General features: G+C 40.3%; 1 protein-coding gene across 3 annotated transcripts; it reads right to left on the reverse strand.

The window, feature by feature from the left end:
• Positions 1 to 757: 757 nt before the first annotated feature.
• On the reverse strand, positions 758 to 54,695 carry LOC124184777 (limbic system-associated membrane protein-like). 3 transcript variants are annotated; one of them, XM_046574858.1, is made up of 7 exons: positions 54,560 to 54,695; positions 53,949 to 54,157; positions 18,872 to 18,985; positions 16,361 to 16,533; positions 6,162 to 6,317; positions 4,245 to 4,578; positions 758 to 1,327 (listed from the first exon to the last, which is right to left on the reverse strand). In XM_046574858.1, the coding sequence occupies exons 3-7, from the start codon at positions 18,927 to 18,929 to the stop codon at positions 1,188 to 1,190; spliced, it is 861 nt and encodes a 286-aa protein (XP_046430814.1). In that variant the 5' UTR covers positions 18,930 to 18,985; positions 53,949 to 54,157; positions 54,560 to 54,695; the 3' UTR covers positions 758 to 1,187. The 3 variants fall into 3 exon arrangements, with proteins under 3 accessions (XP_046430814.1, XP_046430812.1, XP_046430815.1); XM_046574856.1 differs by lacking the exon at positions 54,560 to 54,695 and having other exon boundaries at positions 53,949 to 54,548; XM_046574859.1 differs by lacking the exons at positions 758 to 1,327; positions 54,560 to 54,695 and adding an exon at positions 3,527 to 3,981 and having other exon boundaries at positions 53,949 to 54,548.
• Between the last annotated feature and the right edge of the window lie 17,394 nt (positions 54,696 to 72,089).

Here is a 72,089-nt window from a genome sequence, read left to right on the forward strand (position 1 = left end):
ATCGATCTGCTGAGGCCGAATTTACTTTAGCCGTTCGATCTTTGAACTCTAATTTTCAGGAGATTGATTTATTTAATTGAAAAATATCCGAGTGTGTATGAAAAACTAAGTTCTCCTCCGGGTATTACTCTTTACTCCATTATTAATGGTTTACAAAACCGAATGGCGGAACGTTGTTGAAATGTGGAACGGATCAAAGAGTGCGATGCGGAATAATTCGATGATACGATACAAAAACGCCCCCCTTGACACAGAGGTCAAAAAATAAAATGAGCAATTGATCGTCGGTCTCGGCAATTAGTCGCATGAAATTAATCTATCAGAGTAATCGGGCGAAAGAGACGCAATTTAAGGTAAAAGGCGATCTCCGGTTTATACGTATGCAATTAGAGCATGTAGGTATGTATTATTCTGTTACAATTCCATGCATTTTATTGGCAAGCTTGCAAGGTGAAAGGAAGCTTTTGCACATATATAAACATAATTAATTAATCATTCGATCGCTTCGTTCGTGACGGGAATAAATTATCTGTGTATTGGTACAAAATTATCATAAGTCCTCGAACGAGTCGATAATTTTAATTCAGGTTGCAGGTAAGAGCTATCACCGAATCGAATTAGGACCTGTCGATTAATTAAACGTCAATGTTTACATATTATTGAATTCGGGCTGGGTCGAGGTACGAGAGGAGAAGCTTGCTCGAAGCTTGCTTTGGCATTCCGTTTATTAAATACTTTTTTATTCTTAATAATATAATCATATTTTCATAGCATACGTCAGTTATTTACATGGGTTTCGGTATTTCTTTTTTTTTTTTCTCCTCTCCTTTCGGGTTTTTGGTATAGGTATCTGGATAGTTGAGACGAGCAGACGAATTTAGGGTAGATCGGCACTCATCTTGCGGAGATCGGCGAGTCTCCGGCTCTTCTTTTCTCTTCCTTGCAGCAATAAATATATATGTATACATACGGACCTAGAAACTGCGGCGTTGAATCGCCCGTAACGCCTTCCGGAGAACGATCGTTGACCTCGGACCTCTTCCTCCTGATCCTCCTTCTCTGCGGAGGTAACAACCGTCCCACATACAACAAGACTGTTCGTTACCTTCGGTCAAGTTTCTTTCTCCGAGTGGCCGTCGGGGATTCGGTCAGAAACGCGTGGCCCTCCCTAAACCGATGCTTCCCTCTCACGTGGGATAGAGGCTCGTAAAACTCGGTATCCTCCAGCTGACCGTCGCCAGCAGGGAGACGAGGAAGTTACTCGCGAGAATGGCGGGGCTCAGATTTCGCCGATCGCCCCCGTGCATTGCCGCCGGTTTTTCCTCCTCTGAAAATAGAAGAATAAAGCAAAGGTGAGGGTGCGGCTCGAGTCGTTCTCGGACGTGATTTTTCACCGCCATATCGAAATACGGATGTACAGAGGGTTTGATTCGTTCGGGCGGATTAGCCTGTTTTCATTGACGAAAATGAGATCAGCTGACCCCCCTCACGCTTATAATTCGTGATATCGTCGGGGTTGACGGGGAGGTTTCTTTGATCCCTGCAAAGCGGCGAGTATTTGCCGAGCCGTTTTCCGCTCAGCCGCGTCTTTTCGATGAACGCATTGCTAATCCGATGACCCGGGAGTATCGCCTGACCCGGGCCGATTTAATGAATACTTAATGCAAGCCCCTTCCTCGGCAAGATTCCACCCCGAGCGCGTTCCGTGTCTTTGAAATGAACGCGGTTGCGCGGAGGAAAATCTATGAACGGATTAGTAACGCGTGGAGTGGAAAATTGTTTTCCCTCTACTTGTAATTGGCATCGGGCAGATTGCGGTGCACAGGGCTAATCTGAATCCCAAAAGTTTAAACCCGTCGCGCTGTTGAACGGTTCTAACAGCGTTTTCCTCAGATACGAAGAACCCTCGTGTTCCCGGGGTGTTTATGGATCAGATACATAACCGGCGGCATCGCTGTGCCAAACTTCGAATATCACACCGAGGGGGTGAAGCAGACACGTTTTTCGCCTGCGGGATGCTAATTCGAAAACCCGGTAACCTCAGTGAGAAACATTATAGTTGTCACAGTGACTAGAAAAATTCAGTAAAACAGGTATCGTCAACTGTTTGAATATTGTTGGAATTACGAAACACGAGATACACGTTTTGCGCTATTGTCGATCCTTTTTTGGTAATTGCAATGCAAAATCAGTTTCTTCGATTTACTCTACTTTCTTAGTTAGATAAGGCTTTGACATCAATTTATTGTTGCACAAGCATTAAATTTTTGCAACAGTTACAAGAAAATATCGTAACAGTGATCGCAATGAGAAAGAATGGTAACGGATACTAGATTTTCCGGTAACAGCTAGAAAACTAATTTTCATTTTCTACCTGGAACTATATTTTTCGATTGTGGTAAAAAATGAAAATAGTTAAGGACCGAGCGTTAACCGGAACTAAAAATTTTATCTCAGTGCTGCACCCACCGTCTCGTTTTTTCCCTACTCGGGAGTCCATTGGAAGCTTCATTTCTGATTATGACTTGCCTACAATTTTCTACGGTACACAGGTGTATACATATTATCTATACACGTACATGTAACAATCCTCGCCGAATGACCAATGAACGGGGAATTGTTTTATGTGTGTATGCGGCTGGGCGAGCTCTCATCCCCTTGTTGCAGCTAACTTGGTGTATTCAAATTACCAGAGATATTTCATCTCGGTTTCATCGCGTTGCCCTGAGGGAGCGTTGCCTGGGTCGTTTCCACGCTATCGCCTGTTGTACGGTTATAGGTTCGATACTTACCCGGTTCAAGCAATAAATATCCGATTGAAAATAACGCGAATTTGAATAACGGTTCGAGCCGCTTCGCCAGAGACGGATTTTCAACATCGAATCGTTAATCCTCGGACCCGCTTCGATGTCTTCTGTGTTCAAAAATAACTTTACAATCATTTTAAATTAAGAAAATTATGCACAGAAACGGGGAAACGTCACGTTGCGCGACGTTCGAATTAAGGTTACAGGTGTATTCTGTACATATTGTGAGAGTTGAATATTACCGTGTCAAGCCGGACTCGGCGTTTGAGACAAGGATTAGGTGGGAGAGGAAATCCGTTTTAAACAGGGGACTCTACGAGAAGACGCCGAAGGAAGAACAGTGACTCAATACCTGGTAGTTCTCATTTCAATTATTCTTTGACAATTTCACAACGTGCCTGTCAACTTCATCAATGCTTTCTAGTCTAAGTTTTTCAAAAACAAGTCAAAAGTTGAGAAATTTATAAAGTGTATTAGCAACGAAAAGTGAAAGGCCGTCTAGGAAAATGAAAACTGCGGAACCGACTTCGACAACGATAAACAAAATCAAAGTTAAGTAAAATAAAAAGGGTCAACAAAAGTAACGATGATTTGAAAAAACAGACTAGTTATAGATGCATTGATATAAAAAAGCATTCTATGCATGAAACGCGTATTTCAATCTTGCGAATTAATTGATGGACGGATGAATGATTCAAAGTGAGTAATTTTTGCAACTTTATTTATACAATTATACACCCCTGATTTATTTATTTTTTAAAGAAATGAACGTGTTTTTAATTTTCACCTCGTCCGTGCAATTAAGCAAAATCATGATGTACAATATATTTTTTCACCCTTACTCCGGATATTGACAAAATAAATGATCCGTTAGATATACGCAAGTAGTTAAAACAAATCGTCACAATTTACATATAGGTATGTATCATCATTCTCAAGAACGTCGAGTGCGATCGGTGAGGCGCGAGAGGAATAACAATTTCGCTTCGGGCGAGACCCTTTTTACTCTAATTCAATGTTAGCATGGCTGCTGCTGGGTGGTAGCGAGGTATTTTGAAATGTTTCATATTCCATCAGATATACGGTTACGGGTGACGAGGCATGTATCCATCCGTCGGCGTATTCCTCAAGACAGGCAATAAATTTTTCATCTCTGTTCAGCGAGGCGAAATATCTGTGAATAATTTAACCCCGTTTCATATGGGTGAAAATTCACGTACGTGAACTGCACTTGGCTACTCCGGCCCAAGCGCATCTTAGTCGATAAGTTTTAGGGCTTCCGGACTAATGAAACCATTCGGTGAACCTCGATCTATCTACTGCTCATGCGCGAAGGCGGGAAATTTGAAATCTGTACAGTCAGAATGCGCGGTAGGTCGATTTTGGGGGCGTGGAAAAATTTCGGTGGTCTCGAAGCCTTCTGGCCTGTCTACTGACCTTCGATAACGTGAACTATGACGTATGCTGGCCTCGCGTTGCTCGGGACACAAGTGTAGTTGCCACCGTGGGATGGTTTCGCCTTATCAACGACCAATATGGAGCCCGTCGTCGTCGCCTCCACCCTGACACCAGGCTCCACGTCGTAGTTGATCATCCTGCCCTGGCGATACCAGAATAAATAGACCGGCGGCTCCGTCGACGACATCAGCTGGCACTCCAAACGTAGGCTCGAGCCTTGCTTGACATGGAGGTCTGGTGCTCCAGGTATTATGGCATATGCCTCGGTTACCTTCAGTCGGGCGAAATTCTGCTGGACCGGGTGCGTGGCGACCTGGAAAGAACTTTTGTAACCACCTTTTTCTGGGCATTGTTTTTTGCTAGGAGGTTCGCGTCGTGCAAGCGTACGGTGAAATTATATGATCCCGGAACCAAAGTAATGATCGAAAATCAACCGACCTGATGGAGGAAACAAAATGATGCCTAAACTTCACGTGTACCAAGGAAAAATGTTGGCGCGGACTTCTGTAGACTATAATTTGCTGTCGATCTAACGACATATGATGTCTGAATCTTCGAACTGACCGCAAAAATAGTTCCAGAGTGTAAGTCACACCAGCCACTTTTATCGCGACTTTTTTCACCCAGAACTGCAAACTTGATATTTTCAGGTTTTGGCCGCAGGAAGTTAGCCGTAATTTACATCACCCTCCTTCTCGTAACATATATGCGACTGTGTGTGTCTATGTCTTCTGAAGTTAGCTCTACGACTGTTTTAACGACTGTTTTATTGTCCATTGGCCGGACTCAAACGTACACCCGCTGGTGTTTCGACGGGATATAAACTCTCGAAGAAGAGTCTGCAAACAGGACCTAAATCCCCCATTTATCACGAAAAAATTCAAATTAGGGCAATAATGTATACTGTGTTTTGTAACTTTCCGCTTTTCCAAGTGATCCAGGAAGTTATTATTATAATGACCCCGTGAATGACAAGTCGAGTTCTCATTGGGTATCCACGTTTACGTATGTAGATAAAGGTTTTTTTAACCACTAATTCCTGTAACGGACACCTGAGTGCAGAGATCGATTCTTTCGTGCCAAACAATATCTCGAAAATGACTAAACGTATTTTTAATATCTTGGTCTCAATTAACGCGATTATTTCTAACTGAAAACTGTTTACATTTTTGATCAAAACTTGTCGAACTCAATCCATAGGCTTTTGCGAAAATGAATATTTTTTTGTCCGATAAAACTCGAAAACGGATAAACGAATATAAATGGAATTCAGGCGATTGACTTTCCTAAACTTCGAACTGATAGGGGTTTCAAAAGAAAAAAACAAAAAAAAAAAACGGGGCCAAACCATCGCTGAGTTATCCGTGTAAATAAAAAGTTTTCTATCCAATCTCTCCATTTCCGTAAACAATTTGGAAATGGCGTATAGTTCCGTGACTGATACTTCTATGCTAATAGACTTTTCTCTGGTGGTTCCTTGTTTTGTTCCATTCGGCATTCTGAGTAGAGAACGATTGAAGGAAAAAGAAAGTGTGAGAAGGACGTTTCACGTCAGAGCTGGTACTAAGGAGCATGTGAAAATCACCAAATTGAGATCTTCGGAATATATACGGAAGATCTTTGACCCCGGACTAGCCATCCTTGAGTTCTTGACTTCCCTTCGTGCACGAATCTGACATTTCCACGGGGCGGACCTTTGGAATCTAAGGCCAGGCTGACCGATATGTCAGCTCTAATGACCCTTCGCTAATTGTTCCCCGCTAGGCTAATCTCTTTTTAACTGATATTTAAACGCGCGTTTAATTCGGGCGGACAGCTTATGCGGTCCGGCGGGGCGGCTTTCGGATATATCGTAATTGGTATGCAGGGAGGGCAAATAGCCGTTGATGGCATCACCTGACACTCGTAGACCCCGGCGTCCTGAAAAGTGACTCCTCTGATTAGGAGAGCCCAGTCCGAGCTCGAGGGTCGTATCACAAAGCGACTGTCCACCGAATGCGTCGCTGCTCCTACGGTCAAAAGTTGGCGATCCCTGCGCCGGATCCACGTTACCTGAAACAGCAAAGGGTCTCAGGTTAGCCCATCGAATCAAACGGGAATTCAGTTTGCATTTTATTGATTTATTGATTGCGGGAATATACGCGACTGTTTCGGTCATTTATGGTTCGGAAAATTCGGAAATTGACTGTCGAGGAGGTTGGACAGTTGGGAATTAATTACTTTCGTCGATTTGTTCGCGAGATTGTCGCGTGTTCAGAGTAATTCATCAAATTTATTTATTCGTAAGAGCTATGAGGATTTTGCTTGAAATGCAAGAAAAAGATTCTAAAATTCTTGATTTCAAATTGCTCAAAAATGGTGGAAAATTTAGGAAATTCAGGAAAGGTATAATGATTTGTATTTTCAAAATCTAAACTAACCCTGGGATCCCCAATTGCGTTGAAATTTCGCCGAAACACGATCATAGTGAGTAAAAAAAGACTGAACGTGAACTTGCTCGCGTTTTAATTCCGCCTGTAATATCGAATCACAGGGTATAGTTTTCGGTTCTATTCGCCAAGCTGATTGACTGCCTCAGATTTTGATCGAAGTCCTCTACAGTCGGAATCCGTCCAGCGGCTCGATTAATGTAAGTGTCGGTGCCCCGCAAAGAGATGCAGAGAAGCTGTTTGAGCCGGCTGCAAGCGCGTCTCGACCTGCAGTGATTGGATTCAGATTGCCCAATCAATATTCTGGACCGTGGATTCTGGGGTGGCGTTCGTCGCCGCTACACAAGGCCTTATTACACGCGTAATTAGAACATCGCACACAGCTAATGCCTCCCAGGAAAGCAATTCTCCGGCAATATAATATCCGAGTCACTGCCTCGTAATCTAGGGTTGCCGTAATCCCTATCCTTCCTGAAGATGTCCTCCACCGTATCTCTCTCTCTTCGTCCTGCCGCAAGGATTTTCGCATCCAATACTGCGCGTTTATACGCGATCTCTCCTGAAACTTACCTCGTAAAGTAACGAGCTAACTTGCCCCGTTATCGGATGGGACGGACCAAAAACTAGTTCAAGGACGTTCCTTCTACACGTTTTACCTTCGCCTGGCTTTTCTCGCTAAACAGGACGTACGTTTTACACTTACTTACTCTTACTACTTTAGAATTTATCGGTAATACTTCCTCATTCTTCGTTAGTCTGGTCAGGTTTTGCCTCCTTAACGTTCGGTTAAGGATGGATTGGTTTTACGGTCTGAATCAAGTATTAGGGTCAGAAAGAAAACTGTTTAAAAGTCTCCAGTAGGTAGTTTTGTTTGTGCTAATAATGATCAACGCGAATAAAACAACGTATCTGTACTATAATGTATTGAAAGCGAATCTGATAAGATTTGAGTAACACGATTACGTAATTTATCAACGACCTTACGAAAAGGTTTTTATAAGCAGAAAGTATGATAATATTATTGAACTATACTGTTTTCAATCCATTTCTCATGTTTTTCGGCTGATTTTATTAACCAGAAAGATATTTAGAGATAAAGTATAAAAATATTTTCACAAATAGTTATTTCTAGAGTAGAACGCTAGAATTTTTTCGCTCCTTAACTTGTGTTTCGTACGGCCGGATGAATTCATCCTTAATATATCATGTATCCGAAGGATTTGCATATCGTTGAACCCTGGGTTTAATTTCGAAATGTATATTCTGTCATTTTTAGACTTCGATACATAACATGTATGCCTGTATGTATGCAATGAGAATATGTATATGCATACAATTGTTGAACGGTTTCGAAGTATTTTTATTTTGTTATTTTACTTTTTTCGTCGTTCCAACTCCAGGTGAGAGATTAAAATGGGATTGCAGGAACGACATTCGTTCCGAAACGATGAAGAGAAGGAGACATTCGTTCTCATTACGATGGATTGAAAACAGAGATAGCGAGAGCTAGGAAGGGATCTTTTTTCGCGTTTCCTTTTTCTTGCTTCCCGTCCAACTCCCGGTCCGGATGGACACCAGAGTTCGTTGTCTCCAGGCCGTACCGGGACACGGGAAGCCGCTAATCCCTACTTTCCCCGTCCTTCCTAATTTTCGTGCGGACGACTATTTATACATACGATCCTTGTTTCCCCGCCGATGCAAAGGTCCTGGCCTCAGACCTGTGGCGAACTTCGGGCTAGTTCCGTCAGCTTAGTTAAGCTTTTAAATTCCAGCTTTTCAAACTGTTCGCCACTCCTTTGAATTATACTCTTATCTCCAAGTTGAAAGTAGGTAACGGTATTATTGTTAACCATGGTGCCGCTTCGTGCCGAAATCGTATTCCGTCAAATTTGACGGAAGAATCAGTTTCAATTTCTGGTAAAAGTCAGTGAACTTTATCTGTATCGTGACAAAGGTGACCACTAGTCGTCGGTATCCGTAAATCGAAACGATTCGATCGATTGTTGGATTCACTTTTCAAGTTAGCGTAAGCTTCGTAATCGTTCACTGTCATTATCTTCTCACGTTTTATTGGCAATTTATATCCATCATCTACTTTCTAGCATAACGACTTTTCTTTGACAAACAAAATGTAATCAGCCCCTCGTATATTCGCTCGACGAGCCCTCCTAGCTCGCTCGCTCTTAGACGTAATGCTGCAACTCTTCCATGAACCACATTGTCTCGTATTTTCATCAGCTGCGTAAGCCTTATCTTATCAGGATACTCGCTCACAGTACAGCGTCGTCGTAACGAGATATTGCGGCGAAGCCCTCCCTGTATACATAACAATACGTAACCCTCTATAATACACACTTTTGTATTATACGATGCAGGCGCGGTGATAGAGAGAAAGAGAGAGTCTCAGCTGTAACGGTTTACGCAAAATGACAAAACGTTGTTGTACTTTTTCAAAGAATCCATACTCTCGCCTCAGTTCCATTTACGCTTTGATACGGTACGAGTAAAGGCATCCATTTCCGAAAAAGTTATACATGCCGACGTTGACAGAATTCGTGGCGTATTTTCAACGAGTTTATTTTACCGTCGAAATCGACGTCGCGAAAAATTTAGGGCTTGAACGATTTAAGATTCGGAAAACTCTAGACCCAGAGGTTTGGATGAATGTATTGGGAAGATCGATGCTGTATTGTAATAAAGTGTCTCTTCTTCTTTTTTCGCGTAGAATTCGGCCGGCACAACTCTGTGCTTGTAAAACACTCCTTCTCAAACAAAGAATCCCATTTCGCATTGGAGAAGTCCATTTCGGGAAATCGATTAATCGGGGTTTAGTTGTCTTGGACTAGAGTTCCCAGCTCTGACGTTTCGAAGAGTGAAAAACTCGGTATAATACAGGGATGGGTCCATCCGAGTGAACCACGCGAGTCGTGAAGCGACTTTCTCTTCTGCGTCAGGGGAAAAAAAAACTGCCGAGTGGAAAATCCGTTGGAAAATCCACCGGAATCAAGTTCGGCCTATTGTAAACTGGAAACCAATTTCGCTTGTCCTTGTACAGCAAGGGTCAATATCGTCTATACCTGTATATGTATACTTTATCCTCGCGATTTTAACCTGTCTCTCTGTCTCTCTCTCTCTCTCTTGGATGGATCCGAACCCGGAACACTTGGTTCGTTCGATTGATCCATGCTCTCCGTGAGACTTGGAAAACACTCTTCTTTGAGTTCTTCCTTTTAGTGCCTACTCGTTCAAGAGAAGTGTACCGGGTGACTTCGGGGGATAGGGGAATGTCAAGTCGTTGATAAGTTCCTTGTTCGATAGTGGTCTGCTACCTCTTTTCAAACTTCAAATTCGCCTTACCTAGTCATTTTACCTACAAGCTTTCCCATTCTTCTGAAATCCCGTTAAAACTTTGTTCCAATTTCAAATTCTCTTCCAATAAGGTCGTAAACGATTAGGTGAAATTTGTTAAATCTCAAAGTGAACTTTAGTCAAATAAACTTAAAATACAACGTATCGCATAATGTAAGGAAAGATCAGTCTCTATAAACTTTTTAAGATAGTTCAACGCAGGGTGCTATTATACATGCTGTTTAAAATAATTTTAATAAATGTTTTGAAGTTCGCTTACGGCTCTCGTCGTTTTACATCAAAATGAAAATTGACACATTCCTGCACATATATATACATATATATACATACATATATATATATATTTATATTATATATATATAAAACAACCGAAGTCTTGATACAAAGTGCCTTATTTTAACCTACTTAATTGTTTGCCCTCCTCTGCATTATATATTTCGTTTCGTACTACGTCCAGCTGGATGTAATTATAAGTACAGGAGTTTAGGATTTACAAGACTTGTTTTGAGATGACTAAATTGCCGTTGCTCGTTCTCTTCTGTTCTTTTGAATAAAGCAGCAAATAGCGTTAATTAAAAAGTTTTATACAATCCGGCGTTGCAGAGTCTAAGACGAAGACGGTTCCCTTTGGTAACTCAGTACTCATAACGTTCTCTCAAAGTAACTGCGGAAAGGTCGTGCGTAAATTTAGCTCTAATGTTCGAGTGCCTCAAGCCGCTAAAGCTGCTCGTGAAATGTCCCCGGATGACGGAATAATCCCACCTCAATATTCAACGTCGATAAATACATCTGCGTATACATAATGTACGTTTATACGCCTAAGCGCACCTTGTACCTGATCGCGCAAACGGGTTGCTACGGTTCGCAGCGTGGCGTAATTAATTTATCCAATTGATGCCTCCCCTTGAGCTAACACTCCCAGTGGGTATTACATCTATAGGGCGTGCCTAGCTCGTGACTCGGAGTTATTCGGTTGCGTAGTTCACGCGAACTTTCCTAGGCATCTGTACGATCGTCTTGTCGGAAAAAGTTTAGCCAGCCCGAATACAGACGTCTTTAGTTAAGACTTCTTACGTCTCGTGGAATCCAGCCAGATATGCTTGCGAATACGAATAACGCGACGGTTAACGATCGGTGTACGTTTACACACTGGATAATCATGCCGTAATAAGTATTCGCAAATTTCAATCGCTCGAGCCGGTTTTCATACCGAAAAACTACTCCAACGTTGGGAAAAATGTTGCTAATCGTAAGAAGTAGCAAACATACGCTCTTGGCTTTGGTCACACAGGCATCGAGCAGCCGGGTCTTTTGGGTCCGTGGAAAGCTGCTTACGGAGGACGCAATATCGTTTTCTATATCTTTACTCGTACCTGGGGGCCGTTTACTCCCGGTGTTGTGACGTAAGCTCGTAAATTTCCTGCACCTCGCGGTTCTCGTCATCCGACAATGTCTCGGGGAGACGCTGTTCTAGTTTCTAAGGATTGACGCGTCGCGGGAACAAAGGACCGTTGTGATATGGCTCGTTCATGCGCGAGTTTTGCTCCTTTTTCTTCTTATCTTTGGTCCGAGGAAAGAAGGACGGAGGAAAAATCCTTTCGAGAAAATAGGAAGCGAGAGGCGTGATTCGCATCCAGATTGAGATGAAATTAATTCGAGCAACGTCGCGAGGTGTAATCAAGTTATTCGATTTTAACTAATGGTGTACATTATGCTTTGAATCGAGTCTTTCCAAAGTCTCGTCTATCCGTTAATCAAGGAACGAAGGCGGAGCTCGAGGAATGCTGCTCCGACTTTTTGCTTCCTTTTTTTTGGATGGTCTGTATTTTTTTTTTTTTTTTTTTCATCGCTAAGAAATAAACGTTCCTCGACGTAGATTGTTGTAAAAAGAGGAATTGATTAATTTCAACGTTTTCACGCTGCTTTGCGTTTCTTATTCTCATACAAAACGTCCTCCATCTCGTTTCGCCTTCTGGCATCTGATTAAATAATCAAGCAGATAGAATTAATTGCTCGGTTTTTTTCCGTCTCGTTTATTCGTACTTCTCTGTCTTTGTACACCGAAAGGTCAGGTTACAATGGAACTGATTGCAACTGATTCCACAACCCGTATTTAATATCGTTTACCAGTGAATTTTCTTCGTGTATAAGTTACGCCAACGCTACATAGTTCGAAGTCAAACTGACGATCTTATTTTGCACAAAACGAGAGTATAAGGTACTCGCATGCAATATTGCTATTGGCGAAGTTTTTTTCATTCCGTAAATTACGCACAGTCAACACAATTGAAGGCTTCCTATTTGAAATCCTAGATAAAACGAAACATCCAGACCCTAAAAACTTCAAAGTAATTCAGAGTAATTGTATTCTATGAAATATTTACGTCAACGTTAAACCGCAAAGTAATTACATGTATATTACCCGGGAGGCTTGGGATTCGAAATGACGATTGAAATATCAACGCGATCTTTATTTCACCTCAGTGTTATAATTGGTAAATTCCTGGTGCACCGAGTTGATACGATCGACGAATAAATTCATAAACAGTCGAGTTAATTGCGTATGCATGATTACACACATTCGTTCGGCATAAAAGTGTTACAACTCACTTGGGACATATGATTGTAACTTTCTTGAAACAGGCGATACGACACGTATCCCAGCAGTTCCACGCTTACAACGTATCGACTCGTATCGTACAACTCTGCAGTGAAAAGTACACGATGTAAAATCTTTACGACGGTCAACGGTGAGCACACATTTTTCCTTGATCCGCATCCAGTCGAGTGGAGTGAATGGTGTAATTGAAATTTGTCGAAATAGCCAAGATTTCATTTGAACGCTGGACCGAATTGCTTGCGGTGAGAACGAAAGCTGTCTCTTCCTCCTCTTCGCCCCGTCAAATTCGGATCAAGTCCACTTTTCCCGATGCTCAAACGGCGATAAAATTCAAGGGAAAGGAATTACTGCCCAGGAGCGTGAGGGGCGAAATCTCGGAGCGAATTACTCGGCGCCGACGGGAGGTAGTTGCTGGCCCTCGACTCTCGTCTGGGCCTCTGGATTGCGCCAGGTCAAGTCGAGGGCCGGAGGTTAAGGTGAGAGGAGGTGGCATGACCTACAAAATCTTGGCCCCCTATTATATTTCACGCGATACCTGCTGCCGAGCCGCAGAGCGACGTTTTGTTACGGAATTTTTCCGGAATCAATACCAGCCTCGCCCGAAGCTCTTACCTACACACCGTGCAGACTCCGACGGACGAAAGCTCCTTTCCACCTTTTCTCAACCAGATGAATTCATCTTTTATTCATGTTTCGTTGAACCGGTACGCAAACGCTTCAACTCGTTTCACCGAATTACAGACTGCTCAGGGTCGCCTTGTATGTTCTTCTATCGTTCTTTTTTTCCCCTCTCCATCTCTATTGTATAAACAATTTGGCTTCATTATTTCCTCATCCTTTACTTTTCTCATTTTTTGTTCAACGGTCACTTCGGACCAAGACATCGTTCCACAATTATTTTTTTGCGTGGTTTCATCGTCGCTGAAGTTGAGATAAAAGAATCTCGTTCGCAATTTATTCATTGGAAATACAGGTTGCTCTTATTTTCAACATTTTCGAACGCACGATATTTTATTCTTAAATTAATATGCATGCAGTTTTTAATATTTGATATCACTTTTCCATCACTCTCTGTGGTTAATTAATGCACCAGTTATTTATTTTTGTACTTATAGCATAGACAATAGGGACGAACACATTGTCATTTTCCCATTGTATATTTTGCAGATGCAAAATGATAAGATAATATAATTGTTTTGTTCATGCGATGTGAAACTGTATTTGAAAGGGAAATAAAATAAATAAAAACAAACTCTCGGCTAATACTCTCGCGTGTTTGAGTCAGCGAGAATAATTTGCGAATCCTTTTCGTGCTACATATGTATAAAGCTTGCGGAAATTCCTTGTGCAAATAAGCTATGGTATACAGCTCTGCGTTTGTATAATTTATTCTATAGGATATATATATATACGTACACTCATACATAAAAATTATGTGATTGCATATCGTCGACGCTTATTCTAATGTCTTCAGAAGCTCGAGGGCAAAATTGCACGTCCTGCGCAACCAGCTGAGGTATGATATAAAATATATTCCAAGATTTTCCCCAGGATGAATAAGATATACGTTCACATTAACGAGCGATTTTCAAAAGCCGATTAGAAATTAGGATCAATTTATCGAACACTGCTGAAGTGTTGGAATATTTCGTGAAAACACACGAATTTCCTTTCGGTGTTGAAAATATCATAAAAAACACATCAGCATAAAACCGCTAATCGGAATCCTCGCAAGCTCACGTGGCCACTCTGATCGCGTGCTGCAGCTTTTCGCTATCTCTTTGAAATCTCTGCGGGGGATTTCTATTTTTCGTTTTAACGTTGAAACGAGAATTAGCGTATTTTTTTCGCACTTCTTACTTGCCTGATTTGATATCTGTCTAAAGGCTTTAATTGAATTCTTAACTTGTTTCTGAATCAACTTCTGAGTTTCAGATGTATGTGAAATGTTTGCTGATTTGATGCACGGCAACAAATGTGCTTTCTTCCTTCAGGTACGTTGAAAATACGTACAGATTCAGGAAAGGAATAGCTGTGCGATTTGTATCAAAACTTGTGAGGAAGTGACTTTGGCTCGAAATAACTTTTGGACTACCAAACATTCGTGGGGATCGTGGAGCTCGAATGGTGAAAACGAATTTCAAGGAGTAAAACGACAATGAAGGGTGCCAGAGTGCTGCCTCTCCGAATGGGCATATAAATGAGATATTTTGTAGGTCGTTGGTTGTTTTTTTTTGGGGGTCGCTACACTTTTCAACTCCCAAATAGCACCAGCAGTGATATACCAACAATGATATTGGCACTAAATTGGAAGCAAACATTTTGAAGGTCGATCAAAATTTCAGTCGATAGAAAAAATAAATGATGTAGCAGCATAAAATAGTGGAATTCTCAGCAGAAATTTAGTCATTTATGTTTCATTTCAAATCGCTTCAAAATAATTGAAAATTTTGCTGACTCGTTGTTAAAAAATTTTATCCAGATAACTGTTTTCCACAAATTCGCTGAAAAACTTTTCCTCGTCACGTTGGAATCGTGAATTATTTAATTTCACAGCATTGTACCGATATTGATTACGATCAGTAAATAGCAGTAAATTGCGCAAAGTGCTAAGAACCAAATTTGTTCCAATGAATTTGTGGAAACTGGTACCTGATAAAATGAACCATCGCAGAGTGAAGTCGAACGAATATAATACATTTATGACCATTTTGAAGAAATTTGAAACGAATTAGCATCAATATCCAAGGGTTCGTTTCTAATTTTAGTATTTTAGATCTTTGTATTTTTAGAAAGATCTTCTCAGCTGATGGAGATAATTATTTGTTAAGTACTCAGTGAACGACTATTTCGTTACGAAATTATTGAAAAGTATCAACTTCCGGTCAGCCAACCTCCTTAAAGAAGCAAATGCCGATTTCTCTGTTCCGGTCCGAATGCGGTTCAATCTTTTCAACGATTGCTGATAGACCCGGCTCAGCTTTATCTTGTCGGGAAGTTCTGTTTTGTATTCGTCTCAAGCCACTGCAAGCCCTCAGAGAATAGCTTCGCGCTTCTCCATCTCTACCGCAAAGTGTCTCTCCTCGCTTTCGAGTTGGCCAATATTTAAAGAGATCTTTTATTTCCAATTGTATTCTCAGCTCTCGTCTTTCAATTCTTCCTTTATTGCTTCCTTTTACTCGTCGTATTTATAAAAAATCGGTTTTAATGCGTCTCAATTGACCGGTTTAAAACTTATAGCTAATTTTCGTTGTATTCGACAGGCTGATTCGATTATTGAAATCCCGTTATCAAGATGTTGATTGATACTTTTCGAAAGGGCATGTCAGCGAAGATTCAAACTTTTTCGATTGACAAGAAACTTCAATGATCCATAAGGTTTCGTGAAAAAAATAATGATTTCCCTTTCAGTTTGGATTTATTATATTCAGCTACGTTCCAAGATATTGGTTCAGACGACGTGGGAAATTGATAAGATTCGAAAAAAACTCTTTGCGTCGACATTTTTTTCACGTATAATATCAAGTGATTTCACAGCCATTCTTGTACCATAAAATATAAAAGTTGCTATCCAACGTGCAAATCTGATGATTATGCTGCAAGTCCAATCATCTCTAACCAAATTCAGTGATTCAACGTTGTCCGAAATTACGTATTTAAAGTTTAAATTTACTCACAATGCCGGCTCCTGGATCCGTGAGCTTGCAGGGAAGGGTAGCAGTGCTTCCAGTCTGAGCGAGGACTTCTCTGATCGGCCCGTCTGGAATCTCCTCATTTTTACCACTGGGTCCGTTAAGAGGTGACGGTAGGTTGTTGGAAATGGAGTTCTGCTGGTGCCTCGCATCGCCCTCTGCGTAAAAAGGATCTAAATTATCCAAAGTCTCAATTTTTTGAAATCCTGACGATGGAGACGAGACGCAGAGCTGAAGGGTAGAAAATCGATTACACCCAAGTATTGCGAAACGTGTATTTCGGTACGCGCAGCTTTATATTTACCCGAGGAGTCTTCCGAACTCCTGTGTAAACCGTCGCGGAATATACGACAGGTATATTGATTACCCTTCGACATGCGGAAAGGTGAATTTTATCGTTTTGTCCCCCAAGCTCTTTTTGCAGTTGCAGAAATCGAGCGTGCAGAAAGTAGCCAGCGGCGTTTTTGGGGGGTATACACGGGGTGATTGTTCAATTGCATGGGAACGCAAAGGCGAAAAACATTGGGTGAAACTTCGAGCACCGGGGTCTGGGAAACTCGGAAGTCCGGAAACCGCTTGATCATCGACAAGTTTCACCCTGGCAACATTTCGGTCAACTGTTGGACCATTAGAAACGGGACGGCGAAACCTGCTCGCGAGATTAATGCGACCACCGAGAAAGTTCGCGTTTAAGACGTTGCGCCCCAGCAACTGAGGGAGAGGGACAGAGAGAGAGAGAGAAAGGGAGGGAGAGAGAGAGTATATTACTGTAACTTGCCGAGTCGTCTGGATAGTTGAGTCTATATATATATATACATATAAGTTAGTTCACGCAATTATATCACGGCTTTGCGCTAGCTGATGACTTGTTTTCTTTGTGCCGCAACGTTTACCTGTCCAAACTCAGACGCGGCTCTTCTTGGCAAATTTTAGTAGGTCATCGAGGAGACCTGCGTCAGAAACTGACTGGGAGGGTGGATTTAGCGGATTTTAATTGTTAAAATAGGGTGAAAGTTGGAAATCCGTACCTCGATTTGCAAATTGGTTCGAGTGTGCTTTAAGTCAAAGTTGGAGATTGTATTCTTGGACAGTCTGTTCTATGTCACGATTTCACTTTCTTTTTCATTATCGTGTTTTCTTTTTTACTGTCGTACCTTTTTTTACATTAAATGAAAAAAGCGTAACCTCTGAAAATCGAAATTCAACTTCGAACAAGAACCATTTTGATGAGGAAAAAAATTTCATTTATGGTAAGTATGGTCTCAAAATTTGAAGTAAGCTGGTTGAGCTGTTTTCGAGGTATCGTAGGTACCGGAAAAGATATCGCCGAGCGAGATGTTTGACATTGTTGTCAATAACAATGCTCCACGTGAATAAATATTGTCGTAAAAGTTGTGCAAACGAAGCTGAATCTACATACTTTTCAATAAAACAAACACCAATTGAATTGAATATCTTGTTGTCGCGATACAGATTTCCGAAATTCTCCCTTAACGTCGCTCAAATGTTGCGTGAACAAGCATGATCGAGGATTTGTAAAAACGAATGGACAAACGATGAAATGGCATTGCCAAAAAGTCCGGCGAAGCTGACAGGCTGCTGAACTTTGAAAACCGCTCGACTCAGCGAAGCTCTACGAGCCGTTACAATTCCGCGGAAATTGGTTTTAAAGTCATTAACTCGTCGCGAATCGAGTGTTTCATGTCTGGCACGAGAATCACTCCGAAAGCCGAAGATGAAACTTTTTGATTCAAATTACACCGGCTGTCCGTACCATCTTCAAAACCTCCAAGGGAACCTTCCGCAAAGCCCTGGTTTGTTTTATCCAGGAAACGTTAACTGTGAAAATTTCTCCGAAGTAGGAATACTGTTTTCACTCCCCAAGTTTACGCTCGGCAAACTTAGATCTCGCATTATCGAGATTGATCGAACGCTAATTGGAAGCAACGAGCTTATTAGCTCGCGTTGATATCTCGTCCAAACTGCATGTACAGTTTGGCCCCGATACAACAGCCTGGAATTTCCGCGCAGCTCAAATATCGTCCAATTTTCATCTCGTTATGGTCCACTGTGTTCGGTTTCAACTGCTCGTCATTCCGTTCGACCTAGGGTTACGTATAGTTCCGAGTAATCAGAATTCCCTGCAGCGTAACCGCGCCTCCAGCTATCCTGGAGAACATTGCAATGATGAAACGTCGGAGTAACGTTGTTAAACAGCCGATGATAAAGTCGTTTTCAGACCTAATCTTTGCGCCGCTGATTGCCAAAGTGGTTATGAAATGCGGGGTTGAAATTGGCTCGAACGTAAATTGGTATCGTTTATTTTCTTCTCTGTGAACACGGAGAAACGGCAAGGGTGGGGAAAAAAGTTGATTCGAAGGAATGGAATATTCATCGCTCTGTAGTTGCTTCATGAAACGAAAGACAAGAGAGGATTTGAGGCGAACTTGAGTCGAACCTCACCAATGGAATTTCGTGGTATTCGTAATAACTCACCTGCGAAGTAGAGGTTGATTTCAATCGCGAGGGCAATGAGAACGAAGTGTCTCTTCATGGCGTTTGATTGGTGCCGGTGCGTGTGTCTTCTTACCACTTCTTTATACCTTCAATCTGAAATGAAAAACACAAAGTCAGCTCGTCATGCTTCATTGCTGCCACTGTATGATTTTTTTTCACGTAACGTAGAGTTGGATCGAAAATATGTCGAAGCGAAAACGCGGCGAATCCAAGGTTTAAAAATTCAAGTATCTTGTATGCGCGATCCTTGTATAAACGTAGATCCTTGCTACGAGTTCATCAGCCGCGTAAAGTTTGTCAGAAAATAATCCTCCCGAGTTTATAGGCGGTATTATAAGTACGGCGGTAAGAAAGGCTGCCCTGTGTCAGCGAGAAGAGGGATAAAAAGGGAGTGAAAAAAATTGAGAGGGAGACGAGGAATTGAGTAAGAAAAGAGTGTAAGGATACTCGAGTGTAAGGCGGTTGAATAGCCGCTTTTGGCAGAGCTGCATGGGAGAAGTGGAGGTAACACGACATTAACCAACCTTTTCAGTAAAACCAGCAAAACCCAGAGGAGAGAGGGATTCTATCACCCTGGTCAAGTCTCTTTTTACTTACATTTTTTCCTCTCTCTCTCTTGTCTGTTTTTCACTGTTTTCCGTTTCCTTTTTATCGAATCATTCCGCATTGTGACTCGGACACCGTCGACCGATCGATTATTCTATCGGAATTGTTAGGACGTATTGATTAATGTACGTTTTAGTCTATCGCTTAGGAATTGTGGTTCAAAAAAATAAACGTTCAAATAATTTTTACTCATTCAACGGCCCGGATGTTTATTGGTACTGATTCCGTAGTCATTTTTTTACTTTCTTCTACAGTTGCTGTATGATTACATGACTGTAGAAACACATACCAGGTGAATGTTTCGAAATTCGTGAAGATTTTTAAGCTGTCGAATAATTTTCCACCTATTTGTTGTAAGAGAAAAAAAATGTCTAGATAAGTATAAAAAGTGTAGCTCGCGTAATTCGCGCATATTAGAGATCTTCAGTAACAGCACAAACTTTGAGATTAACTCAGTACATCTAAATTAGACTCATATACTGGCGGTATTTCAATATTCTCCATTTCCAGGAAGTAGAAAATAAAAAAAATAAAAATAAAAAAAAATTAGTCGGATCAAATACGACGGGGTCAAAGGTTAGGTACACCGGAAGAATGCGTGTTTGCCGAGAACACGTCTGATTTCCTCAAGGAGCGTGTCTTTGTCAAAGCTTTTCGCAGGGAGCGAGAGCAGCGACCGAAGCCCTGAGGGGTAAGACAAGCGGCAAAACGTGAAGGAAAAAAAACCGATAAGGGGGGGAGGATGGGAAAAAAGCTGACCCCAACTCCCAGAGTTCCGCATACAGGGTATCCTGGAGGAATTCCCCAGTTGTAAGAAGCTTTCGTCAGACGGGTAGGAAAAGCTCGCGTTCCTGTGGGAAGGCGTAAATATCCGAGTACATGCTCGCGGCTTCGGAATATTAACTTTGGCGAATCGCCATCCGAAATGATCAACTTCCGAAGACACGTGCCATGTGCTTCTTGATATTTCCCAACCGCATTTTTATGGAGTATATACGGCTGCACGCTGACCCACAGTTTATTTTCTTCCCACTTTAAGGGGGGACTTGGCGTGAACGTTTGTGATTTATCGCATTTTCTAGAATTTCTTTCTAAAAATCTATTAAGAATTTTGGGATTTGAGTTTTTTTTGCTTAATAATGTAGAATTTGGACTATCTTACGGAATTTTTTTACTGCAAAATATTATGAAATAGCCGCTGTATGCGGCATAATAGCGTAAAATGTGTATTTTTTATCGTCTAACGTGATATTTGAAATTTGAGTTATCGTAAACAGAAAATTCAAAAAGACTTGTTAGTGACAGACCTTACAGCCGGGTCCTACAAGTACCCAAATTTCTTTTTGTACTAGCTATAGGTCTCACAGTCACCCTTCTCGATAGACTCAAAACAATAATAGTGGGTTCGGGGTCGATTTAACGATTAATAATATAGCCATCAGATATGAAACTGTACGTCAGCGTTTATTGTACAGGCTTTACATTCATTCAATCAGTAATCATTCAACGCTTGTGTCAACTTGGGTAACTTTCTAACGGTTATCCGTTCAACACGGGTCTCGTCGCGAGCAGAACCGGAGTAGGCCCCGGGATGACGCGTACAGGTACCATCTCACCCGAAATCATCTGTCAGTACCTGGACTATTTTAACCGGGGGCTGCAAGCCGCGCCGGTTTCTCGACACGGAAACCACCCCGAGGTAGCTCAGCTACCCAGGCAAGGCCAGCCCACGCGGCTACACCAATTTTGTGTGATTTGTTATTTATTTTCAAGTCTTTTTGATCCGCGGACTGCAATAACCACGTTGGTTCCCCAACGCGTCAACCACCCTGGGTCCAAACCTCAATCATGAGGCCCTGGGAAGGCCAGCGCGAGAATCCCCAACCGGCTTTACCCAGTTCTGCTCTCGCATCTAATTACTCGATCACAAGTACGTTAGAAACACGATCCAACGTCATTTAATAATCAAATCGATCATTATGAGCCTCGATTCGCCGAGTTGATAGCCCCACCTTCACGCAGTTCACTGTATCACTCTCGCACACATAACGAGCTACTTTCAACAAGACTCACGTGTTTTTTCTTCCGAGTTTCCACTAACACTGATCTGGTTTTGGATTCTTCGCCACATTCTCGTCTCGCTTCCTCTCGCGGGGATTTTGAGAACTCTGGACTGTATTGACTTGTTGACCACTCGCCGTAGTGTGCGTGAGATTAGCGTACTTGGATTCATTCGCACACACATCGTAGTATGATAATACATTCTGTCCCTTTACTAATCTCTAGCTGATCTGTAGCGGTCGGTCACCCCCTCGCCTTACCATACCTCTCTGTTACTACATATGGTTTCGAGTACTAATGCTCATCCAAACTGTAGCGTTATTGAGTACACTTCTTAATTTTTTACACATTCTCAGGTTGATATCGCGTTAAACATCGGATCATAACTTAATAATGACATGGGGCAACAATGGTCTGTGGCAACGGCTGATTACGAAATTATAGGTCATAGAGCACTAGTTTCAGCTGTTGTTTTCTGTCTATGTATTTGTATGCATCGCCAACAGGACTATTAAAATATATGAGTATGACTACCCTGAGAAAAATTTTATTTGTTACAGTAAATAGAAAAATTCAGTAAAATAGGTATCGTTAAAAAACTGTTTGAATATTGTTGCAATTACGAAAAACGAGGTACACGTAACCATTTTGCGCTATCGCCGATCCTTTTTTGGTAATTGAAGCCCAAAATCACTTTGCTCGATTTACTCTACTTTTTCATTTAAATAAGGCTTCAACGTCAATTTATTGTTGCATAAGCATTAAATAAAGAATAATAACGGATACTAGACTTTCTGGTAACAGCTACAAAACTAATTTTCATTTTCATTTGCTATCTGGAACCATATTTTTAGATTGTGGTAAAAAATGAAAATAGTTAATAACTGAGCGGTAACCGAAACTAAAAATTTCTCACAGTTTTCTAGAAAAAAAGAGGTAGAAAAATAAGCGCCCACACTAAACCCCCCTTTAATTCTATCCGCAGGTTTACGCGAATAAGATATTGCGCTAATAAGTTGCACGAATGTCGCAACGGAAAATGGAAGACAGATAAGTACACATAACCGAGTTTCCCGCAGGTACGGAGCGCCCGGTAGTTCTTCAGTTAACGTCTCATATTGCAACCATAACACACGGCATTCAGCTTTCTGCAATACTTTTTACTATGTTCTTTAAACATTCTCCTCTCGTACTTACACTGCGCCATGCCGCATGACATTTCATTCTTTTATTACTGGTCCACACTTTTCTTTTTTCCCGGTAACCTTGTTTCTACACGTTCAACTCGTATGAGCTTTACGCTCGGAATTCATTCGCTTTACAGATTGGCAATGTAAGCTTACACGTAACGCAAACGCGACGAGTTCAATGCTCTTTTTTATGGACCATCGACAGCGTTAGCTTTATTTTGAAATTCGACTCTTATTAGAAACTTGCATTCTTTCGTATGAATGGTTTTTTTCTTCAAACTAGATTCTCACGGTTTTATAGGAAATTTTCAATTTGTCATGTGCTTAACAGAAACGTTCAACTTTTAACGCACGCTGTTTGGTCAAATTTTTTTAACGAAATTGACTGAGACGTGTAAGTTTCTTCACAGGTTTTGAATTCAATCAAAAAATCGTTATAGATGGCGAATGAAATTGTTTAATATTAAACTGACGAAGTACACACTTTGGAAATTACCGAAATAGTACAATAAACGTTTTATCTCACGATTGTCTCACGATTCGAATCTACAAATTAATTATTACTCGTATAACCTTCGAAACTTTTTTAAAATTATATTTTGGTTTCGTCTTCGTTTTTCTAACGTACAATTAGTTTCACTGAACGAGTCCTAATACGCATCGCGACAGTTGAATTGCGGTGTTCCTGTGACAGCTGCGATTCTTGGAGCTTTTCGCGCGAAAACTTGCGGGGTTGTGAATACGTGGCAAGGCGTATACTGTAAGGTATTTGGGTGGAATTTCGTCGTTACTGTTCTTCTCTCCTTGCGCTACGCCTATTCGCCTCCATTTACTGTCATTCTCACACTTTATATACCTGCCAGTCGACGTTGTCTTCCTTATCATTAAAAACAATGACTGAGAGTCATTAAAAGTTTTAAAAATACGACAAGATGAAGTAAAAGTTTCGGTTAAAATTGACCAGGCACGTCGAGTAAATATTATAATCAAAATGAAGTTGCGATAAAATTTAAAATTCTCGTGACAAAATGTTACAAGTCTTCTAGATCCAAAATTACGATTTTTCAGATACATCTTGCGTTTGATAAAATTAAAATAATAAACGAAAGAAAAAAAAAATACAACAAATCTTTACATATTGTATTCTATTTATTTCAAAGCCTTTGTGCTTTACTTAATCTCAAAGTTTTTCATTTAAAATTCGATCACCTATATTAAGGTATGCTTGTGGAACAAGTGTTTCGCAAAGACTGAACAATACTTGGAAATACATCAAAGTTTGAGCTTCGATTGATTAATTTTTTTGTATAACTTATATATGTATTAATATATTATTAGCTTTTGCGGAGGGCCTACATCAAAGGGCTGAAACGTCAAGCAATTGACAGTGTTTGATTTTGACCTAAGACACCGAGAACCGAAATTCACATATATTGTATAAGGTCGGAAAAACCCCATTAATAATCGAGCGTCAAGTTTCGATTTTTTCAAAAACTCGTTAAAACTTGCATTCTGCTATTTTTCCATCTAGAAAAAAAATCCCAGACTATTCAACGTTTTTTCATATTGAACGAGTAAAAGTGAGTTGCAGCATTCAGTTTTGTCGGTCTACAGTAACGCAGCCTTGGGGAATAAAAAATACCAACTTTTTACTACGATGCGTCCGGAGTTGCTCGCCGCTGTCGAACAGCGCTGAAACAATATTTTCTCGTTAAACAATAACGCATTAAGGGCTGAAGTCCGCACGTGCTGAGGTATTTGAAGAGGTTAATGAGCTCCGGAGAGGAACTGTTCTCTATACGTATAACCAGGGATCGATAGGTGAGGAGGAGACGTTGGGTCGGTGAGCGGCTCATGCCAGCCTTTTCGGTCTTCACTGCCGTCAACTTTCTATGCACACACATAAATCCGGGATAGTATTAACGCAAGGTAAGGTTCGCGCAGACGCAGGCCGAGTTTCACAAGAGTTTTTAAATTGGGGATGTTGGAGAGCGAGTTTCGGAATTGCGGGAAAAATCCTGAGGGATAATCCCATTTCATTCCTAATGCGAATCACCGAGAGTTCAAGTATATAAGCTTTGCGAAAACCTGAAAACGGATTTTACAGGGCACTGTTTTACCGGTTTATAGCCCTCAAAGCGTCGGAAACACTGATCACATATTCATTGTGGAAAAAAGCACTCTGAGAAATGGGATTCTTCGCAGACGTTAGGGCGTATGTAATGTTTTTCAGAAACAATTCACTGCACACCCGAACAAGAGATATTTGGGAAAACAAGAGACTTGGGTGGAAAAATGTTCATTTTCGTAAATCACTTTGAAACGAGATGCAACCGATTTCGATCAAAATCCAATCAGGTCCGAATGATTTTAGACGATTTTCAAGAGATCTCAAAACGTGGAAATCCAGCGAAAGCTCAACCTATCATTTCCAGGGTATTTGAGACAACTAATTGAATTCTCAGAAGAGCTGAAAGCTGAAAAACAAAATAACGCGTCTCCTTAAGCGGACAGCAAACATCGGCCACGAATTCTTCTGAATTGACACAATTCTGAAGATCTTTCAATCCTATTGAAAAGGAAAATAGATATCCGAGTTCAATAATAATCAGTTTCTAAAGCATCGCACCTAATCCTCCCCTTGGGCGTTTAATCCATCGATTATCGGCAATCAGTCCAAATACGAATACGAGCCGCGATCAAAGCTCAATTTTGGTTTATGGAGGATTCGCCTTCGCCGCGGGTCGATCGTCGATTAATCAGGTGAAACCTTTGAAACGACCATCATCGCTTCGCCCCGGATGGGCTTACCCTAATCTCCCCTGTTGGATAGTTTTTGTGTGGTTTCTCCTCAATGACATCTTGTTCAGCCTTTACCACCCCGATGGGGTTATTGCCATCACGCAGGGTGCGGACAGACGGAATTAACGTCGTCTATCGATCCGGAGTCGCGATTTTTCCCTTTCAAAAAAGCTCGGCATCGCGGTTGTCACTGATTTTCAATCCGGTTTCGCGCGTCACCCTCACGCCATTATTACAGCTAATACCAGTTCACGTTTTGCAAATTCGCGTGATTTTTCCTGCTTTTAGGATGTCGCCACTTGATCATCGTTACTCGTATTTCATTTGTCGAACAAATTACTTCGCCCAGGATTAGGAAAGTTCTTCTTATCGTGACACACGAGGCTCCTGACCGCAGTTTCCGACCGCTTAATTATCCGCAATAAAACAGAACTTTGCGAAAATCTAGGTCAACGACGCGGTGGAGGTTCTTTGCAAATCGGATGATATGCGATACCTCGGTTGCAGTTTTTTCTCCATCATAAATCGTTTTAACATTAATGTTCGGGTTATTCAACTGATTAGACAAAAACTGCCGCTATCGTTATCAACATTTTGCGAAAATGATCGAAATTAATGGAGTAAGCGTGCTCCTTGACAATTTACGTGGCTTTACAAACATAAGCATAGCAGAATTTTCATTTCTATCACATTTTTTCTCTTTTCTTTTACTTTTTCACCCGAGGGTTGATCCCATTAGAAATATTTTAATGCGAGGCAAAGGGTGGCGCGAACGAGGGAAATGTGACGTAACACAAAAGTATAACAAAATAGGTAGATACCTATACCGGGCAACCAAACGGATGGTGAAACGGACTTTGTGTATACAATATAATTCTCACGCGGCGCGACAATTTCGGCGGATTTTTTACTCGCCATCATTGTTGTGATTATATCTTTCCCATTCGTTTATTTCGTTCCTGTACTTTTATATTTCACCCTGGCAGAAACGAAAATATACAGACGCATACATGTATATTCCGAGAAGGGATCTCGGACGTTGCGAATGGTAATTCATACGCCTTGGTACTTTACAGGGCCAAATAATTAGCCTATATACATACATATGTACGTATAATACATGGTATTATATACAGACCGGCGTTACGGGTGCGTGAATTCGTACGCGTGGCTTTTTATACGTGTATTTCTATACGTATACACGCGCAAAGAGAAAAAAATTAGCAGGAAAAACAAATTTCCTCCCGTGCCTCCGTTGTTTGCCTTTTTTCTCTTTCTTTCTTAAATTTTTATTATTGTTCTTTTAATTTCAGTACACAATAACAATAGAAGGAGATATAAAAAAAATACGTACTCGCACATATTCAGAAGCGTCCTTTTTTCTTTCACGTAATTCTTTCATATTTTAATGTTCGAATTCACTGCCGTTCAAGCATTTAACGTAACGAAATCTAACGTCAGCGAGAAAGCTAGATGGATAGGTCTAAATTTTTCGCAATTTTTTAAAAGTAGTGCATCAATTTTCACATCCTTTTCTCAACGTACCGAATGCGAGGTGTAACTAAAAAGTTGCACATTTTAAGTGTATTTATATATTGTATATAAAGTATTTCTATAAATGTTGATGATTAAGAAATTGTCTCCTAAGAATTACACTGTTCAACACATGTTTTGATATCCTTCATATTTGACATTCGATGTCGAAAACCCTAGGAGTAAGCGTAGTTTTTAGAAATTGGCCTTAGTTATTTATTTTATCGAAATTTTCATATATGACCCAAAAAAGTAATATTTCGATAAAAAATTCAATTTTTTTTTTAAATATGTATAGTCTACCAAAAAATCCTTCTTTCCGTTGAGTTGTATTACATGTGTTCAGTTTCAGAATATCGAAATTGAGTCACATTTAATCAATTTAACCGTACAACATATCACGACATATTGCAAATTTATTTTAACGTCAATTCATACTTCGTACTTGGTAGAAATAGCGTTTCAACTGTGAAAAAAACGTACAATCAAAATAATGAATTTCAACGACTTCCATTTCTAGATCCGAGATAAAAAGATGGGCATGGAAAGCCTTTCGATATTAGTTCGATATTACTGCGACATTCATGTGCGAATAACTAAACTCGAAGATACGTGACGTGGTATCATTTTCGGAACAGGCTTTCTCCCCGAATACGACCCCGATATTAGAGAGCGTAACGACCGAAAGGCGTGCGGCATTCATTCATCTTGCATTATATTGTAATTAAGTGATTATACCGCACGGTCATTAAAACTGCGATTGCGGCGACGGCGGAATGACGTTCTTGGTGGCAGCTGTTCGGTTTTCATCCGATAACCGGAAGTGTGGCGTGTCGACTTGTTCGCTTTAAAACCGTTTGAATTATCTCATGGTGCATGGCCAACTTTATACCCGTGTTGTATGTCTGTCTCTGTCTATGTGCGAATACAGATACGGGGCATTCCATGCTAACTCGACCTGAGTCTGACCCTTGATATCTCCGATTTGGTGTTCGATTTTTTATACGATTGTTTCGACTCTCGAAAACACGCAGTTTTTTTTCTTCAAGTATTTTCGAACCGATTTTAACCATTTAGAATTTTTAGAAACGATCATATTGATCGGCACAATTTGAAAATCTGAAAAATCATGTGTCGTGTATCAAAATTTTTAAGCTTTGAGCTGGAGTGGACTGAATTTTCTTTCTAATTTGATAAAAAAATTTCGAATAAAGGTCGAAGAAAATATATCAAAAAACTTTTCTTCACTTTTTGTCAAATTAAAAGGAAGAGCCAGTCCACTTTGACTCAAGGCTTAAAAATTTTGATACTTGATAAATGATATTTCAGATTTTTAAATTGTATCGATTAATAATTTCGTTTTTAAAAATTGTAGATAATTCAAATCGATTCGGAAGATTTAGGAAACAAAAAAAAAAAAAAAAAAACCGAGTGCCCTCGAGAGTCGAAACAATCATACAAAAAAATCGCGAGCCAAATCAGAGAGATGAAGGGCCAGACCCTGATCGATTTGGCATGGAATGCCTCACATATAACCGTATCCCCAGCCTGCTTCGAATCTGTATACTATATGATAAGGCACGTGCCGTCGCGATTCACGCTCGACTTGCACTCCGTTGACTTTTTTCCCCGAAAGGGTTGAAAAACATGCTTGCATAGATGCGGATCTAAGGAAATCGCCTCGGACTTGTGCCGGCAGAATTTTTTGCCGCAATTTTAACCAGGTGAACGACGTCTGGAATGTATGCATTGTGTGTACCATACCTATATTTGTGTTCGTATCCTGAGGGTATGACTTAATCGGCGTTCATTTCTAAAAAACGCACGTCCCATACATTTATTCATATATTCTGTGTAGGTATAAACCTTGTATTCGAATATATACGGAGATTATTATACGTACGTGCAACAAGGATTTCGGTGGAATTAGCTTGACGGGCGATTTTGGAACGTCTGCACCGTGTTTTATGATTTTTAAACGAAGACAAATTACCCCGCTGTTAACCAAAGTCACGGTTAGCCGCAAGTTTTTATTTATATTTACCGCTCGTTTCTCCGTTATCCCAGTTTTACTTTTGCCAAATTTATACCTGATGTTATAGAGTCCCTAATTCCACGTTAACCAGGACTGACAATGAGTAAAAAATGCTTTTAAGAATGTATAATCAAAGCAGAGCGTTTAAAATGGTTTTCTTTAAAAACGATTTTTCATAAAATGGTATAATTTGAAACATAACATTCAAAACAATTATTTCCAACCGATTATGAAAGGTACCATTCAATCGGTATAAATACTAGGAAAAAATACGTATATTCCTTCAAATTTCCGAGGATCGAAACAACCTGCAGCTTCTATAAATGTTTAAGAAATTTTTAACTTTTAATGGAGTGGAAAGATTTGTCTTAATGCAACGTCGTTTTTATCAAAACAATGATATTTAAATTTCTCGCCCACCCGATATCTTCGCGTGATTCTATTTAATATTTCCATCTGTAATCGTATTCGGCTGCGGGGGTGCGATCGATTTAAGAGTGTTTCATAAAAGGCTAGTAAATCCTCGGAGTTTTTAACCTCGAAGAAACTCGGAGCGCAGCGTTGAGATTTCGTGGCTGTGATTCAAGTATAGTAAAGTCATTTCCAGCCATCGCCGAGCTGTGACTAGTAACGCCCAATCTGTGTTTCGCGATCCTGGCACTGGCGGCTTCATTTTGCCGAACTGCTTCGGGGTTCGGTACGATTTCCTGCTGCCAGGCCGTAATTGTGTCAAAAAAAAGAAAAGAAAATTAATGCACGCAATCGGATTCACTCAATCGCCTTCGCATCTATGTCTGATGAAACCTCTTGCGATGGGGTGAATAGGAAACAGTTTTTTTTTTTAACAAAATTCGAATTTCGAAAAAAAGAAAATGGTTGAAAATTTCTTTAATTCTATTCAAACTTGTTGTATTCAATATAGGTATGTATATCAGCGGAAGATGCGCGACAAATTTTATTTAAAGATATCGAGGTTTTTAACAGTGCAAGTAACTTTTCAGCCTCGCGCTATCTCACCATTTTATTCTATTCTATTTCTTTTTTACCGTTTGAATGTTCAACAAAAGCTAAATGGCATTCAGTTGAAAACTATGTATGGGTATGAAGTGAAAATGTTCAATGAAATAATTAACGAAGCCTGTCAATTTCCGCAAGAAGTTCCAGAAAAATTTGAATGGAAGCTAGTCAAATTTGAAGACACAAATGACTATAGAAGGTGTGTATTTTATGACTTTCATTTTCATTCTTACAACGTCGAAGCGAACGTATCATCAAATTTGATCAGTAATGTGAGGTTTTTATCAGAAAACAATTCGCTACACACTGAGATAAATTTTTGGTTCCGGTTACCGCTCAGTCTTTAACTATTTTCAGTTTTTACCACAATCGAAAAATATAGTTATAGGTAGAAAATGAAAATTAGTTTTGTGGCTGTTACCAGAAAGTCTAGTATCCCTTACTATTCTATCTCATTGCGATAACTGTTACTATATTTTCTTGTAACTGTTGCGAAAATTTAATGCTTGTGCAACGATAAATTGACGTTAAAGCCTTATTTAACTAAAAAAGTAGAGTAAGCCTCAGAAACTAATTTTGCGTTGCAATTACCAAAAAAGGATCGACAATAGCGCAAAATGGTTACGTGTACCTCGTTTTTCGTAATTCAAACAGTTTTTTTAACGATAGCTATTTTACTGAATTTTTTCTAGTTACTACAACAAATGAAATTTTTCTCAGCGCAGCAATCGAGTACACTTTTCAGGTGTTCTGAAATTTTTCCACAAATGAACTATCCGTGCATAAGAAAGTTCGAGGAACCCTTATAACCTTGGCGTCGTCTGACGGACTCGATCGACTTTCTTTCAGGCACGTCCCGGATTAAGATCTGCAACCACGTTCTTTTATGACCCATCGACATTCCAAGTCAAGGACGCACCTTTGGCTCGATAAGAGTTTTGCGAGAGTTGCCGCAATACTGAAAATCTGCGAAATTGATCGAACATTTTTTTTTTTTTTTTTTATCCCTTCAAGCCATTTCGTCTAGGATGATCATTTCGAAGAGAATAAATGTCCTGCCGACAATTCCCTACAGTTGGATTTAAATTTACAACGGTCGTTGTTTTTCCGGTATCTCGGGAGGAAATTCGCGGTCGCGAGGGAATCTTAACTTTATTTTTGTCCATTACTTTTTCTCTTTTTTCATCCCCCCCCCCCCCCCCTCCCCACCCCGCCAACGTTTCGCTTTGTCTTTTAACTTTTTTTTTTGTATTCTAATTTTATTAGAGAAGGCACTCGAGGAATGAAAGCTGTATAGCGGAAAATACACCCCGACCCCTGTAAAAGACGAGCTTGGCGAGGGTCTGCACCGTATCCTGGGCGAGATTACCGGGCGGCCAGACGGAGGGTCGGGCTATTATCGAATCATTTTGCGCCAAACTCGTTTTCATACTCACCCAAGGACCGCAGGCAGAGCGAGGAGAAGGAAACGGGCGAAATAAAGAAAGGGACTCGGTAAGCTCGCCCTTAAAACGAGGGTATCCAGCTCATCAGGCCTGTTTCAACTGCACATACATACTTTCAAGACTCTAATTGAAGGTAAATACACTGTATAAAGTACTTGAAGTTAATGAGGCGACGTCGAGGACAATTGCAGTCCTTTTTGTAATTATTATATTCTTTCAGGAATTTTCTTATTTGTTTTAACCTTCCAGCTTGCTCTATTATCGTTCGTTTTTATGCAAATATTTTTCGACGTTATAGTTTTGTCACCAGTATTAAACTGAGAGATCCGCGCTTCGAAAGTGAAATGAATTTCTAAAAATTATACGTGTGTAAAAATTTGCTGATAGCACAATTTTATATCAATTACACACAGACTTGATTGGAACCGAATTAATCGGGCAAGAAATCGTCGCCCAGAAAACGTACATATTCGACGAAAAAAAATTGACTTTCGTATCTTTATAGTGTTCGACATAAAAAGTAATCGCGGCCAGGGTAAAACCTTGACGCAAGGAAAGGGCCGGGGTATTTTCTGATAAGAAAAGCTCACTCAATCCACCTAATGTCTTGTTTCGAAGCAAAGTATAGTAGCCCGATTATTATTCGAGATAAGAACTAGCCACGCGGGATCTCCTGAAACCGTAACCGCCACTTTATCCCGGTGCGTGTAATTTGACGTTGATTTCTTAATCCCGGATACGCGCTCGTACGTTTGCGGATTCAACGAGATCTCTTCCCATTAGGTACGGGCCAGTAGGTATGTACATACCGTGAGCAAAGTGTGTAATTCGGGAAATTTCATTCCCCGCTGAATTTCATTCGGCTGAAATGTCCGTCTCTAAATAAATGTAGCATTTGGCCCTTCGGGTACAGTGCGCATTTTAAATCATTGATTTCCCGCTGATTTGTTCTTCGTTTAGTATTTGATTAATCGATTTGCCCCGTTTTATTTTTATCAACGTGAACCTACCGATGGTGCAAAATGATATGAGCCACCTACGCAGCAACCCTCGACTGGTACTCAAACAACGATGAGCGTAAATATGGAAGAAGGGTCCTCGCGAGCACTCGCGGAGCTTTTAATGACGGGGGAAATGATCGGTCATTGAAGCCGAGAGAGTGAGGTGTTTGCCATGAGAAAAGCAAGGGCCTAAAAACCAGCGTAGAAATTCCAAGAGGGGATTGATAGTAAGATTAAAATGAATTGCACGATTAAAACTGTACCCTTGTAAATCTGGAAATGTGCGTTGATTTACGTATACGCGATACATGTGCATAGGTATAAAGACGGTGCGCAACGATCGCTTTGAAGGCGGTACTGACTTTTTCCAGTTTGCTTGCTTCTTTTAAATTAATGGAATTTTAAACATAAGGTAGTAGAACAGCAAAACCGGCTCTGGACACAGATTCCTATACTGACATTCTAGAAAAGTTTTACATCTTGGCTAAGCGTCGGTAAAATGTCACGTTTGCATTTTCAGGAACGCATGCGTGTATATGTAACGCGTTTATTTTTAGAGATTAGTTGATAGATGGAACGAAATATTCGACAAAAGTGCCTATTTTGAAACCGAAATACACGAATCTTCGAAAGAAGAGTTTCTTTTTGTTATTAAAGTCTTTTCAACACCTTATTCTGCGAGTACTAAACAAGTCGTTAATATTTCAGTTGCGAATTTCAGAGTTTTTTCACACGTTTCACCTACTCGAAATTTTTGTGATAGTTATTAGAGTCTCACTCGCAGTAAAAAGTAGATCATTTTCAAAGCAGGTTTGACAAATTTTGACATTGATAAGCCAATCACCAGGGATTAATCAATTAAGCAGCCTGACGTTTCAAAAAAATCAGGCATCATGAGGTCCGAAAGATGCGAGGCTTGGAAAATATGCATGCTCGTTGACTGCAGTGGAATTGAGGCATTTTTTCCCTTCTCGTTGGTCATGCTACTACGCGAATACGCAGGGTTATAATGATCTAAAAATGTGGGTAACGGATACGCTTTGTTATACCTGCAACACAACAGGATGAGGTTGACAACAAAAGCGCCCTGTAAAGAAGTAATAACGGGAGCACGGATGTATAAAGGTTTCATGCAAAGCAGCCCCCCGAAAACGGATTTGTACCTCCTTTATTTCACCACTCGTTCCTGGCTTTACATGATATATTATAGGTATATACGTACATTGAGTGAACGTATCTTCCTTCCATTAAGCGGACACGATATCGTCACACACGCGTAAGATGTCAAATCACATCTGTGTGCACGTATTTATACGAATCTTCCATCGCTGAATGGAACCAATAATGTGAGTTCAACTCTAATCATGCAGAATTGGCTACCTTTGATGTAAAGAGAACGTTTTTCAACTTCAACGATTTTTCATAGCTTCTTGTCTTAAAATGAAAAGTGTGCAAAAATCTTTCAAGATGAGTCAATAGTGTGGTACTAAATTCTCAAAATATTCTCGTTGAAGAGTTCAAATGAGTTTAAGTTGATGTTCAAGTTTTATGAAGTTATATAGGGAGTAAGTTTGCGAGCAAATCCAATTCGATACTCATTGTTTGAAAAAATCAAAACAAATGAATCCTCCCTCATAAAAATATGCAGTGTTTTAAAAAGTTCATTATTCCTACAAAAATGTCTTAAATTTTCTGATATCTTCATAGTGACTTTGTGAAGCTTGTCATACTTGCTGTGATTTTTTTTTGCGAATTTTGAATTTATTTCCTCGAATAAAAATATTGACTTCTTTGGTTGAAAAGATCTATAGGCGTGTTACAATTGGATTTGTCTGATAAGCCGATTGAATTTCTGGTCTGACGATCCTCCCTAATCTTGATCAGAAATCAGAATGTGAGCAAACGAACTTTGACAGCGATTTCTGAGTAAACAATGTTCAACGAGTGTTCAACCTGACCAAATCCCTCTCAGACCATTTGATTCGATCAAGAACAGCAATCAGCCGACTTTTAGTATTCTGAGTACCTTTTCGTTCCCGCGATTCCGATCTGCGAAATGTGAACGGTTGTTTTTCACCTCGTAAATTTATCGCAATCACGTCAGAGCGCCTTGGCATCGTTCCTGAAATAACACGCAGGTTACACGGGCACGTTGAAATTAACGAGTCTCTTCGAGATCCCCTAGACAAGAGCCGGTCGTCCATCCTGTGTGGACCGTCCCTCGTCATCCGCTGGAGACCTGCAGGGCGACCTGAATGTGTTTTATTACCGCTGCGGCACAAAGAAGGTATAACCATGGACGTTGGGCGTTGGAGGGAGGCGAGGGGTGGATGATGACGTCACACAATGGGAAGCTGACGTTATTAATCATTTTCTTCCCTCGCAAAGCCCCGCGATCCGATCTCCGCTAAAATCCTTGGTATAAAGTACAAACGTTAAACTTGCAGGCTGCATCAACCGCTGCATAATGTGAATGATTCACGGTTCCGCCCATACATTTTCCGCTTTCCACTAGCAAGTTTCTTCTGCATCCGCCTCAAGTCGCCTTGATCTTCACCATGATCAAAATTCTTTCAATTTCACGGTGCACGGAATGCGCATGGCAGTGAGGCCTCGGCGTCAGTCCTCCACTTTGCAGCCGCTACGCGGTAAAATATACGGGCTGTTTCTGAGTAAAGGTCGATGTATGTTGGGCTGCCTACCACTCAGGGAACCAAATATCGGTAATACAGACCTACCGAGTTATCGACAAGTAGCGAAGTTGAAGTTCTCACGAGCGAGCTCGAACCGCCCCTGTTGCCTAGTTGTTTAGATTTGGTCAAGCAGTTGTTTCGTTGTTTATTACCAATGCTGAAGCGTCCAGCGACCGAATTCCGGAGTCAAGTTGAAGTGATTATATGACTCAGTGGCTCTGTTTTACCGATATATGTTCCCCTCTGTGGTAGGCAACCCAACATGCTGTGGCGTTTACTAGGTACACCCTGTACAGTTGACCGGATTGGCTCTTATTCCGCGGAGAAAAGAATTCGTTAGACAGCTTCTGCAGCCCGGCTGCGTCCCGTTTACGGTGAATGTCAGCGGTGTTCATGTGTACACGCCCCGGAATTCTCCCCGCGATTCATTTACAACGGCAACCCTGCTAACATTCTTTGCCTCTCGTACAACAGGGACTGGGAGGGTCCGCATTCTCACCCCCTATTTGACACGACGCCTGAAATTCGAGGGTTGCGAGGGGGTGAAATACGGGGTGACTTGTCTCCGGAGGAATTATGGCGCTAGCTTACACCCAGGAAAATTGACAGGTTGTTTTGGAAGTGTACAGAGTTCATTATGGAAAAGTTGATGAGCTTAGGTACGCGGATTTGAACGTGCAATATATTTTTCAATCCGGCGATTTACGGAGGTTGGTTGGCCAGTAATTGATACTTTTTATTTATGTTATTGTAATAAATTATTGTACTCGTATGCTTTAGAGATCTTTTTGAAAATAGAAGAATAGAAAATACTGGAATGTTTAACAGAAGCTTAGATATCAATAGTTTGTTTCACATATCACTCTAAAATTGTTAAAAAAAATTATTAGATTCGTTAGTTTTCTACGAAATCACTAAAACGGCTTTTTCTCTTAATTTTTCAGTTTGCAGTATTCGATATTGCTATTTACGTTGTTTACAATCAATACTAGTATAATGTTGTAAAATAAATGATTAACAATGCCATAGAAAAAATAGAAAAAAGAATTTCAATGAATTCATGAAAAGTAGTCTTCTGAATAAAATGTGTCGTCGTAAAGTGAAATCGAACGAATGCATTAGATTTTAAACTTCATCTTTTGATGCGACTTATACCAAAACATCCATATCTGAGCTTTTCGTTTACATTTTTAAAGATATCTTCGTAGTTTACGAATATAATAATTTGAGAAATACTTGATGTACCTGCATCTCGTAACAAAATTAATAAAAAGTATCTAATTTTGGCAAGTGTAGGACGTTCTTCTTTTATTTATTTATTTTTTTCTCTTTGCAAGCTTTCGTCTGGCTATTTTTATACCGGTCCACTTCCCACGGGGCAATTTCATTCTTCGTGTATTGCGTCAGCGGATCGATAAGTAATTGTTTGAAAACTCGGCCGGCTTTGTGATCCTTCGTCAAAAAAGCTCGGTTCCAGTAGCATACCTCTAATCTAAGAACGTACGTGTGTGAGCGTCTGTGTCGTACGTATTGTTGAAATACTCGATTATTTCAGACTTACTTCTAACAACAAAAGATACCTGAATCATTTTTTATTCATCCATGATCACGTTCGCGTTATATTTGATTTATTTGTAACATAAATATTCATCGTTGGCACAAAGTGTCAAGTTGATTGAAATGTAAAAAATGTTTTGAAAAAGTTGAATCTCAAAATATTCTCTCCACGGAAGCGTATTGTTTATTTTTTTTTCATCTGTTCTGACGAAAAAGTTGAATTGCACACGAACGACCAGCAGCTGGAAAATTCGCGAACGTCTGGTGGATATCGTTAAATAAATACGAAAATTTCAATACCGTGTGTAGCGACACTGCGAGGGCGAACAAAATATTTCATTTTTCTGCCCTTATTCAGGTGGCTTCACGTGTGATTATTCTGCAGTCACAGCGGCGGCGTTGTTACAGGCTGTATTTTCCGCTATTGGCAATAATACCGGATGACGACCGACGAATGGCTGACTACAGGAATTGATGGGAAACGATGTAGCCGGGTGATAATTTCCAATAGAATGCATGCTGATTCTATTGGACAATGACACACGCACGCTATGCTTTGACGATCGAACCAGTACCGTCTGGATAGGCTGATTGTGAGTTGGGTCACCAAGCGGAACGATCAGACCATTTCAATACCCTTTCAAATCATTTGTGATTTGAGAATGTTATTATACTTCTTGAAGTGTTAAAATAACTGACACGTTTTCAATATTGACACGATTCGCACTTGTTGCGATTTTATTTAGAGTCTGATTACGTATGTTAAAGGGTAAATTTAACATAAATTCGAAGGTTTTCATGTTAATTGCAAAGTGTCGACGGAGTTATTTAATACTGGAAAATATTAAGATGTTGTTATTCGGTTGAAACGAAACAAAAATATGTTACAAGTTTCTCGGATTGCCGCCAGACGTCGCCGACCGTTCGAAATTCTCGCGGTATAACAAATTTTCAACCCCATTCAGCCGCCTGTGTTATTCACGTTGTCAAATCAGTCCCAAATAATATTTCCCCTGACGATCGTGAATTTTTATGCGAATTGAAATTATACACATATCAGTAACGTTTACCGAATGAAACTAGTAGCCGATATAGTTATATTCTTCCCTTAGTTTTGTGAACTTCGCTTCGACGAATGATATCAAAATAATCTTCTTACAATTAGTTCAAGAGAGAAATAAAAGTTCCAAATGCTTTCCCTTAAGACATACTTTGTTCCTCTGTAACAACAAGTAGCATGAATAGCATTGAAAAACTGAAACTCAATCTAAAATGTGAATCAATTAACTTGATGATAAAGGGCAAATTGCGAATCCATCCATCGATAAATGTCTACCTGCAAGCGTAACGAGGAGGTGAACGAGAACAGTTTGACGTCCGGTGCAGGCTCCCCGGGTGATCAACAATTAATGGCGAACAGTAAAACGGTGCGGAGCTTTCGAGTGAGGCCGGAAGACGGATGGGGAAGGACAAATTGTTGAATTGCATCGCATCAATCGATCTCTCTGAGCCGGTGGCTTTACCGCGGGAAACTCGCAAAATTTACGCACGTACGCTAAACTGAGGGATGGGGGGAGGGTTTCAACACGTATACACAGTATCAGGGAGTGTACCTGCAGCCGTTGCGTCGTTCGCGATGGCTTAATTGTAAACAATGCTAACGATTCGCGGATTCTCTTTCATCGAAGCACGTCCATATCGCACAATGGATGGGGTAGGCGGGCAGAGGGGGTGGAGGGGTTGCCGCGAAACGCGGGGCGGCTGAAAGCTCTACGGGATTTTCAATTGTTGCAACGATTCGAAAGCTGAGCGACGGTTGCCCCGTTCTGTTTTTTTTTACCTCCCTTTTTTTCTCTCTCTCTCTCTCTCTTTCCGTCCCGTTCTCTCCGCTTTTTCAATCCTCCAGTATTTTTCTACGTACGTTTTTTTCTCGCTAGTCAGGAAACAGCAACGCCCACCACGCAGCAGGTTTTTAAGCTGCCGGAGGTAATCCGGCGGGGTACGTCGGACCTCCGCGTACGTTACCGCCTACACGTGTATGACGGCTGGGAAACGCTGATTGCGGAACGGCGAAACTGTAACGAGAATTCGTGCAAATTCTCCGGCGACCATCCGACGCTGACAAATGTAGAAATAGACAGACGCGCTTCAACCAGTCGAGGGGACCGCTGTGGGATTAGCCCGAAACTGGGCGAGGCGAGGAGCAGGACTTCTGTTCGCTTGGTAGTCCTGCTAGTCGGGCTGGTTGCCCGGGTCCTGTGAACACGAGAAAGTCTTACGGCGATATGACGTGTTTCCGGGACCCCTTAAGCCCATGGGAAATAGACTGCCGCGTACATTATGCAGTGTCAGGTTTCTGACTTACTCATTGTCACTCCCGACGCGGTTAGAGCTTAACGTAACAAATGGACGCTCCTCCTTTTGCACCGATGTTTTGATTGGCGGCTCAGTTCGCGGTGCTCTTCCCGCGACGATCGACGGAACAAACCGTCGTCCGTCTTCCCTCAAAGGACGCGGATTCCGACTCAAAGTGATTGCCGGATTTTTGTCGCGGGCCTGAAATGTTGAAATTTTCCTCGTTGTTTTCACCTACATAGCTACACGACCCACTCTCCTTACATTTACTTTTAAATATCACCAAAGGTTTACTTAGGAATTCATCTCGTTTGAAGAAAATATATCTTTAGATGAATGTTGACGCAGCTTTCAACATTTCATTTAATCGCTTTTCGCATTTTCACGTGGGCAGCGATCCGATGGAAACTTCAAGCGCGATACGCATGTTATATATTTTTTTTTTTTGATCAATGTGAAATTTTCAACCACAAATCAAGCTTCACGAGGCAAACGTTTTATTATAGGTTTTGATCGATTGGATTCGATGTCATGAAAAATTGGCGTTCTTCGAAAAGGTTCATCATTCACAAGTCCTCTCACAATAATCGGAAATAATTTCACACCTGTTCTTTGGTGCCATAGAAAACGCAATTTAATGGTTCAGATGAATTTTCAATTGTATAGAAATTCAATTTTACAAATTGTACAGGAGGTTTCAACATATTTATCACTGTTTTCCAATCAACTAATTTTTGTAAATTAATAGTATAAAGTGACGGTTCATTATATAATCGTGAATTGTGTAGCAGCTTTTGTCCTTCGTGCTGTAAAAAAAGCTGCGGAATTGTTTTATATTTTGTTGAAAGTTTAAATGTGACTCTAGGAAATTTTTACAGAACACCAATTATTGACTTGTTTTCAAAACTGATATCTGCAAACATATCGAGTTCGATCAATAAAAACAGACAGGAACATACTTGTTTCATGAAACTTTATCGAAGCTTGGGATTTTAAACGTGTCCACTCAAGGATCAATCAAGTAAAGTGAACAAGTCAAGTACAATTTTCAATACAATGGAAATGAATCTATATTTCAGGCATGAATATTTACACTTTGACGAATGTCAATAAACAGTCGCACGGTTAAAATCATAAACTCAAAAATTCCCAGCACGTAAAATTCCGTCAACGTTAATTTGATTCCATAAAAGAGCCTAGCAAATTTTGGTTTACTTCAAAGTGATCAACTTCAGAAACGCGTTGTAATCAATACAGGGAATTTTTCACGCACGTAAATCATCTCCAACAGTGTTCAAAACGTCCTATGAAAAGTGTTGCAACACACGAAAAATAATAAGCGGACCAAGCCTTGCAGTGTTAATTTAATGAAAGAAATTCCAACGTCAGACGGAGACAGGAATCGGGTGACAAGGGTGAATGGTTGGTGTTCGCCTTCTCCCTCTCAGCTCCGGGTGACACGGATGTGCGTTTATGCAGTCGTCAACTGGCTACACGAGAGTCGAGAAAGAACAGTCGTGAAAAATTATTTATTAAATTCTGAGCTTCGTAGAAAAAAATGTAATCTCCTACAGGGAAATTCTTCCCGATGAAACAGAAACATCGTTGCAGCTAATTAAAATTTCATTCGTTATACCTGTATGGTTTTCGCATTTATAGAACTGACTGAATTCTTATTTTTCGCGGGGCGGAAAATCAGATGAATCAATTCTCAATTTTTTCAGAATTTAATATTTTAAAACTTTGCCGAGACATATTATGCGATAATAAAGACACATTAGTTCCTCATAAAATCCGATATTGACGTTGAGAAATCGACCTTTCATCACCTATCTTCCTATCAATTCTCAATTTGAACCGTTCTAAAGTAGACGTAAATTGGGTGGCAGCGGTGGGATAATATATTTCCGAAAAAAGTATTTTTCACAGAATTTATTACCGCAATTACGTACAATTTATGGGCGTACGTAAGCCTGACAATACAAGACAAACAACTTCTGAAATTAAAAAATGACATTCCATTTGAATGGTGAAACTGAATCTCGAATCCGCCCTAAATTTCCTGAACGGAGGATCGGAAAGGATAAAGTTTATTCGGTGCAACGCGGCGAAAGAATTGAGTAATTAACCGTTTTACCCGGTCGGTTATTGACGGATTGAAGGGTGGCACGGGACCCGAGTGGAAACCGCACAAAAACGAGATAAGCCTGCCTTCTGGGTACCTACATCTACCTAGTAGAACAGGATTACCTTAATCCTGATATCTAATCGATAACCCTACAAGCGCGGGGAGAACAGCGACAGGGTTGTAAAGGGGTGAGCCTGTATGGATTTAGCCCCGATTCCTAGTTTCACCAGAGCTTATCACGCTCGCAGTGCAACTAGCCTATATGTTGTACCCCGTAATTAAATCCTTCACCCATTAACAAGGAGGAATCGATCGGTTCGTTTTCTGCGCAAACTCATCGACTGGGATTCGAGGAATCTCGTTATCGTCCATTTCATTCACTGTTTCAGAGTTTCGAATGAATTACGAATGTCTGAGATTGATCGAAGCTCCAATTTCGAACGATTTTAACTCTGGAGGTTCAGATTTGAAGGTGTATAATACAGTTTTAATTTGGTAAGAAATTTTCTGTAATCCAAAAAATACTAGAACATATTTATCGTGACGTGCAAAATAGAATAAATCGATGTTGAAGCTAATTCTAAAAATTCGACCTATGAGCATGAATCGACGGCGAAGAAACGATATTTTTATACTGTGCCTCATTTATCGATCACCCAGGCTTTATTTTCGTCCGTATTTGGTGAGTAATGCAGGTCAGATATAAATCGTTTATAACGTATCGGAGAGAGTCTGATTGCCATGGAACGTAACGCCGAAGATTAAGCAGTGTTGTTGTAATAAAAAGTATTTCGATTTAGCGAAAAATGAAACTAACGCTTGAAGTACATCGGGAATTCACTGTGCTCATATTACTAGAATTCAATAAAAAGGAAAACAACCCCCCCCCCCCCCCCTGCCGTTGAAATGGTATCAGATTCTGAAAGCAGTTGGCTTCCTAGTTCTGAAAGGACGCGCGTCCTGGCCCGGAAGGAGTTCGCCAAGGATCAAGATAATTCTTGAGTTCCATAGCTGTCAGAGGCCCTGCGGACGACGTTTGCTCGCCGCTCCTTTCCACTCTCCGCGAACCCTCCCATTCTCTCCTTTTCATCCGACGCTCACACGCCGATAAATAGCGGGAGAATAGTGGCTCAGATCAGTCGATTTTCAATAAGAATCTTCGCCCGAGCGACGTGGGAGTCTAATGGAGAAACATCCGTATTCCCGACTTCTAGATCCTTGTTCCTCGTTCCCCGGCCGTGTCACGCGTCTCGAAATTTACTCTCGCTGAAGCCACGCGGCTATCTATCGGGAGAGCAGTTTGCTAGCCGGGTTCAGATCAGGAGCGAAAATCGAACCTGCTTATTTATCAGTTTCCGTTACTTGCTTTTGTTCGACAAATCCTAGGGACCAACTTTCGAAATTTTTCAACTCCGTTGAGATTGCTTCCTGGATGACTTAACAGTGTAAAACGGAGTTTTCGATGTTGAAACGGTAAACGGCAACTCTGTCTTTTTGAAAACCTGTAAGATTCGTAAGACCTGAGAAGAAAATGGAATATTTCAACATTGGTTGTACAATATTTTCGCGGAATAAGCCGGAACAGGAACTGAGAAAACTTTTTACTTTTTAAAAAGGTCAATTTGTCGACGCCTTTTATAGATATATATAAATTTTTGCGTAAGAACACAATATTTTGTTGTAAATACCAAAATTAATGAAATAACTGTTGCAAAATAGAAAAAACAATTTAATTGTATAATATATACTTATAAATACGAAATATCGAAATTTTAGTTTAGTCAATTTAGTGAGATGATACTTTTTTCACGGTACATATCAATCAAATTTTGAATACCTGATAGATTCAATTGAATCGTCTCATACAGTCCACGAAATCACGATAGCTACTCATTGATTATGGATATCAAGTAATATCTCGCATCGTAAATCTGCAAAATTTATTGTTGAAATAGAAAAATAATCTCTATCACGCGTGAAAAATCCTTTCTCGCAAGAGAAGTAGGACGATCAGTTGTTAAGAGGGATACCAGGCATCTGTCTGGTATAATCAACAGAACTAAATCATTAATGGTCTAGTACCGTTGAATCAGCTAGTCAATTCACAATGGCATATTTCTCCGTCGTTGTTTGATGTGTCGCTTAGTTCACATAGCATAAATTACAATGAAACGATAATTTTCCAGTCACAACAATTGCACAATCATTTTTCAATCTTCATAAAATCATTTCACTTTGTAAATCTCATTTCGCAACTGCGACAAAATCTATGGGATTGCGGTGCCAAACCTTTGCTCAGTCATTACGAAACCATTTTGTTTTCCGCGCACTATAAAATCAACCAAACGTTTCGGTCGTGTGAAAATAATGTTTGATCGGATGTACGTTAACCCTGAAACTTCGTTTCCGGGATCGAATTCTGGTCGTCACGACCGATATTTTTCCGAGTGCAGAAGAATGCAGGGGGATGGTGGAAGCGAAATCACCCCATGGCTGCCCGAAGCACACCCTGAACTCGTCGGTTCTTCGCGAATTGGCCGAGGGTCAATAATTCGCAATTATTCATTATTAGCCCCCGGATCCGCGGCTTATTTCCTATCCCCGCGTCTATTCCCCTGCGAATGGCTTAAAAAGATAAAGCAAATGACCCGCGTAATCCACCGCGTTTTTCTCTCCACGCCCCCTTTCCGCCCTCTCATCTGCCTAACCGCCACCCCCTCAACGGACTTCGGGTCTCGCATTTTCTCCGCTCTCCTCTCCTCTCCTCTCCTCTCCTCTCTTCGCCTCTTCGACGTCGTTAGACGCATCCCGAGCTCTTTCCGCGATATATCCCCGGCGACATCTGCCTCCGTTTTATACATGCGATTCGCCTCGGGCCATATATGCGGCCGAGAGGGTGCATAGATTAGCCAATCAGCGTGTAATCGGTTTAGCTTCCTTATTTCTCCCCGCGTGACTAACCGCACTTTGAGGTTACCGCCCGGGGATCGAATCGATGCATTGCAGGATCCCCCCGGCCCTTCGGGAACACGAGAAAGGGAATATTTTATGAGCCTGGCAGATGTGTTCGAAATTGCGTTACGCCAATATTCGTAGGTAGAGAATGCGCGTAACGCCGATGTAACGCGTTGTCTGCACGTGCAGCGCGTTCATTCTTCACCCTTCTATCAACTTCGCAGGATTTACCTCGGGATATTAGTCCAAATCTTCGTTTCGATCAAAAATCGTATTTTCGGATGCGCGGAAGTTATAACTGTACTTTTCACCTATCGAAAAAGAAAGAAAGAAAGTCGTAAGAGTATTATATTATTTCCTAAATCTTGTACATTTTGAGGGGTGTAAGATTCATTGACGATCATGCTTGTAGTCTGTACTCTTCACACGAATGTGCTTAAGTAATATTAATATTTAATATTTAAGTGAAAAAAGGAAATGAACGCAAAAATCAGCACAAACCGGAGATCAAACCCTTACGGTATTATAAATATGCTGATCTATCAACAATTATTATATATGCATGATACAAACTTCACTCGGCAGAGTTTATCCCGCAGGAATACTTAGTTGTCAACAATATGAAAAGATACCACATAAAAGTAGGAAAATATCGATTCCTGAATACCTCAACTTACGTACAGATAACGCTGTGAGTAGGTATTGATATCTTTAAGGAACGCGCATCACGTACGGTACATAGCTGATGGAGGGGTGATAGATTTAGTACAGCGTTCATAATTTTTAACATCAAATAGGTACCAACGTTATTTGTTTTTAAAAAGTCGAGAGTCTCGTACGATTTTCCTTTCGCATGTTACTAAAATATTCCAAATATTTTGCATCTCCTTTCCTAGTTTTTCTACCCTTCTTTCATTTATAATTTACTTATCCTAAACGGTAGGTGGGTTTAATTTTGTATAAAAAATGGATGTAAAAACCATGCGTGTTAATACCGCGCGGTTAACCAAGCATTAAAAAAAATATGTAGATCTATAACACGATGAGAATAAAATACGTAACTTCGACGATTGATAAATAGTCTGATTATTACTCGAATTACGCGCTCCGTACGTAGAGACGTTCATATGTTTTTCCATGCGAGTAATCGTATGATACAAATCAAGTAGCTACACGGATACTGAAATCGTTATATGTACTATAGCTATCGTCTAGTAAAATCAGGTGTAAGTAATCATCGAACGATTCGTACGATGTGTAAGAAAGTTTTGCACATATGTTCAGGCGGGCTCCGATCGGGCAATTTTAGCAATTGCTATTGACCCGTTTGGATTATAAGAGGTAGATGGACAGGCCTGGGCGTGATGAGGAGAGAGGAAAACGGCAATCCCAGAGTCTTGTGCCGCATTATATACCTCTACTCGGTGCGAAAATGGATTACTGCAATTTTGCATGCAAAAGTTATTACCTGAAATTGTCTGAAAATTGCACTCTCGAAGGCCGCGATGCCTTCCCGTTCCTGCAGCGAGGTGAAGGAGGCGCGGTAGACTCTGATCCTTTTAAAATAAACTGACGTTTGCATTTTCGCGGAAGCTTAAATATGCAAATAGTCATCTCGAGAGGGGAATTCGTAATTACCATAAAACAAGACTGAAATTCTTGAACCAGATTCATCGATAAGTTGGCAGGTACGACATCGCGTTCAACGCGTTCGTGTTTTAGTAATTCGGCACAATTCCACGTGAAAACAATATCCTTTACTGTAAAAACGACCACCAATCAAGTCATCGTTACCGTTTTTTCTTTATATTAATTATTTCTATCCAATTGTTCCGACCGTCCAAGCAATGGTTTTTCGCACTTTGTATTTATTGCGATGTGGTTTGTTCGCTTTGTCTTGTTATTTGGAGAAATTTCCCCACCTTGTTCCGTAATTCCAAGAAGCAATTTGTATCTCCCGAGATATATCTAGCAGGTTGTTAGGAACATTATAAGCTTCCTCTAATCATAACGGTAAACCTTGTTTCCGTTATTCGCATCCCCAGATTTAACGCAGACGTTGGAATGAACACGAAACTTTGTGCCGAGGGTAGGAAAAGCTCCCTGCTCGAAAACAGTAGGATTAGAAGCCACGCGTTTTTTCCGCAAAAAGTATGCGCAAAAATATATCCCGCAAGTCTGTTCTGCGCTTGGTTTTATAACCGATCTCAGTATCCTCGCGTGTTAGTTTTTCGTCGACGAAATCAACCTAGGCAAGCGTTTCTCGAATCGGTTTAATATTCGGTTATCTATAAAGCAACGGCGAAGATAAAATAAACGTTTATTTTGTATTAATTTTCAACGAAATGACTCGACGTCTCGCGATCGTAAATTCCACTGTCACACAATTCCTGCGGATGGAATGGTAATTTTTTCAACGAGGACTTTTGTATATATAACTTGTTTCTCTTTCTCTACGATCCTCGTCGATGCCGGATAATCGAATCGAATTTTTATTCACTGGTCGCGGTACGATCTGAAATTACTTTTCACTCCAGGTGAAACTCGGCGGTAGGTGTATAAACTCCAGACCGGGAAACGGTAGTTGTGACGAGACCTAGATAGAAACTTTCTTTGTTCTTCGCCTCGAAAGCTTGCGAGCTGCAACTCCTATACATCCGCGCTCTAAATATGGCGTCGGACTTTGGGTAGTTCTCACTCTATCAAAAGAAAAATATAAGTGCAGTTATGTGAAAAAAGTTTATTCGCCATTTATATAAGTATTATATATATCTCGAAACTGCGGAATATTTTTATACTTTTCTTCTTTTCCTTCGTTCTGAATAACACAAACTTCGGTCGCAAGGAACTTTTCCTCGAGACGGAAATGGAGAGAAAATATGTTTGCCGATTTGACGAGATCTTTTTTACGGTTCACGGGAACGTTCTGGTTACTTATCAAACGCAATATATTTACCTATAATAAACCGAGAGAAACAACAAAACATTACCGGAAAAAAAAGTTACGTTGAACGCAAGAATTATTATAAGTGACTCTTTTCGCAGTTTCAATTATCTTGCTCGTCTTCGTGTGTCTGAACTTAGTTATCAAAGATTTTCCGAAGTAGCTTATTGCGGTCCAACATGGCGCCGGCAAAAGCAATCAGCTGATCTCAGTTTTCACTTAATAGCACGAGTTACAAGGCGCAGAAAAACTCCTGCAATTAATCGTACCTTCGTTTTGCTGCCTTGAATTTATATCTATAAAAAAATAGGCTACAAACTGACTCTCATCATCAAACACGGTCTTATGTTTCATTGAGACTGGTTAATCTGTACAAGAGAAACTTTACGAACTCAACAAGCTGAACTGAATCGGTTTTTTCCAACCAAACTTGACGGTTTGATCGGACAAATTTCTCTTTCTCTTCCCATCGGTAGTGGAAAATGTCCGTAGGTATTCAGGTCCACGTGCTGCTCGGCCGTAACCATCGAGCTGTAATTGGACGTTCGAATGCATCTCTCGATGCACCGCAATCACAAATTAAACCCCCGCGTCCGGTCACCGGTAGCGGATAGGTACGGACACTGATAGAAGAGGAAAAAACGGAAAGAAAAATCCTCGTTATGCCTATAGAATTCTCTCGATCGATTTATCCGACATACGTTTCCCTGCCATGCCGATTGAGGCGCCTTTTGTTCAATCCCGGCCACTCGACGTGTGCAGGAATAAACCAGGCGTTGCAGTTGTTCGCCTTCTCTTTGCACGACAAAAATCTATTGTCTTCTCATTCGCACTGTTCATCCGGTTTATTGGCAACGGGAATTTAGGTAGAGTAACTCTGCTGCACTGCACATGAATTTCAAACAGCCAGCGAAGTTTGGCACGTATTTGCAAGATGATTGCACACGGAGTATTACAGGGGACCTAGAGTTTGGCAAGAATTTCTGTGTTTAGGTAGACCTTACGAACGGTCAAAATGTTACCAACGAACAATTCATCGTACTTTAAAAATCATGGTAATCATATTGTAATTTGGTATTGAAGTAACCTTATTTCGAGGTTTTCCAATTAATTTTACGGATCAAATCAATTGGAAACGAACGAATTAAGATGCCGCGGAACTGGCTTGTCATGTATATATTTTGTGACGTCATAAGCACTACAGATTCTGGACATTCAACGTTGAACTAAATGATAGACTTCTCGTGTACACTAAGTGATTTGATTGGTCGGATCTAACGGAATAGGCCAATAAAATCACTCAGTGACGGTAGTCATTGCAAACGGTTGATCTGAGAGCGATACACCCGAAAAATTTACTTATCATGGCCTGCTTGGCTCAAGTGTAGTGAACTTGGCTGCGTGTAATTGGTTTATTTGAAAATAATTCCCGATTTTTAAATTTTAAATATACCCATTGCGTTTGGCCACTGAAAACAGGGAATACGCATATAAGGTACAAAAAACCTTACCAATAAACCTTTTGAAAAAAAAAACAAACAAAAGGCGAGAGGTGAGGAGATGTCTTCGAAAGTGCCGAAAGAATGATCTTAAGCTAATACCTTCAATCAATACATAAATTATAAATGGGATTACTTAAAATGATTGAAAACTAAAAAAAAAAAAACTTTTCTAAGATAATTTATCAGAAACAGTTAATAATACCCGGGACAGAGAAAAAATTTGGTAAATTGTTAACAGATTTAGACCTAAATTACAAAGGAAAAGGTACTGAAAACGACACTTCGAAACTCTTTTCCCTACTCGACAAACCTTTGATTATCAAATTAGTGACGCGAGACGTCCTTTACTAGACATTTCGGTTACACGTGAAGACATTATAATCAGTATAAAAAATGCAAAGCACCCGGCACGGATGCCCTCGATAACGATTTTTATAAAAACTTATTCGACAATTGGATACTCTACGTAGAATGTCTTTTTAACAAAATTATTGACGAGGAGCGAGTATTCACGGACTGGATAGAACTGCATACATCCATGATTGGTAAAAAGAGATCCCAAGATTCGGAACAATTATGGATTCATGTCAATTCCATACTTAAGTTTTAATTCGAATGGACGAAGCTTACAGAAACACTGCCGGAATTCCAATCCAGATTTAAAAGGAAAAGAGCTTGCATTGACAAATTTTTATTTCGAGCGCGATCTCTCAGATTCGTTTCAGTAGACCAAAACGTGAAGTGTAATCGCTTTTCATTGACGCTCGGAGCTCGATGCTTGCGACTAACAATAAGTGGTAAAAGTGGGGAAAGCGATAAAGCGCATTTGTTGTAAATTTTGCGACAGCGCGCCCGCTGGAAGGTTAATACGTCATCAAGTCTTGAATTATAAGGTAAGTGTACCAGTTATTGACACGTTTAGACCCAGTTATTGACCCTTTTATTTTAAAAATTGTAAATTGACGGCACAAAGTATGAATTGTGCGATGACTAAACCCAATTAATAGAGGGCTAGACACTGCAACTTTATTTTTTCATAATTTTAGAACTAAGGATAGAACAGATACGACTAAAAAAGTTCGATAATTGGGACAGGGTCAATAGCCAGTACACTTACCTTACCTGTGGTTAACCTCGAAACCTAATACCCTGATATGTTTTGATAACATATGGAAACTTATGTATGTACATTAGGGTCACCCTTAGTATTGTTAAAAAAAACATTTTTCTTCTCTCACCCCTTAAATTGACGTGGAATATTAAAAAATTATTTTTAAAAGTGAAATCCACTCTGAATTTTAATATTAATCCGTGCCCCAAATGTCCTTTAAAGGAGTTAAAATCGATTTTTTTCCTATCAATTTTTTAATCATTTGCATATGAACAATGAAATAAAATTGTGTGGCAACTTAAACTAACGTGAAAGTAATTTTACAGCATTTCGCACATTTGTCTGAATTTCTTAAGGTGATACGGAAATTAGATCAATGAGATAAAAAGCTGAAATTTTGATATGTTATTAATCGCTAATAAATACGTATAAAATAATCGTTTTTAGTCAAATAAAATGAGAGATTATTTGATTTGAATTTAAGAAGCAGAAATAAGGAATGTTTTAAGAAAAATCATAATGTGAAAAAGTTGAAACTTCTACAAAAATGAGCTGGAAATCAATGTAACATCTCGGAACGTAATTATTGCCAATCTAGCGTTGAGGTTTTTGGATGCGATTATTTTTCAATTTTCTCGTATCTATTTCATGTCAAAAAAGTAACGCTGTCGAAATACGGATAACGGCATTGATTTTTGCAAGAAAAACTATGTAAAACTTATTTTTTTAAATTTTTTACCTTGACAAACACTCCTAATCGATTTCAACTCCTTGAAAGGGCCTTTAAGGCACGGGCGAATATTAAAATTAAGAGGGGATTTCACGTTAAAAAATCATATGTATATATATATATATATATATATATATATATATATATATATATATATATATATATACACAACTGAGCTTGGATAAGCGAACTTTTATATTCAAGTGACTCGACTACTTTTACATGTTTTTATATGCTATATACTTTTACATATGTGAATTCAATGTATTCATTCGTACAGGCCCATGTCGTCTATGCAAATTACTCAAATATAGTGTATAGTATTTATTCATAATTATTCACAATAAACATTATCATCGATCTGCACGGAGAGAAAAATCTGAGAAAAATTACCCTGCTGTCTATAATCGTGATGTAAAAGACACCTAATGCATTTTTTATTGATGCATGTAACAAAAATTATAGGTTTTTATGAAAAAAATTACCACCTTGCTTAGAAACTATGTATTTCGGCAGCACAAAATTTAAAATGTGACGACGCATTTTTCTGATGCAGCACCGTAAAAACTGCATTAGGTGTCTCTTACATCACGATCATAGTAACAGCAGGGTAATTTTTCTCAGATTTTTCTCTCCGTGTACGTTAGCAATGACTGAGTTAAGGACGTACACTTTTATTTAAGCTACGGTTTAAAGATTTTCTTAGTCGGATTTGTATCCCCGTTATCGGACACTTCAACGAGGAAATATATGACAATCCAGTTCAGTGGCGCATTAAGCTCACTCCTGTCAGTGAGCTGAAAACTATAATCCTTAGTCGACACGGATTTTGGAAAAGATTTTTCCAACAGAGTTTGGCTTCTGATGTAAGATGATGAAAATCACAGTAAATTCTCAACTTCGGTACGCCAATGACGTTGTATAAATAGAATCGCTAGCAGCGGGAAAGTGTGCATTTATGAAAAGGAAAACACTGTACTTGACTCGGTCCGAACACGACACCGAGGTTGGCACCCTAGCTTAAACCGGGGGATCGTGCATTGGGGTCGTTGGGCTGACAGATTTCACGTCACAGTCGACGGAGCTAACACTTTACTCGATATTAGGTTTACAGAAGCAAAAAAGGAGTCCGCAACGTACGGCGGCTCAAACGTTTCTTCTTCTTACTCTTGGGTCAAAGAAAAGCTGCGTTTAATGACACGTGGAAGATAAATGTGAGATCAGAGGTAAAACAGCCGTAAGAAATTGTTGCGTAACTCATAACCGCGCACATAACGCACCGTGTATATTATACAATGTATGTACATACTCGTGCGTTACATGACGTGGAAATAATCCGAGTTTCGAAAGTAATGCAACTGGTTGATGTTTAGCCGATATTTTCACGGCTTTCTAACGTACAGGATCATACGAGTTGGACGGTGGGTATCATGTGGTAGTAGTCGAGGTATGCTTACTGCAGCGAGCGTGTGTTCAAAGTTGAAACTTTGAAGCGTTGTGTATTTCGAAGCTGAGTTTGACAGGGGATTTCAGGGCTTCAGGGGGCCAAAGTTGCAAGCTTGGCAATTTCTCGATAGTGATGAAAGTCTCGGTAATGTACCGCGGTCTCTGTTTCCGGCAGGTAAACGGACGGGACGGAGAAACGAAGAAAATTTTCGAGATGCGGAAGCTTAACCTAGTTTATCCTGAGCTTCGACAGTGATGAAAGGCGTCTTTGTGACTCTTTTATCATCACTGTTGTTCCATCTTCGTTCTTTAATATCTTCCCTACACCTTCTGCGAATGCGTTTTTTCACGGCAGGATGTACGCCCTTCAAAGCAATGCGATTTCTGGTATAATTGCGACAAAACCGAGCAACCAAACGCTCGGATTACGGTTAATCGACCCGGTTAGAATTGCCGAAGATTTTATAAAACTGATGATTTCTCAAGCTACAATCTCGAAACGCCTCGTCTGTTGGGATTTTGTTTTTATCGTGCTTAAAATTCGCAAGTCGCATCCGAGTGACGCTGCAGACGAAGGAGTTAAGTTTAAATATCGTGGAAAGTAATTCTTTTCATTAACTCAGTTAATGCTGATCGGTGAAAAGTCGATGTTTAAAGATAATCCCAAGGTCTGTAAATTTATCTACCGTATCGTTGGTAACATTAATCTGCCATTTATTTTCAGCGGAGCATTCCGTATCTCTATGCATCGATTACTCAGAAATTCTGTGGAATACTGCAAGTGGCTGGTAATTATTGACCGCGTTGCGTTTGACGACATATTAATACTTGGAAACGAACTCTTCACAGTGTTTGATGTCAAAGTAATGATTACTGTATAATTTCCACATGAGTTTGCCTATATTTCGCTAGTTAACCCACAGTAAAGCATGATGTCGTATTCAGCGATGTATACATGTTATAATTTATATTAAATTCCTGTCGATGTGGTCAACCGGTCATTAATTAGTCGAATTAATTAACCAGGAACTTTCGCATGAACGCACGCCAGTTACCCTGTAATTAACGAACCGAGAAAATGACAAATTTCGCTAATAGAAAGTTTCAAGTTTTATCGATTTCTGTTTTCAACGATCACCGTAGTTGTATTTCCGATCTAAATAATAGAGTTTTATTTTCGTTGCGTGCCAAAATATTGTATCTGTATTCAACAATCGTGTGCAGATAATTAGTTAATGAAGAATTGAAAAGCTCTCCCACTTTCTATTCTTCAATTTCAAACAAGCTTTGAACTCGGCGGAATTAGGCGGAAGGATTATTTGCATTTTAACCATTATTTTTTTTTTTTTTTCAATCAATGTGCGCAGCTTTTGTTCAGATATTTTTATACGTGTATGTAATAATATGTATAACGAAAAACGGTTAATCCTGGAAAGGTGACGCAGTTCTTTTAGATTAAAAATGACCTTCTCGAATCTTTCTAATGAAAAAATTTACATTTAAATTATTTTCGGCACACGTCGTAAAATCTGATTTTAATAAATTAGATATTCAAACGGGCAAATAATGTTAAAAGAATTCGCTCATGCCCGTAAAAACTTTTTATCAAATGTTAAATTATCAATTGCTGACGAACGTTAGTCTGAAATTACCGATTTTCTCGAAAATCTAAAAATTTTCGTGCTTCAGAACACGATTCGCAATTTCAAGATTTGTATTATCCTTGGATCGCGGATCTATATTTTGATTCGTGTAAACTTCTGATGTCAAATTCTCTTACTTACTGTATCCGTTCTCTTCAAACCCTGATATTTCAAGAAAGCATGCGGAAAGCTTATGATACGGTGAATATTCTTAATCCTCAGAGATTGTGTATCCAGCTTGTGAAAAATACACCCAGCCGCGGGTATAATAAAGCCGTTTTAAAATGATTAATGATATGTACCTGCAAAACACGCTTTCCCCAAGGCGTAAGTCTCGATGTTCGTGTTGCACGGGCACGTCGACAATTTACAGGCGTGTGTTCATTATACACACGTTACATGTATAAATAAGTGTGAAAAACTTTTAAGCTTAACACAGGTCGCGTTGATTAAGTCTTCGCGCAAGCTGTACGATCGTCACAATTACGTTGATTGTTCCTCGTTCGAAAAACTGCAAAGTTTTTAAGGTTTGAAAATAAAAGAAAAATTGAAATAAAAAACTTTTCAACATTCGCAAACTTCCTCTCCTCCCTCTCTCTTTTCCGCACCGCCATCCACAGATTCTACTTTTCGTAAAACGTTCCACCCTCAGTTAACAACAAATTAACGTACGGTAATAATCCCGTTGCACACGCTGCAGCGTAAAATATAATATCACATGCACCCAAATTGTACACTGAAAATAATTCACAATTTTTCGCCAATCAGTCAGTCACTTTTCGATCCGTTACTTATTACTAAAAGTACTCTTTCCTCGTTTCTACGGATATTACATGAGGAAAATTTCTTCGAGACGTAAGAGTTGAACGAAAAAAAATATCTATATCTATTTATAATTATACATAATACATACACGTATATGTTCAACGCGATTATCGAAAGCATCGCCTTCGCGGTTTGTTTAAAAAATAAAACAAGCGGTGCATTGTTTCGCGTATTCGAAACAACTTTCGCTGCTTCGTTTCTTTCCGAGAGACGCGCTACTTGCCGCGGGGTTCGCCACTGACTAACCTCCGGCCGACCTGCACCCGGGATTTTGCGCATGCCCTCTACTTCGGGGACTTTTCAAGGGTCGTTTCTCCGTGCACGGGACGCGTCATTCGGTGCGTCGTCACCGCCATCCGATCGCTCGTCTTCGCGTTCCGCACCCTCTTTTTCGGGGTGAGATTTAACCCGCGGTTGCAGCATCCCTGCGTTCCTGCACAGTTTTAGCGGATCGTTTGCGCCGCAGCCTTTTCCCCCTTTCGCCCTGCGCCGGAAACTGAGCTTTTCCGATTCGATACACGCAGGAAAATTTCACTCTTTGGATTTTACCCAACTGGATCTATGCATCTTTGGGTTATTTTCTAAGAAATTAAAACAGTTACGGACTGTGCAGTAACACGTCTAAAATTTTTCACTGTGACCTAGATATAAAAGAATTAAGGAAAATTTTTGGAAAAGTGAATTATGGAAGTTAAGTCTCTTTGGAGAAATTCAACTCGACTAAATCATCCGCCGCTTCTTTCATCTCGAATCGTGTATTACGACTAATTACGATTATTCTGCTTCCGGAAATTTGTTGGGAACTTTTGTTTTTACAGAAGTTAAGTATAACTTACGAAACGTTGTTACTTTTCACAGATAACTGTTGAAAAATGCTTGTTTTTATACCGGGATATCTGGAAAAGTTGAATAATGTTGAAGCTGAAGAAGCTTAACGATCCTGGCTTAATTACTTATGTATTGCAATTGACGTGCTTGTTTAGAATTACGTCGGAACTATAACAGGAGTTATTTAATCAAGATGCTTGATTCAATACTGGAATTTTGCAAAGCCAACCGCTCGGTAGAATTGCAGTCGGTGAAATACAAAAATTAAAAGAAATGAAATGAAATTTTTCACACAAACATATTTCCGAGCCTTAACAATAATTGCTGCCGAAACGTGTTTTCGAAGTTTGAAATGAACGAACAATATCGAATAATATATTTACAGAACTCATTGTTTCCTTTGATTTCGGAAATTAAATCTTTTGACGCTTTTGAATAATTCTTTGATTCCCTGCGGAAGCACAAATCTTTGCAAGTTTTTTTAATATAATATTTTATTCATTCTCTATTCAATCACATTTTGGCAATTTATGGTTTTTCCTTTCCTTTCTGTCCAATTCTGCGCTGTAATTAAAAATACTGAAAGAAAGTCTGACGCTCGTATATTCAAAGGGAATTTACTATTGCGATTCCGTAAAGTCCATGCCATTTCTTTATTTCTGCCTCGAATGAAAAGCTGTTGTAGTGTTTTTGCTCTGAATTGCGCATAGAATGTAACTGTTAAGCCCTTTTTTGTTTTTAAGATACGTGTACTTCGATATTTGAAATTATATACGTCAATATCAAAATTGATCAGGGCACTCCCTTAAATTTGATCGCCTACTCCGATTATATATCTCAGTTTTTTATCCGCGTGGCCTACGTCGAGCAATTAGCGTCAGCTCTGAAGAAAATGTTTCAATATCGAACAAGCATGTAACACATACGAATATGTATGTAAAGGGTACGTAAGCTTACATTTGGGCTAAATGAAGCAGGGAAAACTGGCTTTTGCCCTCCGTTTTTTCGTCAGTGAATGGAATCCTTCGCCAGTATCCGTACGTTGAACAAAAAGAGGTCCGCAGTAGGGCGTTTCGTGTACAGAGAGTACAATCAGCGAGGTGAAATCCTTAGGTGCAAAGGATGTGCGGAAACTCCGGGGGCGAAAAGGAGACAACGATCTTCTCGAGGATAGCGAATTTTCCGAAATAGGTGAAGCCTAATCCCATCCGTTTAGCGCAGGTTATAAACCGTAGATATATACTGTACAAGGTATATTACAATACGGTTTGTAGGTAGAAATTTTCATGGAAATCGTTGGAATTTTTCTCATATTGTGCCTCGCGTGCGTATTAACAATAAGAATGAAAAATGTTAGCAACGATAGGAAAGATTGAGAGGAGGATACAAACAGCGATCGATCACTCGATGATCTGTGCAATTTCTGCCTGCACGTAATATGCCCGAACACACACCGATCCTTTATAAATTCTCACTCGAAACGACGGGGCGTATCGGCCGATCGTGTGATCTTTGAAAGGGAAATTTTTACCCTCGGAAAATATCGCACATCTACGCAGAGCTAAAAGCTGAAAGCTCGAGCTTTCCGACACCCCGGATCGAGTATATCTATACGCAGGTGCGTTTTGTGCGTCGTCGGTCAAACTTTTGTGGTTACACGCGTGGCAGAGATTAATCTGGCTTTTGTATTACAACCCTGTGTTATACCGGCGGCCCCTCTCCCGCCCTTGTTCCACAAATTAATTCACGGATCAATGAAATTGTTGCGTGGAATAACGTTTGTACGCTAAATAGAGACAAGCACTAAAAAAAATAAACCGTCGATCGGTCGATCCGCGGCCAATCGGAGGTGATTTCCCTACGGGATGCGATCAAACTACACGTACAAAGCCCCATATTTTTAGCCAAAGAAACACCCCTAGAAGTTTCAGTAGAATCCGTGATCCGAAGTCCGATACTCTTCTTGTAAGTGAAATTTTCAGTCACGGTTTATACCGTTTAGTACTTCGACATTTTCATTTTCTACCATGACAGAACAATATGTGTACTTATAGGTGACAGTTTTTTTTTTTTATAAACTGAGAGAAATTTTTAGTTCCGGTTACCGCTCACTCCTTAACTATTTTCAGTTTATACCGCGATTGAAAAATAATAGCTCTAGGTACAAAATGAAAATTAGTTTTCTAGCCGTTACCGGAAAGTCGAGTATCCGTTACTATTCTCTCTCATTACGATCACTGTTACTGTAGAGTCGGAAAACTTTCCAACAAGGAAGGCTTAAGTGATTGTATAGTAAAAAAATGAGGATTGAAGGATGAGATATCGGCTGAAATAAAGTAATCGAAACACTCGATTGAGACAAGAAAATTATTGCAATTTATTGACTCGCAGGGGAAAAGCCGCTAAGGCATAAAAACCCCTTATTATAGAGTAATAAAGTCGTGTCAAGAGTGTACGAGGTGTGAGTGTACGATCAATGGTTTTGTCTCGCATGTGGAGAGCTGCAGTGAGATTCAGAGGCCTGAAGGCGTGAACATACTGTTTTTTAATTGGAGAGGAGAGGAACAGAGACTCAATTGAGAGGATGGGAAAATGTGAATACCTAAGATGATCCGCGGCGATGTTATCGTTACCGTAGACTCGATCAGACTGAGAGTCCGAGCCTCAATTCCCGGTTATTTATCGCTATTCATATAAAATTATATTTCAGCGAGTAATAATTAAGCTTATTGTAAATTGATGACGTGTAAATTTTTTTTCTTCATGCATCTTCAAGCTTTCGTTTCTACTAATAATAATATATACCCTTTAAAAAATCTCAGCAAACAGTATACTATCCTTGTTCTTAAGCAGCTCTAGTATACCTATGTCGTGTAATTTTACAAAAAAAACCGTAAATGACGGGAAACTTTCGATCGCGGCTACAATTTGCTAAAACTTACGCATTTTCACCGTCGAGTACGAAGCATATCAATGGCAATTTCAGTTGATTGTGAGATACGTATGAGGGTGAAAAAAAATCTCTCTCTCTCTCTCTGTCTTTCTGATAACGGAAATTCCCGACGCGAAATATTTTTGCGAATTGGCGGAATGAACTGCGGGGGCGCGTGTATAACATACAAAGCGTGTATCGGGGCAGCGAGCGGTGTAGAAAATGAGGCATAAACCGAGAACATCGAACGTGACAAATCGTTTCTCACGCGTGAATTGAAGGGGAGTCGATTCCGAATTTCCTGTCATAATGGGAAAGTTCGGTAGTGCGTTTCCGCAAATATACATTCGTGGAAAAAATTAACAGGCCTCCCCGTTTTTGGCGGAAATACGTCGAAATTTGAAACACTGTAACTTTGTGTAAACTGCAAGTAGAACATTGAATGAAAAACTATTTTGAAGCCGAAAAGGTTTTTTTTTAGAATTCCAGGATACTAGGATCAAAGTTTTATTTCTTTTGACGTTCGATAACTTGGCGAAAAAAAATCTCAGACGAATCTTAAAAAAAGCATTTTACAGCGGAAATGCTAAGCTACAAAATATCTATTTTGAAACTCTAAAAGAAAAGAAAAAAAAATTTCGCTTATCTTTGGTTCACTTCACAAACACGACACGAGTGACTTGAAAATAGGGTTACTCAAGAAAAAATCCGTACTTACTAAATTATCTAGAAAATACAGCTTATAGCCAATATTTTCAGCTTTAAAATCGTTTCTGATTCGTTGTTCTACTTCATGCAGTTTACGCAGTTGCAGAGTTTCAAACTTGAATCTTTTTTGGATCAAAAAAGGAGAGAAGGGGGGTGTTCATTTTTTCACGGGTGTACACATGCAGCCATCAAGTGGCGCTTGCCAATTTCGACACAAAATATCGATGCGAAATGAGGCGATTCTAAAGCCATTTTCCGCGAGCTCGGCGAGTCGCGAAACGGGACGAGGGCGAGAGAGAGAGAGAGAGGGAGAGGGAGTTTTCCCGTGATACTAATAGGCTATTCAACTCGCGTAGGCACCTTCCTTGTCTAACCTACGCTCCCGATAGCTGATGGTTCGGGCCTACCAGGATTTGGTAAACGAGCCCGTTTACTCTTGTTAAGGTGAGCGAAGGGAGCAATTTGTCCCTGGCGCGTTCCGGCTCGCCGGTTTTGCCCTCGGACTGATCCTGCAACCTCGGACACGCGATTCCACGAGAGCTTGCGTCGAGTCTTGGGTCCTTGACGCTTATAAGGAGGAACCTGTCGCCATCTGCGACTTGTCCGCGGCTTATTGTCTGCGGAATATATACCCACCCGTCCCTGAAGCATTCGCGGGTCTTAGGTGCCTACAAATTGCAGAGCGGATCGCGTCGTCACGTTGTCTTGAAAGCGCGGCGAAGGGGAAAAATTACTCCCGACTTGTTTTCCACCATCTTCTTTTACTTAAATTTTTTTACTCGCTTGAACTTTACCACGTCCTGCTGCGGAAAGAATTTTCTCCCGCGTCAGCTGCAGCCGGCCGCTATTTTCGCTACCGCAGATTTCAATATCAACGTACGATGCAAAAATCGACGAGGTCGATAGCAAACCGCAAAAAAAATAAAAACCGAGTCAAAGCCATCTCTTTAATGGTTGTAATATCTGAATTTTCCGTTTTTTTTTCTCTTTGCTTAATTCTTTTCCCAGAAAGAAGTCTGAATACGTAATGTATAGACGATTGTAAGAAACTATAGATACTAACGTTATTAATTTACTGTAAGTTAAATACCGCTCAGCGTGTTTGTTGACCTGATTATATTAAACTTCGTAGTGTTGAATGAAGCAATCGATTTAACAGAGAGTACGCAGTATTGAAAGAAATGACTATTTTCTGCAATAAATGAAATATTTTTGTTCGTTCTTGCAAACATGAACTCACCAATTTTTATGAAAAAAATAAAAATTCAATGCAATCGTTATTACACAAGATATCACAACGATGTTTAAATCTTTGATAATACTGAACTTGGCACGTCGCGTGAGCGTGTTATTGTCCATAATCTTTAAATCGATATTTACGTTACAACATATAATACAAGAAACAAAAACATTGCAATAATTTCATTTTCGGATAATGTAAGTTTGCCGAATTCACACAACAAGTTTCCTGAAATTTCTGAAATTCGTACAGCCATTTTTACACCGTCAAAACCGGCAAACAGTGATAGTTCGTAAGTAAAGGATAATCATCGACAGGCGAAAATCCAATTTTGCCGCAGCTCGGTAAGGCGCTTTTTTCGGCCCACAGCTGCCACGTCTGTAAATAGTAACGTCTGATATAGACGTAGTGAAACACGGGTTATCGTGTCACGGCGATCAATTCCTGCGGCCTTGGTCACCCACCACTTTGGGGAGGTACACTCACACACGTGATGCATAATATTCCGATACACCAACTCGCGTCGGAGGCTTGCACAAGCAGCTTTCACCGAGCTCCTTGCCGGCAGTCGTGGCACGGAGCTTTCGAGCTCGGCAAGTAGCGAGCGTCGTCGGTGATTCGGGAGGAGTGGGAGACTCGAAATGTTCATTCGTTTGCGGGACCTGCAACGTGACGCGTCGCTTGTGTGAATTTATGAAATAACGAAATTGTGATTCCGCGCGCAAGTGGAACTGAAATTTGAGGAACTTGAAACTACTAATCAAATGTTACAGTACTACGTATTATTTCACATGTCTTACGTGCGTGTGAGTAGATGATTGAAAAGTTTATCGAATTTTGGGAATTTCTCATTCGATAAACAATTATTCGATTCGATCGGTGTTATTGACAGACCTCGCAGCCGGGTCCTACAATTACCCAAATTTCCTTTTGTACTAGCTATAGGTCTCACAGTCACCCTTCTCAATAGACTCAAAACAATAATAGTGGGTTCGGGGTCGATTTAACGATTAATAATATAGCCATCAGATATGAAACTGTACGTCAGCGTTTATTGTACAGGCTTTACATTCATTCAATCAGTAATCATTCAACGCTTGTGTCAACTTGGGTAACTTTCTAACGGTTATCCGTTCAACACGGGTCTCGTCGCGAGCAGAACCGGAGTAGGCCCCGGGATGACGCGTACAGGTACCATCTCACCCGAGATCATCTGTCAGTACCTGGACTATGTTAACCGGGGGCTGCAAGCCGCGCCGGTTTCTCGACACGGAAACCACCCCGAGGTAGCTCAGCTACCCCGGCAAGGCCAGCTCACGCGGCTACACCAATTTTGTGTGATTTGTTATTTATTTTCAAGTCTTTTTGATCCGCGGACTGCAATAACCACGTTGGTTCCCCAACGCGTCAACCACCCTGGGTCCAAACCTCAATCATGAGGCCCCGGGAAGGCCAGCGCGAGAATCCCCAGCCGGCTTTACCCAGTTCTGCTCTCGCATCTAATTACTCGATCACAAGTACCATGGAGACTAAAGTAAAGAAGTGGACACAGCGTGCTTCAGAAATGTACACGAAATCCCGGCCTAAAACGGCAGCGCTGCGTTCAAAAAGATCGTAGTCATATATATATATATAGTTTGATCAGACACACTGTTACTACTTATTTCCTAACCTCAATGTGGCAAAATTCGTGCAGTGTTTATGTTTACATGTGTAAAACTTTTTGTTATTAACGTGCAGTGTTAATTAATTTATTATGTTTATTGAAATGGATGTATCAAATTTCGTTGAATAAAAATAAGCTGAAACATTAGTGAATGAAATTACCTTGCTCAGAGAAGAAAACGTCGCATCGTACGATGAAAACTTGAAATTGAATTGTTGATAGAGATTGTGACACAAATCACAACTGTTCTTACACGAAAATCACGGCACAAGATACTTTACACAAGCACTGATAAAACAAAAATAGTCTCCTTAACCTCCAATATACTATCATTTAGGTGCGTCACTTTTCATTCTACCGCGTAAGCGCGGATCGGTCACTAATTTTATTACTATATTTACGATCTTTTCGACCCACGCGATGCTAGTGGCAGAGCGGAGAACTAATTGAAAGACGGGTTTTTGAGGACGCCGTTACTACTTATTCTCGTATGCTGTGTCCGCTCCTTTACTCTAGTCTCCATGACAAGTACATCAGAAACACGATCCAACGTCATTTAGTAATCAAATCGATCGTTATGAGCCTCGATTTGCCGAGGTGATAGCCCCATGTTCACGCAGTTCACTGTATCACTCTCGCACACATAACGAGCTACTTTCAACAAGACTCACGTGTCTTTTCTTCCGAGTTTCGACTAATACTAATCTGGTTTTGGATTCTTCGCCACATTCTCGTCTCGCTTCCTCTCGCGGGGATTTTGAGAACTCTGGACTGTATTGACTTGTTGACCACTCGCCGTAGTGTGCGTGAGATTAGCGTACTTGGATTCATTCACACACACATCGTAGTATGATAATACATTCTGTCCCTTTACTAATCTCTAGCTGATCTGTAGCGGTCGTTCACCCCCTCGCCTTACCATACCTCTCCGTTATTACATATGGTTTCGAGTAATGCTCGTCCAAACTGTAGCGCTTTTGATTACACTTCTTAATTTTTTGCACATTCTCAGGTTAAGATCGCGTTAAACATTGGATTATAACTTAATAATCACACGGGGCAATAATGGTCTGTGGCAATGGCCGATTACGAAATTATAGGTCATAGAGCACTAGTTACGGCTGTTGTTTTTCTGTCTTTGTATTGATATGCGTTGCCAACAATCGGTGTTCATTTTATTGCAAAGTGTATAAATCTTATGTTATTCAAACTTCTTTTCTTGACAACTACGTTAAAAATGTCGTACGTTTCGGACGAAATATCGAATTTCAACTTTAATCGGCTGACATTTTTCTAAAAATAATTAAAAAAACAAAAATATTCGGCTCGTGGAGAATAGTATAAACTGTCCAAGAATAATGTTTTCAAATTGAAACAAATCAGCACCGCAAGACACGTCGCGTCGTAATAGTACGATGCTGAACTTCCAAATAAAGCTTCAATAAATAGCGCATAAAGTTGAAGCATCGTTCGCTAAATGTCGTACGTATCACAAGCTTCGAACTTGAAATATTATCAATAACAGTGAAATGAAAATATTTATTTTCCTCGCAGCCGGTATCGAGTATTTCTCCACATCCTCCGGTCTCGATGTTTATCCTGATCGCTTTCGCGTTCCCCGTGTTTTCCATGAATTTAAAGCTTTGTACGAACGCACACCTACTTCTGTTTTTCTTTTCTCTATGCAAACAACGCCGGCCAACATCAGTTACTGGCATTATTCCCGACGACAGCTTACAAATCAGGGTAGAATTTCCACCCTGTGTTTATAACGCTTAACAATAAGTAACGTACAAACCTGTGTCCCATTGTTTGCCTACGGAAAGTTCGTGTGAGCCAAGAGTGACTGACGTAGGTCTTGTAAAGCCACTCGGTTTTGTCGCTCTGTCAACCGAGGGTAATAACAAAAGTGTTTACTCGGAAAAGTCAAGTGCGCGACTATCGCGATCCTGATCGCGACTTGTAGAACATTACACGTATAACCGCGGTAGAAAAATAAAAGAGTGCCACGGTCGGTTTCTATGTTCATGCTACTTTCTCTATATGCGTACATGTATATATATATATGTACAGGGACCGCGTTCTCTGCGCCTCGGGCTTCGGTGCTTTTCCGCGGTTTGTATGTACAATAATGCGCATACATGCCTAGGAATATCCGGTTCCCCGTTATATGTCACAGGATCTCATTCCGGCCGTAAAATCGGGCCAAGCGTTTTGAACACTTTACAAATATGCAACGCGATTTCTTTTCTTCATATTTTCTTTACTCTTAGGTTCTTAATTAAAAAGCCGAAGTATGTGTGGGATATTCCTTCTCGAATCTAAAAATTCTGATTCTCTTTAGTCTTCGTTGCGTTGAAAATATTTTCGGCCATAGTGGCAGCGCTAAAGAATTTTGAGTTTTCTCGTTTTTGACTGTTTATTTCGAAATCGTTTTTAAGTATCGAAGACTTTTCAAAGTTGAGCGTTATTCAAAATGGTTGAAAAATTTATTTCTGTCATCCAATCGTTATGATGGTGGTATTTTTTGAGTACCTACTTAAATTTTTTTTTATCGATCAGAAGAATTCAGTTCAGTTAATAATTTGTAAAAATTGTAGAAATATTTAAAATAATTAATATCACGTCCATAATTTCAAAGTTTTTTTTAATGGGGTCAAGAAGGTTGGCAAAGTTTTTTGAAACTTGCCGAACGTTAAATACTGGTGCTCGTGAGTCCAAAATTTTTTGGATCTTTCAACAAAACAGTTTTTCAAATACGTCTACCATTTGATCAATCTCAAAGTGCTCGCAATAAATAATCGACTTCTTCAGTTTTAAAACAGATGAATATCAGAAATCAATGTTTAAATATGTGTAGTTCGAAACTGATTCCAAAAAAAAAAGAACCGATGAAAATTGTCGATTATGGAGATACTAGTATCAGGTCAGCTAAAGTTCCACAAAATTAAAAATGGTTCTGGTGAAAATTGATGAGTTTGTTATGAAATACTCTGTGTATACTAATTCACTGAAAACATGTTGATAAATCAGATACGATTATCATTATTTTGTAATTTTGAATACGCAGTGCGTAACAAATTTCATCCAAGTAAGCGTTATTCAACTGTAACAAAAACTTGCCTTCCACATTTGAATTTGAATTTGAATTTTATTTTTTAATTCCGGCATACATTCTATGGAGATGCAAGCATCTGTTCATAGAACCAGAATAGTTGTTACATCGTTGAGATACTCTAATTGTGCAACTACGTCTGAAATTTTCTACGATGATTGATTTGTGAAAGATTCACAATTTTGTCAAGAAAACTCGAGTCCGTATAATTGTTTAAGCAAAAATTTCAATGACCGTATCTTGTTCAACGGTTTCAAAATTTTCATAATTAATTCAAAGTGAATTAATTATGTTTCTACACTCCGCGGATGCAGTGAAGAATTTCGGAGCGAATTTGAAGAAAACAAAACGTTGACATCGTTCCGTCTGTGAAATTCTGAGAAAAGTTAATATTTGAAAAAGGAAATGAAGCCTACCGGCGCTTTCCCGCTGCTTCAATTTACGCCCTCGCGATTCCTGAGCCTCGAATCAGCGCCGGTTTTTACGTCCCTGAAATCCTCGAGGAATCCCGTATCCGTGCTCGATCCTCAGTTCTCCGATTGCCGGTGCAGCTTGCCGCCCATTCCGGAGACCCGGGTCTTATATATTTTATCCAGACCCATTCTCCCCGACCTCAAGGGACGATTTTTAAGTGCGCCTCTCCCGGCCTGATACCGCTTTCATGTTTCCTCGCACGTGAAACTCGGAGGCCTGGAAATAACCGGAGGACGAGGTGAACGTCTATTTTCATTTCTCCTCTCCGAGTTCCGCTGTTGCTGCTGCTGCTGCACCGTTGCTTCGTTATACAGAGATGTATCATGCGTATTTGATTCGCACGGCTCGTCGCGTTGCATCGCGGTGTTGTTGCATCCGTAATTCAGACGGTTTCTGGACACGCGACCTTTGTCTGCCCGTGCTGTTACGAATGAGCAATAATTTCGCCATTTCACCGTTTCACCGTTTCACCATTTCGCATCATCACATGTCACGTTACTCGTCCTGCGGCTGACGCTACATATGCTACAGCCCTAAACCCAGCCGACGGCCAGTGATTACATTAACTATTTGGCAATTTATGTTTACTCGAAGTGATTCGCTCGCAGGCTTTCGATACGCGTACAGCGAACGTCGAGGGAGCAAAATTCAAAGCGAAGGTTTTTCCGGCGATCCCTACAAGTAATTCGTTGGTTCGTTTGAAGATTTCTGTAATTCGAGATTTGAATCGACAAGATTTTCGTGACATGTGGAAACGCGATTAATATTTCCCCGAGGAATAAGTTTCTCGAATTTTTAAATCACTGATCATTTATTCGTAATCATATTTGTTGAAAATAAATTGAAAAATGAAAATTTAAAGATTCGACCGTTGATGGAAAAGTCGTAGCGGTGATTAAATTACAACGTTTTATTGTTTTTCGCTATTCCACGATACTCGATGCAATTTTATAAATGACCAGATGAAATTAAACATTGTTGGTATGAATGGCCATGGTCGGAGGGTTTGTTTTTTAATCACGATATTCCGTACTTGACGTATTTTGCTTAAACTTCAACGTCTTTGCAATACCATACGTACTTTCTTCTTTGCTGTAATTTGTTGAAAAAGAGAAATTACGTGACTTACACCGGTTACGATATTGTTTCTAATTCTAATCCAGGGCTCGTTTTCTCTTCGATTGCTTATTTTAAAGTAAGTCGACCGTTACTCGCAGGTAATTTGGTATGCATAGGTTAAACGTAAGTACTACGAAACATCAACCCAGCCCATTCGTAAGTGGGTGTAACTTACCTCCAGGACGTGGGTAAAGTGGATTAAGTCTAACTTCGAATCTATATTGCTCACCAGTTACCTCGTCTGATGTAATCCAAACTCCGAGCCGATTTAGGCGTACGGTACATAAAGACATGGTGTAAGGATAATCCACGCAGCGTGTAGACCCTAGGAAAATTAATCGTGTCTCAGATTTGAAACGCCGATGGAAGAAAGTGTCGACTTATTTTTTTGTTTTATGAAATTGCGTTAATTTCGTGACGCATACAAGCATAGCATTTCAAACTATTCAATTTTACATTTAATTTACATTTACAAATATTATTTTCACTTACTGTTCCTGAATACTGTTATTATTATTGTTTTTTTTCAGAATTATTGTATTTTTGGAATATGTCTTATATATATTCATAACGCGTAGAGTTCCCCATTTGATTTAATAAAATGGTGTGACATTTTTACAACGATTTAACATAAAATGAAAGAGAACTGTAAGAAAAATGCACAAGATAGTTTAGGATAGCGTCAAGAAAAACAGAGTGTTCATTTATTTAGCAGGTTATTGCAAAGTTAGACCGTCAAGTTTATTTTGTAACATAAAATGAATCCTTGCTAATCTTTGCAAGCCAACAAAGTTGCCTTGATAGTTCTAAATATGAAATATAAATAGTCAGCACAGGGTGTACAAATAAAAGTATAATTGAATTTGAAACAACAACCGACAAGTATTATAACCAGAAAACGTTATAAAAAATAAAACAGCGATAATTAAACTATATATCAGAGAGTGAGCGTTTTAATGACGTCGTGTATCGCAGAGAGATTGATCACGATTATTATTATGTGCAACTTAGACTGTTTAAAATGATTTTTCAATCTCTTTCCTTTTATCACGTTGAGCTTCGAACCAAATAGATTTTTCATTTAGTCTCGTGCATCGATTTGAAGACACTCAAGCATGCATTTAATCGAACCACAGACACGTGCTTTCAGCTACCACGCTGCTGTATCTCTATACGATTATACGTACATATGCGAACATGCGGATATTGCTTGAGTATAGCTCGAATAAGAACAGCCATACTGACTCAGCTTACAATCGATTGTCAGAGGTGCCTTTTCGTCCCGCTATAACCTCCTCACTTCACCTCGTAGCCCCGATGTCGTCTCTATACCTTTTCTTAAGGCGAATGACGCCCACGCACACATGCATCTCCATCACGCGATCCCACGCCTCGACAAGGCCTTCCTGCTTTCGCCTGTCTAGATTCCCTTTGGCCTATCACTGGGCTTAATTAAATTTCTCGTCAAAATCTGCGGCGTTCGGTGGAGTATTAATTTTCTCTCTGTAGGTAGAATTTCTCATTCTTTCTGTTTTCTTCCTTGTTTTGTACCAGCTATCAATTTGAAACTTTAAACAAAGTGCTTTATCACATACCTTGCATTTCGATTGGCTTGCATGTACACTGAGAGAAATTTTTAGTTCCGGTTGCCGGTCAGTCCTTAATTATTTTCATTTTTTACCACAATCGAAAAATAAAGTTCTAGGTAGAAAATGAAAATTAGTTTTCTAGCTGTTACCGGAAAGTCTAGTATCCGTTGCTATTCTTTCTCATTACGATCATTGTTACTATATTTTCTTGCAACTGTTGCGAAAATTTAATGCTTATTCAACAATAAATTGACGTTGAAGCCTTGTAAAAGTAGAGTAAACCACAAAAACTGATTTTGCGTTGCAATTACTAAAAAAGGATCGACGATAGCGCAAAACGGTTACGCGTACCTCGTTTTACCCAACAATATTCAAACAGTTTTTTTAACGATACCTGTTTTACTCAATTTTTCTAGTTACTGTAACGAATGAATTTTTTCTCAGTGTACATACATGGGAAACGAAATTTTTCAAAACTATTTAACGACAACGTGACTGAGACTACATTTTCTGGGATCAACAAAGTCAAGTGCGATAACGTTTTCGGACTCATCTTAGGGTGGCGAGAAAACTGCAGTCTCATCGCGTCACGAGCACGGCGCGTAGAAATAACCACCGGGGGTGTTTCAGCGTGTTTTTATATATGTTAATACGTTAATATAACGTTACGTTGTCCCATATCTCCGAGTCTAACCATCCGGGTCACCGGTGCCTATTTGCCATAAAAATATATGCTCGTGTCGGAGCGGCGCCGGGCGTTTTGCATGGAAATTGTCTGGGGCATCTTGGGACAGAGAATTCCGAGCTTCCCTTCAAAATGTTTGTAGCATCCTGCAAGCCGCGTGGGCGCAGCGCAGAAGAAGTACGACTATTTCCTGACCCGCGGGCTCGAGGAATCCTCCTCCACGTCTTCTTTATCGAGGAAGAACCGGACTACATCCTGGGTATACCATCCACCGAGACTCAACCGGCGCCCGGGAAACTTTCCTGACCTCAAAGTGAGCCGTTGAACACGGTGCAGTCTGCGTTTATTCGGGGCTATCTATCCTCGCCGGGCCATCCTCTTTCCGTTCCTGCACACGGACTGAGAATCCCCCGATAAACTGAACCGGGAACCAAGATCACCGAAAGCTTTGGTTATCCCAGCGTACGTATCCGGGTCTAGCAGCCATGGTGATTCGACGACTAGTATAAGAACGCTGATAATTGCGTTCGTTGGCCGAGCAACTTTATGATTCGACAAGTGGGGGTTCACTCGTAATTGAGATATTCCTCGTGGCCTCTGGTGGCAACGCTCGTGTAAGGAATTCAACGCCGTTTCCAATCAGACTGGAGCAAATAACTGCCTGCCCTCGGTCTTCGTCAATGTGGTTCAGGCACGCGTGTAAGCGATCGTGTATATCTGTGCCAGGATCTGCAGCACACGACAGTGTTGTCCTGGTAACGTTTTACTTAACCTTCGCTTTGTCAATGAGTTACACGCTTCTTCTGTAGACGATCGTGGCGTCGTCAAAGACAGACAGAGAGAGAGAGAGAGAGAGAGAGAGAGGTTGGGTTCGAGATATAATGCTGCCGGGATGATCAAAGTAGATACCCTGGTATTGATAGATCGGTCTGAAAGGCACCTCAAACGCTGCGGCGAGTGGTGCAAACGCAAATCATCCGCGTATCTGTGAACCCAGGGTTTCGATCAATATGGCAGAGCTAAAGACGTACACGCCTTACTCTTAAATTGATCGGCGATTATCGTGGTGTTAAATTTTGGACGTGGCCGAATGCAACCGTTAACCGATAATCTTCTGGTACGTCTATGTTACGTAAAACTCATTTGGCACATCTTCGAATGAGTTACTTTGCCGAAGTATGGCTGCACCCTCATTTTGGATGAATGTTTTATGCGGCATGGCAGCTTGGCACAGGATAAGAAGACGTACCAGTTAGGGAACAGCGATACGCCACGATGCTTCGGCCGAGTAAAGTCCGCGGACACCACTTCCGGGGGGGGTAAAATAGTAGGCAAGGGAAATTCGACTCGCCCTAATCTTGATCTATGCGCCCTGGCATGGTAGTCTGAAACGAGGCAGCCGTCCATTTCGGCGCCTTGCCATTAATAAATTTGTGTTTATGGACTCCGCATCGCTCGCTGGTGGGTTTTTCTCCGCTTCCGACCCCTCTCTCAAGACCCTTCCAAGTAACCTTGTTAACATATTTTTCCCTGCGAAAGCAGGTAGTAAATATCAAAAGGTCAACACTCTCTGATATTCAGGGATCGAAGCTTGTCAGGTGTGGTTTTTGGTGTTACCACACAGCGAGGGGCTTTGGTGTATGTTCAATGTCGCGCCGTCACCGGGCCTCGATCGCTCTGACAACGAAGCACCAAATATCGTCTAGGGAGCGTGATACTTTTGAGCTGTGGAAGTTAAAGATTTGATCAGCGCTGAGATGTCATCCCCTTGAATTGTGTATCTCTGTGTATCTACACCCACACAAGGCTCCGAAGCAAACTACTTCGAGCGGTACTTGCTCCGCGTCTATACCCGGAATACTTGCTTCGTTAATTGTTCGAACCCTCAAACTAATCGTTGTCTTATTATTATTATTGTGTCACGAAAATGATCGTTCAATCAATCGGGCGATTAATTTCGAACGATGTTCGTCGTTCACTCGATTCAATGCGAACAACGCCGTCTTTGTGCCTGCTTCGTCGTGACGTCTCACTTTTTCCACTCAACATGGCCGATTATTGTTACTTGTCGTAGCTATAAGACGCGATGTGTACGCCAATAACGAGGCAGCTACTGCTGGAGCTTCTCCGGTTTTACAAAGCTTTTCACTTCTTGTACGCTATTGTTTATGTTTCCTACTTCATGTTACGGGAATTGATCTCATGTCAATGGCATCTCGTTTATCTTGCCTTTTACTTTGTAGGTAGGACGTCCCAGTTTACAGTTTTATCGGAGTTTGATCTGTCTAACAACCCACTACGTTCAAGTTTGGGAACAGTGAACGCACAATTACTATTTTCTGAACTGAACTGATGCAGGTTGACCGCAAAGTAAGTGGAATTACGAAGGATAACTTGCATCTCGATCTTCCGAGTGCCGAGTTGAGGCACGGAATCCATTCTTACCACTCTTCGAGTCCGCGATTATCAGTTCAAGTGTCATTTCATTTCAACAGCTGTCTTGAAAACTCAAACCTAACTCTTTAATACGATCTTTTTAATTCTCGTTGTGATAGATAAGGGCCCTCATCGTCACTAGAGCTTTTGAAATTCCTTTTACTTTTCTACGGCAGCGGGGGAAATTTATTTTTAATCCTTCGAACAAAATCAAGTGCAATTATTGGCAGCCTCTACACGGAAAATGCTCGGTTCGCTGTTGAAGTTTCGCTGAAAACTTTTGCGGAAGAGCATCTTAATCTCTTACCTTTTTTCCGACCCCTTATTCAATCTGAAAGCAGCATCGGAACTCAGAAATTCTGTGTGAAATTATTGAGAAAATGACAGATTTACGTGCTCTAATTAGTTCGACGCGCAACGCTAAGCTCTTTAAGGCTTTCAACCAGGAAACCGCGAGTACCTAACGGAGACTTGTTCAACTTGAAGAAAGGCGTGAAGTTCGTAGAGAATTTGTTGTTCCGTTTTTTATAATTTTTTTATTCGTACCAACGCTTCTGCTTCTTGTTTTTCAATTTTTGGGCCACGCCAGGATGAAAATTTAAATAACTCTGAAAACCGGATGGAAATGCTCAACGCGAGGAAGGGCCGCGGGGGGTAGAAGCTGAGTGGTGGAGAGTTTCTAGTAGTCGAGGCACGAAAAACTTTTACAGGAATTCCCGTTGGCTAAAACGAAAGTTTGACAATTACCCGAACCGGTTGCCATTAGTATGTAAATTCGATTGGAGTTGTTCACTCTCCTGTTCGGTTAGCAACGCAGTTCCCTTGC

This window comes from Neodiprion fabricii, chromosome 6 (assembly GCF_021155785.1).
Source record: "Neodiprion fabricii isolate iyNeoFabr1 chromosome 6, iyNeoFabr1.1, whole genome shotgun sequence".
NCBI lineage: Eukaryota > Metazoa > Arthropoda > Insecta > Hymenoptera > Diprionidae > Neodiprion > Neodiprion fabricii.

Coding starts and splice junctions, on each gene's coding strand:
- LOC124184777 (XM_046574858.1), bottom strand. CDS start 18,929: ATGAAGAGACACTTCGTTCTCATTGCCCTCGCGATTGAAATCAACCTC. Junction 6,318..16,360: donor CGGATCCAGGAGCCGGCATT/GTGAGTAAATTT, acceptor TTGCTGTTTCAG/GTAACGTGGATCCGGCGCAG. Junction 1,328..4,244: donor CATAGTTCACGTTATCGAAG/GTCAGTAGACAG, acceptor TTCTATTTTCAG/AGGAGGAAAAACCGGCGGCA.